Here is a 72,089-nt window from a genome sequence, read left to right as displayed (position 1 = left end):
GCAATTTTCATATGGGATTTTCTAAATTTTACAATCGATTGGAGGGGCACGTGCCACCCCCTCCCCTGTGCCCCTATGACGCTACGCCACTGATATCAACACTTTTTGATTGACACTGTTTTGTTGCATAAACTACTAAATTGGGGCAACCTACTTTTTTCCCCATTGGTAGGCCTATTTCACCATAACTTGATCTATATCAAAATGTGTAATTCTGTAATTCAAACTTTTTAGCTTGACAAATCCATTAAATGAGTACTCATGGATTTGTCAAGCTAAAAAGTTTGAATTATTTATCTACAATCCTACAAATGCATCTATTTAGTGTAATTCTGATCAATGGATGCTATGTAACTCCACGATGCAAAAATTCATGCAGCTGCAGTAGCCTGGCATTCAGTCCAGGAGTAGATCAAATGTCAACATTCATAATGAAACATCAACAGTATAATCAATACAGAAACAAATACTTCAACTGATACACAATTTCCTGTTGTAAAAATCACATAAAAATGTATATTTGTCCGGAACTGTAAGTCTAGTGTGTTTATTTAATTTTTTTTTTCAATTTATTCCCATATTGCATGCTGAAATAACACAATGTAAATTTGCAAAAATGATAGTTACAGGAATATGAACAATGGAGAAAGATCACAGACATAAGAAATGAAGATATGGATTACAATAAATACCAAATGAACATCTGCTTATAATCCTCTGTAAACAAGATTTTCAAGACAAATGCAGGGCCAGAATTATACTAATCTTTGAGTCAAAATTGTGAATATAAGTACAAGACAAATTGACACATCAGGTAAGCCCAAATCAGCCTGTTCAAAAAGTGGCATGTTTTGACATAAATTACAAGGATATTATTATTTGAAACACACCATGAGAAAAGAATTTATTTATCAAACAAATCTGCAAAATCTTGAGTAACAAAAGCCATGAAGTGTATGTACACTGTACAACTAATAAAGCAATGTGCAAAATTGATTTAATTGAAAAGGATATTTTAATGCTATTGATACTTTAATATTATTTTAATAAAACACATCAGAAAAATAACATGCGGTTATATGTCTAATGAAGCAAAAAAAACTGAACGTTCATGGATACTCATGCCAACACACACCGGTAAACACATGTTTGTGTAAGCATGCAGAAATATAGAAGAAAAGCAAACCAAGAATGCTTTTCAATTGAGTATCTCACTTCCCTCAAATAGATATTTTAGTAATCAATCTTTACCTGATATTGCTTTCAACAGAAAGAGGCAATACTTCATTTAGATATAAATATGGAATAGTAACACATTGACACAAGTGTTACCTACCCATGCACATGTAGACAGTGTCCAAAATAAGGAAAATATGGAGGTTGTCCCAAGGATAACTAAAGCATGAATTCTGCTTGTCCTCAAAACATTTTGGTTGTCCCCAAAATATGTCATGTTTTTGAGTGCAAAGAATCCAAATAGTGGTGTCCAGGGGATAAGTACATAGCAGACAACCTGCATGAATTGGGTTATTATACAAAATCAAGATTGATTTAGATTTGGTCCAGGACATGAGAGTCGATGTGAAAGCAGCTACCAACTGCATTTTGATTTGAATGAGAGAATTGGACACATGTTTGTACTTTGTACCAAATTGGTTATTATAGACATATCATCATGGTTTCAGCATGTTCAGTTGGACATTAACATTTCTTTCCTAGCCAAAGGTGAACTTGTATGACATTGTTTTTTTTTTTTTAATTGCAGTTAGTATTTTCCTCTCTTGTAAGCTCCACATTATAATATCAATGGAAATTTGAAATCCCTCGGGGATCATTGATGCGCTGGTCATCATCACTGCGACCCCAAAGCGATGTGTATATATGTATACTGTGTCAATAGAATGTGAGTGCAAATCATGTGCACTTTATATGCAGAAATAACCAGCCAATTAGTGGTAACCATGGTAATGTGAGTTATCCAGTGAAATTAATTAAAATTGTTTTCTGAGAAAAACACAACACTTTTATACCTTGAAGTGTTTTGAAGGACAACTCATTGTTATGAACAGCAATGTGTTATACACCTTGTGTTGTTATCCCATAATGCTGTCCCAATTTCAGCACTTTGGACATTCAATACAGAATTACACATAATCACTTATCCGGATTGTTACACTGATCTAGTCAATGATTGGTCCCATCATCACTGATCATGGTCAGATAAGTTGAGATTGGACTGTATTCGCTACTTGCACGGTTCCGCCATTATGCACTATGTGCGGGGAGAGCCTCGAACTGGCAGCATACATGAATGGGAATTGAACTAGTCATAACGTTCTGTGAAAGGTTACATAATTCTTCCTTTCATGTATGCTGCCAGTTCGAGGCTCTCCCTCATATAGTGCATAATGGCGAACTGCAAGTAGCGAATGTTACGCATAGTATGTGACAAACTCTGGGGTACTCCATACAAAATAAATGACCAAGCCGGTATGTGCCGCAAACATGGGTCACATTTTCAGACATTTGGTATATCAATGACCCCTTTTTCTAGGCAAATTTTGGTATATAAATGTGTAATTTTTTCAAAAATTTATAAAAAATTTCTGGAAAACAGCCCAATTTTGCCTCACTGTAGCCGAAAGTTTTTGAAATTTGCCAAACAGTTGGAGAAAATTTATTCCCGGGAGTAAATTGCTGACTAGAAAAAAAATGATCCTTATTTCCAGTACTGAATCTAAATTGAAATGGATCCAAAGACATTTCCTGGATTTAAAATAAAAATTGTATAAATATTAGACCCCGTTTACACTAGCGAAAAGTCATACTTCAACAACGACTTTTTTGAAGTCGAGTTCAGTCGAATTCAAGTCTAAACAGGTACAGTCGTTGTTCAAGTACGACCGAAGTCGAGTTCAAAAGTCGTTGTTCAACAATGCTCCTGAGGTTCATTAAGTCGAATTCAATTCGACTTTGTCGTGGTTGAAGTACGACTTTTCCTGGTCTAAACAGTCAGTCGAATTGAATTAGACTTTTTCATGCGTGTCGCTGACTGGGCGATGTGAATTTCTAGGGCAATTGAGCATCGGCACTGTGATATAGTTAAACAACAGCTCTTCTTGTGTATTTTCGTACATGCACAGCATACTGCAGTGAGTGTACATCTATGCAATGACGAAGTGTCTGATCGTATCTTTTTCGAATTTTCCAGGAATAGTTTTGGCTAATTTTGCTTTAAATTGATTGACCTGAAATTGAAATGTTTACATAGGTTCCCAACAACTTCAACAAGGTGAAACCACAAAAACTTGGGGTAAAATGTGGACTGAAAACGAGGAACTTGATAAATGCTTTTTTTGATGACCATGCACATACAGAGTCGAATTCGTTCAGGCACATAATATAAACACGCTAATATAAATATGCTAATCCTCTGTCTTAATCGAATTTGATGTCGAGTTTGAATTCAACTTTTCTCTAGTCTAAACGGGGTCTTAGACAGGTGTATAAGTCTTGGGAGACTAGTTGGTAATGCCCACACAAATGATGGGGGTTAGAAAGTCTGGCATAGAAAGGGGGTTGGCCAAATCTAGAGGGACCAACATTCATGCTCTATTTAAATTGTGATTATATAGACCCTGGAGTTTTGGAAAACTTTTTAACTACTCAGACCATATGGCAAACACATTAATTTTTCTGTGATGTTGAATTATCTTTTAAATTGCATCATTTGGGCATTTGGGTGTGCACTAAGGTAAAAATAGAATTATTAGAGAGTATTTTCTAGCTTTCCTCATTTATATACCATAAGTTTATTAGGAATTTTTGTGGTATACAGCATTGATTTATACTCAAATAACATCTTTTCAGTGTTGCTGTCCCATATAAGGCCCCCGGGGGGGGCACTCAACTTAAATTTTGGTAGGGGTGTGCTTGGCGCGGGCTCAACTTTGGGAACTAAGAACTGATTTTCGGGCAAAATAGGGCTTGAAGAACTGAAATTAGGGCCAAATTATAGGCTGTTGAGCTAAAAATTTCTAAATTATTTCCAAATTTGAGCTTAAAGAGCTACAATTGTCAGAGTTTGAGGCTCAAAGAACTGGAGTAGATCCAAATGTGGGGCTTAAGGAACTGCCGGAGAGCCTGAAAAAGGCACATACCCGTACCCCCTTAACATGTGAGTGCCCCCGGGATAAGGCCCAAAAAATTGTTGTGTTGCCCTCCAACGACCCACCCTAAATCCTGAAAAGTCAGCGCATTTATTTTTTTGTATGAGGATTTTTACAGATATGTTCAAAATATCAATGTTTTTCACTTAAAATTAATATTTTACTGAGAGACTAGTCTTAAATTGATTATCATATCTAACAAGCATCCAGTAGTCAAAATTAATTTGTGGGAATTTTCAAAAACTGAAGGTTTTAAAATAAATCAATTAAAATAAATAAATAAAACAATTTGGCCATATCATATGATGTCCCAAACTCAACATTTATTGGTCCCATCATGGCTGGATAGTGAAGTCGGACACTGGACTGTGCTTTGATGCACTAAATGGCCTCAAGATATTTTGCCTTCACCGCTATATTGATTTTCTTAATACTTCAATCCCATTTACATGCTTGAATACATTACTTTTCATGTAGGTTTTCATTCAGACAAAAACACTTGAAAAAACAACAACAAAAAACAACATTTAGGCTGTTTCATTTTACCATTTCCCCAGAATCACTCAATTAAAGAGCCATATATATTTTATTCTTTATATTTAGGGCTATGTAATAGACAAATAGAATTCTTCCAGTATATAATTCTTCCAGTCTTCTATAGGCTACATGTCTACCCCATTACAGTCCATGAAGAGAAGTAGACACAAAATATTTTATATTGCATAAACAATCCTGTGCCAATTGCGCTCATTCAGTTAAGTTAGATTTTCCCCACAGTTGCTACTTTTGCTTCCAGCCAAAAATTGATCATTTTACACATACATCAATTTCAAATTCATAGCCCAAAAATCAGTTTACCTTGTTTCTGTAAACAGAAAATTTTGATCACAAAGCACCCATTGTTAAATCACCAAATCCAAACTGACTATGGCAACTCCTGATTTGCAAGTCACATACATGATATATTTAATGTCCTATGTGGGATATGTGTTATAATCATGATAATCCATCTTAGATTTATAAAAATAGTGCAGATAATAACATTCTTCTTCAAATTTGCATGTAAATTGTAAATAGTCTTGTATCTAATTATTGTTGTTTTCTTTACAATTTCCATAGGCCTTCTTTAGAGATTATTAACATTTCATAGAAGTTGTGAGTGTGTGACCACTTCAATGTAGGAGAGGAACTGAATATGTTGCCTACCTATTTAAAGTTGAATATAATTAGACATATATTCATACATATATGTGTACTTGCTACAGCTTTTTAAAAAAATCTCATTAAAATGTATCCTATGTCTGTGATGCATGTTTGTTCCTTTTCGAAAGTTCAGCACGAACAATACAGCTCAAGATGTTTAAATCTACATTCCATTTTGTAATGCTACTTCCAATCTGATGTACTGGTTATACCTAAAAAATGAGTGAAACACAGGCTTTCTAGCTTTCTAATACGAAGTGAACATGTCACTAAAATTATTCAGCCATTTCTAAATATTGTGCTTCAGACTTGCAGCAAAGGACGAGATGTTAACATATCCCAAACAAATACAGTGTATCAAACTTGGGCAAAAATGGCACATATGACCTTCTTGCAACACATACAAAAATAGAGTACTCCAAAACTGTGTATTTGGAATGGATATCAAACAAAGCTTTATATAGCATAAGTTGTTCTGGGATTGCCTAACAACTTGTTGACAAAGAGACCTGTGTTTAACTTTCAAGGACAACAAGCTCAAGAGGTGACAGAAAGTGACTGATTCAATTTTGCCCTCTTTCAAGGAGTTTTTGTTGCAAAATCCTTGCACATAATACTGTGCTACTTGTAAAAATAATTATGTTGAAATAGAGCGCTTTAGGCATTTCAAGAGCTGCAAGTAGAAGAACATTGTTGTATAATGGTTAGAAATTATACAACTTACAGACCTTTTCTTGCACATTTATAAGATGGAGTTGGTGGAAATACCGGTAGTTGCAATATGGTTGATAGTAGTGTACACAGGGGTTCTGCATCTGCTTTTAGTCTTCTTTTAATGAATACGAATTGAATACTGATGGATTTAAAATCCAGAATGAAGTCACACATACATCATTCTGATATTCTATTCTGACAATCGCTTGTAAACAAATTTTATCTTCGCAAGATGTGGCAAACTATTTAGGAAACAATTGACGAACTAGTCCAAGGACTATAGCCCATGTTGGGTTTCCTGTTTGATACATGTAAACAAGAATTGTGGATCATTATTATAGTGCTTTTTAAAAACAAGATGATATAAACAAAAAGGAACTATATTAAACCATACCCAGACAAAATGGCTTAAACCACATGTTTACAGTTTAACCAGTTGCTAAAACTAGTAAACTGAATAATCAGGTCACAATGCTAAGTTCACCCGTAACTGTTTAAACAGCATTTGCTCTCTGTTACTGAGTCCACTCAAATGATAACTGTACTTGGACCTCAAACCCAAGTGCACTAGAATGAGCTAGATTATGTTGAGCAAAATGTACACTTGTGTTCTATGTATAGATCACAATATCTTTTTTAAAGAAATTTCTTGTTTACTTACAACATAAACAAAAACACCAATGTTTTACATGCATAAAACTGGATAGTCATGATTTGACTGGTAAACAGATAAATGGCATGATTAGCCAAGGTAAACCTGGTTAGACCAGCTTTACAGTATAAAACAGATAATCATGCTTCAACAATAGGATGAACCATTAGGCCACAGCCAACCATGACAAATCACAGCCATTGTTTGAACCATCATCAATGGAAGTCTGGTAGAATCATGTTTTACTACGGCAGGTTCGTTTTGCATACCTGCATACTGCATATTTCTAGAGTTTCTTAGTGGCGAGTTGTATAGCTTTGTATAAAGCATATTGTTGCAAGATTGGGCATATATCGTAAACAAAATATAAACACATATGATATAAACACTTTTGTTTGACCGCAGACATCTTAGAATTTGCAAGAGATGCTATAGATTAGATTGGATGACTGTGCAATGCTTGAGCTCTGTGTTATGAGTATGAATTAATTTTCTAGGTGTCTGCATCTCAATTTGGAAAAACATTCAGTCTTAAATGATTCAGTCAGCATCACCTTAACATAAACTATTTCATTTAGCACATGGCTGTTCTGTTCTTGCCTTCTTGACAAATATTCTCCAAAACAAAATACACATTGTTTATGTCAATTATGAGTGTAGATTTGTGACATCATATCCCATAATGCCTATCTTTGGATGGTCTATGCTTATACCCCGGTACTACAGTAAGGTGGAATGTCCCACTGAATGATGGGACATAATATGAAATCCAGATTTTTGAGCTATGACCTGAAGACATCTAAAAAAACATGCCAATATTGGAAATAGTTTGAGTTCAAAATATATAACCTGAACCCTAACATTTGGTGAAGCGGCATTGGGGGGAGGGGTATAATTTAAACTTAGTATCATAGGCCTAGGGGGACACGGGGACGAGGTATGGTAATTTTATACATGGATGAGTGTTAAACCCCTTAGAAAAGACTTGGAAGTGATTCTTGTTACTTTAATATTAATAAACTTATTTAGGTCTATGTATGAAGTTTTCCTATAAAAGCATTCCAAAATATTTGAAAAATCTAATCTGACAAATCTCAGAAATTGAGGAGGGAGGGTACGAGAACCAAAACATTGATTTTTTTGGCCCAAAATGGTGCCATGCAATTCATAAAAGTAAACATTTGATAAAGGTGAGGCTGCCTCGTTTTGTTATTCAATTCTAATGGGGCTCATCAGTAAAGTTACTTCCTGTTTTATAAATGATACAATACATTGCTTGTTTGCAATGATACAATTTAATACAAAAACAAAATGGTAGATAAACCATACACATGTGGTTAGAGGAAAGTTTGGATAAAGATTAATGATCATCCCTTGGGGAAGTCCAGTGAAACTGTTAAGGTGACAGTGCATCTACTACATATCTTGGGTTCTTTTTTCCCCAATTTATATTATTGAAATTAAAACATAACACTCATTAACCTATCAAAATGAAAAATATCATGAAATTAAACTGAAGTGCATACACACCCACCCCCCTCTCTCCATACACGCCACCACCTCAAAGTTCGCACCAACATCACCAAAACATGCTCTCCAAATAATGTAGCTTTAATATACTCGCCACTAAGAAACTCTAAAAATATGCAGTATGCAGGTATGCAAAACGAACCTGCCGTGTTTTACTATGGTATCTCCAAAGTATTCTGGTATCTCTTTCCATTATGAAAATGATTTCGTTCCACAAGTTCAAACATGGCATCATTTTAACGTTTTGATTTTTTTTCATCATAATATCAATTTCCTTTTATAAACCCAAAACTAGACAAAACCGCATTGATTGACCTTCAAATCCAAGCATTCAACACAAAACATAGATACCGAAAGTAGCCATATCACTTATGTCTATGGTGAATACAAAACCTATAAAATCCTCAATTTACTATAAATAGTCTATTAAACTTGATACAACGCCAAGAGATGATACACTATAGCGGGGCACGTGCAACCAGTTATCCACTTGGTTTCAAAATCTGGTAAGCCCATATGGTATTATGTACATGTTCATTATATATGGCTGGGTGCATTTTCATTATTTTTGGTTAAAGCAGCACATTACTTTTCATTTTTGAAAATTTGATTGGGCTAACTGAAATAAGATGTCTAAAGTAGACTTCCAGGATCAATAAATCGATCCCACAGTCTGTCCACATAGAAGTACAAAGTAAATAGACCTCGGAATATGGAGGTATGAGAATAATTATTTCAGTGCAATGCATGTGTAAATGCTTCTTTGGCGCCAACTGCTGCGCGATTTGTACTTGCAGAGCGTGCCACACTCTTTACGCGCCACATTTTTAACACACAGTGCGTGTGACGCAGAGCATCAACCCCCGATGCCACAGATTTGGTTTGTACTTCTATGTGGACAGACTGTAGGACCGCCAACAAAGCGAATGCTGTACCCACTAGACCAGTAAGGGATGCAGTGATTTTAAAGTATCATTATATCATTTATGAGTATTAGAGGATTATACATGTATAGCTGATGACTGTGAGCTACTATGTCTCAGAATTTGAATACTACAAAATAATGACTAGGAATGATTTTTTATTCATTGTGTTTTTCTTTAAATGTTTTACGTTGCTCCATAGTCTAAATGAAATGGCACATTATTATAAATGCCAGAATGTATATATATATTTGAAGAATGAAGGTCTTACAAAAAGTGGTATTTTTAAAGAAGTGATCTTTTTATACTTATAATAGGACAATTGTGTCATTGTAGGGCAGGAGGTCATGGAACAGGCAAGAATAAGTCCCTTTAAATGGACAGATTACAAGGTAATTTCCGAGTAAAGGCTATTAGGCCAAATAAAAAAATAAACATGTTTCACGTCCCCTCCCGCTTCCTTTTTTGAGGTTTCTTCAATTATTTTTTTATTTTTTGAAATTCAGTTATAACTTTTCAAAAAATATGTCTAGGAAGTAGAGATGCTTTCTATAGCCTTGTTAATATACAAGAAACATTTTTGGAAGGTTTTGTGATAATTAGAGGGGGCCTACCTCTCAGAACAACAAATAAAAAGAGGCCTCCTACTTTTTCCAGGCATTATTGTATACGCTAAAACAGTGCTAATTATGGGTATTTACACTGATTTTGCAATAAAAAATAGAAAATAAAAAATCCCCTCTTCCTCCTTTTTTTCAAAAACCGGACGTGAAACATGTTTTTTATTTTACTTGGCCTTACAAAGATAGGGGTCATAACAGGAGGTCTTTGAAATATATGTAAAATTGAAAATGTACAAGAATTGTCCCTAAAGTGGGTCAAATTTATGAAATTGGTAATAGGCCTGTGTGCAGACACAGCAGTTGCTTGCAAAGGTTACAATGGCACCTGCCTTGCATAGTATGAGCCCAAATATGATGATAATTTGATAAAATATCACTTTGTTTCAGTTTCATACCTGTTTCAATATAAATATGGTTTGCACTCATATTTTCTTTTCCTTGTTTTGTATGAAGCACATCTTCGAGTATAAAACTGTCTCAGATCACTGTATTAAGTCATTTTCTGCTAAGAAATAATGAAATGTCATACTTTAGCTCACAAACTTCTTACACTTGAAAAACAAACAAATAAGCAACAACATAACCTCAGTACCAATTTTTTTCTAATCTTTCAAGGCAGCCACATTGCCCATATTCAGATATGAACTTCTTTGACAGATTAACCTATGGGTCAAGAAACTTTTCTATAACAATGTGCAGTTTAAAGTGGAAACTCAAACCAGGATTTGTAGGCTGAAGACTTGTAGGCCAAATGCTAAATACTAAGAGAGAGATGGTTTGTAATATTCACATGTTTTGTGACTTTTGTTTGTATCTTGCATATTAGACTCATATTGAACTTATTTTGCCAAATATATCCATCACTGACAAATGACATTTGCTCCCAATTCCTCACAGTGGTACATATAATACATGTACATTGACATGATTTATATGCAACATCAAAAGTTCATCTTTTGCCTTATACATTGTTGTTTCATTGAGCATTGTGTCACTTTGAACAACTTCCTCTAATCCCAACACACAACTTACACGGCCTACACGTAGGCCTACAATGCAATGCAATGCAAGCAGTAATCTAATGCTTGTTGCAAGGTTAGCAATGTTCACTTGTAATTGTAAGAAATTATTATCCAACTACAGTAGATGAAATACTTGCTCAAAAGCTCAATTTAAACTCAATGAAGATACTACCAGATCCATTGTCTTAATGTTGTCAGTCCATTTAATGCACATTTTCAAGCAGGTGCTTCTCATAGGACATACCATTTGCCTAAGATCAGACCCATATTTTGGTTTATCCTTAGTGTAAGAGAGCACGAAATATAGGATTAGAGTTAGGGTTAGGAATTAGGGCTAGGGTTAGGGTAAAGGTTAGGGTAGGATTAGGGCTAGGGTTAGGATTAGAATTGAGATTTGTTTGGTATTCTCGTACACGAAAGGATACACCCCACATTTTCAAATAATGTAAGGTGCAAAAACAAAATCATTATTAGCATACTTTGCAACCTCGATACATCTCATTTTCAAATTTGAATTATTTTACACATTGTAGTGAGTGTAATGTAATAATACATTGTCACCAATAATGCATATTTGAATTAAAATATACCATTGTACATGTCCCTGGCCACAATGCTAAGCTCTTTTGTCAACTAGACATAAGTGGAACTGAAATCAAAAGAAAACTGTTACATATTTTGCTTTACAATTTGCTTTGTGTAAATAAACTGAGTCCTCAATAATGAGGTATTTGGTCTCTATCCACCAGAGCTTCATTCATTCCATGTACATTTGGTGCTATTGTTGTGTTACAGTTTTCTTGCATGATATTCTGATGACTAATACATGAACTTGGAAACAAAAGGCACTGCTACCTGACTGCAGAAGTACTTTCTATAGATATGACTTTTGTCTACACTTTTGTATGGAACACATTTGATGGTCCAATACCTCCGCTGAAACACAGTGATTTTGATGACCAGAGTGTTTTTCACACAGTCATGACAGTCAAAGTTTATTCAACTTTATTCAACTTGCAGGTTGTAAACACTAAATTCAGTATGTATAAATTGTATTGTAATAATTATTTCAGGAGAAGTCTATCATATATTCATGTTTGCCAAGATAAAATATCTAAAAAGAAACGTAGTCTCTGTTTGTGCATATATTTTGCCATTGTAAGAAATGTAACAAATACTGCAGGGACAAAGCTTAAACTAGAGATAATTTGCGCTCACAGAGCGCAGACAATCACCAGGCATGTAACCCTTTCATGACCTTTTGATCTGACCTTTGACCTTAATGTTTACCAGGTCAGAGGTTTGTTGTCATCAAAATTGAGCCTCGTACCCATTACAGATGTCCAAAAAGGCATTTCTAAAATTTGACCTCTGCATGACCTTTGACCTGCCCCTGCAAAATGTTCCCCTGGTCATGAGATCTGTTATCACTGTGTTTGAGCCCCATACCCCTTACAGATGTCCAGAAAAAGAAATTATAAGATTTGACCCCAGATAACCTTTAACCTGACCCCTGCAAAGTGTTCCAATATACTCCCCTGGTCATCAAGTTGGTTGTCACAGAGTGTGAGTCCCGTACCCCTTACAGATGTACAGAAAATGCATTTCTAAAATATGACCTCTGCATGACCTTTGACCTGACCCCTGTAAAATGTTCCCCTGGTCATGCGATTTGTTGTTAACGAGTTTGAGCCCCATACCCCTTATGGATGTCGAGATAATGCAATTGTAAGATTTTACCCCCTTAATGACCTTTGACCCCAATTCTTTGTACAACTTTTAGACACTGGCTAAAGGCGATGCAGGTATGCAAGTGACGTCATTGTATTATGTAATTTGTGGAAGAAGAAGCATTTTTAGTGAAAAACACATTTTGGCCATAATGACCTTTGGATGACCTTTGACCTCGAGTTGGTCATGTAACATTTGTGCCCCTACCCAATGGTCCTTGTGACCAAATATGGTTACATTGGCCTAAAGCATATGGCTACAATGGCTCGTTAAAAGTTTGACAGAAGAAAGAAAGAAAGAAAGAAAGAAAGAAAGAAGAACTGACCAAAAACAGAACACTCGCAAATTGGAAATTTGCGATTGTAAGAAGAAGAACTAAGTCCTGCACAAAGCTAATCATTTAAGCTGAAAGATCACAACAAGGAACTAAAATCCCTGCTTATGCATGTGTAAATAGTGGTGGCCATGTAGCGTTTGCAGCGATATTATCGGTACTGATATGGCACATGATCACTACAAAATTGCATTTCTAATCTTGTACATTTTCATAAAAAATAGTTCTTTGACATTGACTTGGCAATGAATTGGGTGGAAGTTGAAGTTTAGGTTTTGACCACGCAATTTGGCAAGTTTGGACATTCAGCAAATTACGGTTTTAAGCTTATACTGACATGATATGGAAGGGAATTTCTACATTTCAATTACTTTTTCATGGAAAAAAATATAGGGGGTGTTTATTACAGGGGGCGACTATTACAGACAATATAGAATATAAAATATTAACTTGCTTTACTTTCTGTCCAACCATTCTTGTGAACAATTTGACTGATATAACAACTACTTGATTTATGGCTTCCACTGGGTCATTTCTCACCAAGTTCAAATACTACCTGCGGAAATGAGCCGCACCTTTAAATGCAGCCTGCAAGCTGAAAAATGCTTTTTAAAACTTTGGTTATTTCACTTTTCATGCCGCCATCAGTGGTGTCAAATGCATTAATCAAAATTGAATGGTAAAGTTTCTGTTGATGTTGTCAGCCATTAATCTATGTACATCATTCATTAACCTTACATGTCCTTAAACTCTACTGATACAATGTAACCCAATCATTCAAATACTGAACACAAGTCAGAAAAAAAGACCCCATTACCTACTATTTGAACACAAGTCGGTAAACCCTGGTGGTAAACATTACTTATTTTATCCCATTGTGTCCAACAAAATAGAATTGTCCAGTTGTCTCAGCTGGTTGTAGTAAAACATGAAATTTTATAAAAGTCTTTAAAGGGGGGTAACCCTATTGGTTTTGGATATGGATTGTCTTTAAAATTACATAATAATATCAAATATCGCCCCCTTTATGCTGCTTTGTGAAAAAACTAGAGCATTTTCAGCGTAAATGTGAATAAATAGCCAAATCTGCAATCCAATACCTTGGTATACGTGAATTGCATTCTGGGCAGGCAAGCAACAACAACAATTCACGTTCAGATGACGTACAATGCCCGGCCCGTATTGAGCGGAAAATATTTGTTTTTTTTTCATGCCGTTTCAGAAAAAAGGAAACAAAATATATTTCCCTTGCAATATGTACATTTCAAATGAATATAAAAAGTTTGGGTTAAAAATGGAGAGAAAAAAAACCTTCCGGTACCGGGTTTTTAACCGGGTACCTCTCGGGTAAGTACAAACGCGCTTATCAATTGAGCTAAACAGCCTACTACGTGAAGCGTGGAAGTTCTATAATTAAATACGGCGCACAGTCTCCTCAGCAGTTAGGGTGGTTCGCTTTTTTCACAGAATGTGTATGACGCGAAACCAAAGTAGCTGTTGAGGAGACTGATGATCGCTCATAATTCCCTGCCCCAGAATTCGGAGTAATTTTTAGTATTTACAAACTGGTAACCTGTAAAACCGCTGTGTTTCATGATTTCTCCGAAATATATCGACTTGGAGCGTCAAATTTCAGGATAGTAATGAGAAAAATAGTATCTATTATGTGATACCAAAACCTCATCAACAATGAAAAAAAAATCGGGGATGATGCTGTCGATCGGGTTACGGACCTTTAAATTAAAAACTTTAATTGTAATAATGGTCTTCCATAACGAGGTGTATAGTTCAAATATGCATGGTACTAAAATGGAATTATTGTTGACTATTCCAAACAGATAATTCCAATTGGTGTGATATTTTCCTGTGCCAACTTAACCATAGAGATAGAACCCCCTGTACAGAAATTGTGAAGGAGTTAGTATATTCCCAGGTAATATTGAATAGCAACATAACAGCAGTACCAAAACTACTTTGATGAATCTACATTAAGAATAAAGTCTGTGAGAGTTTGGTTGGCTTTCCATAATTAATTGACAATCAATTCTCCCCCCCCCCATGATTACAAGACTACCATACATGTATGGCCTATAATAGTACATGTACAGAGAAATGTTCCAACAACAACAATGAATATCAAACAAAACAAAGACTGAGAAGTAAACAAATAAAAAGGCAACTCCCAAAACTGATCAGAGGGTGCATTGTTGTAGCTTTGGTTGTTTGCTGCAATATCAGAGGTTATTTGAACTTGGGAGAAATTTTCCACTAAGTTTCTAAGCCCAATTACTCAACCATTTGACAACTTTTGATCTGTCCGGTTTCTAGTTCACAAGTTTCTATTGTGAAAGAGCCTGTGATGAATCTGTTTATTTGTTGTCATTTGTAATTGTATTTTATAACTTCCTTCTAGCTAGACTGGACTATAATTCTGTTCTATACAACTAGTAAACCACAGTTCGTAGTATCTGATCCAAGAACATGCACTTACTGTGTACGTTTCACTCCTCATCAAGTGTTGACAAAAACAACAGTGGTTGTTGAAACGTACACAGTAAGTGCATTTTCTTGGATCAGATACTACGAACTCTGGTTTACTAGTATACAAATATTGACTGCTATGAGGGGCATGGTTAAAATTATAGGCCCAAGGTGATCACCGTGAGATCACCGCGGGCCTATAATTTTAACCATGCCCCGAATAAAAAGCAGTCAATATTTGTTTTATATACCAAATCGTAAGATTCTTGTCATCTGTTTGGTTAAAAGCATCGATTTTGGGAAGAGAAATTAATAGTTTCAATGCGAACGGCACACAGATTACAATCTGCGATTTCTGCGTATTTATAGCACGTGAAAACATTAACGTCGTAATATCATTTTACGCTGGGAAACGCGCAGTTTGATCGTGGCGCACATGACCGGTCCATAGTTCATTTCCATGGACCGGTCCATAGTTCATTTTGCGGGCATAGTTAATTCAATGACTGCACTTTCAACCAATCAGATGACAGGAATCTATATATGAGTTATATAATTTACTCTACCGATCCTGATGAATTTGTTCAATCTGTTCTATACACTTTCTAAAGGATTGTTTTCCACAACAAATATGTAATTCATGCAAAATAAAATAAAAGCAATATACCAACTTCATGTTCAGTTCACTAATAATGTTGTGCATTCTTTCTTTTTTAGGCAAATTTAATTCATATGAATTCAACCAACTTACACACATACATAAGAGAGCATCTTCACTTTATATTAAAGAGGAAAAGAAACTGCAAATGCGTGAACAAAAATGCTAGCTTTTATTTCCCTATCACTTAATTATGGCAGTGTCAAGTCACATGAATTGAGTACCAGTAGAGGGTCTATGTTCAGTACTAGTAAGTCTTGATGTAGAGAGAGCTCTAAATTTTTCATTCAAATGCCATGATGGACCACAAGAACCACTAAACAAATACTAGGTACTTACACATACTTGTCTGAAACAATATTATTACTATTTAAGATTTTTTCCATCATGAAAGAAAAAGAACTAGCTGCCTCAAACCTGTTATTTTTAGAAAATAAAATAAAGATCAATACACTAATAATAAAACACTAAAAACTAAAAAACATGATACCAATGATACATGTAAATGTAAACTGCAGCTGCACCTAAAATGACTATGACCCCGTTTACACAGAGAGAAGTCGACTTCAATTGCGACATCGAATTCAGATTGCGACTAAGGATTAGCATAAATTATTTCTTGATGGGGTGTTTACACGGTAGTTGACTTCAAAACAAATTATGAATTCAAATCTTATGCCATCACTTGCTCATGTTTCAAATTACCATTATGAAGTCGACTTCTAATTACGTGTTCGTTTACACTGCAAAAGTCGACTTTGAAGTCGACTTTGAATTCGACAAATGTTGCTCCGGTCATCATTCAAGTCGACTTCTGAAATCGAGTTCAAAATGCGACGACCCTGTTTACACACAAATGAAGTCGAGTTCAAAGTCGGCTAAAGTCGACTTCAGGCTCTGTGTAAACGGGGTCTATGTCATCTCATTGCAATGACTAATGTGCTTAAATCTTGGCTGGTGAACTTACAAATTCCGCAATGATCTACAAGCAACCAAACACAAAGCTGAAAAGCATTCTAAAGGCAGATTATATCTATTTTCAGACTTGGGGAAAAAAAAAAAGATTCTCCCAACATAATTGACAACATCTTTAAAATCTATAACCTAGAACTTGATTATTTAGTATTAATACAAAATTGACAAGGCAAAAGGCAGCTTTTTGTAATTGTATATGTTGACATTCTCAGTTGGTAGACATAAGAGTAAACATAGAATAAGTAAACAGGTACTTGAAACTAGTAGCTGGATGTCTGTTGTTTCTCCTCATCATTAGCCATGGATGTCTTTGGGCTGTGCAACACACTTCCTTAGATGTAATGCTGTGGTAGTGGATAGATTGTTGACAGGACAACTGCCTTAAGAGCTGCCAATGATGTTCAAGTTTGAAAGACATTAACACAGAAGATGCTCTATCTGACTGAAAATTTATATTGGGTGCAAATACTTGATCACTCTTCATGCTTCAGCATTTTCACTCTAAACTCTAGAATGCTATAGTCAAAGGAATTTGTTACATGTGTTGAATGTTAAGAGCAGTTCAATTTACATTTAATGTTATCTACTGAAGATAGCATTTATTGTGAATATTACTTATTACCATTCACAACCACATCAATTTCAGTGCCATCTTCAGTGGACATCTTATCCACAAAATTTTATGATAAGAAAACAGATCCTGAAATCATGTCATTTTCTGAGTGAAAAGGGTCAAGTATTGAACTTGCATATCGTTAGACACATCTTTGGGATTTATGACAAAATATTATATAATTTGGAAAGAGAAAGCATTTTCCCTTTTTGATAAAAATGCTAATTGTTTAAAATTGGTTTTCTGCCATCCTTCATTACCAGTCTCAGCAATACTCAGAGAGCAATTGGACAGACCATAGATTCAATATGAGATGCCATAGATGTCCTTGTTTCACTAAGTTGTGGAATTTGTTGAATATGATTATCTTCTAAAGATGGCATTGAGACATACATATAACGTAGGCCTATATCAAATACATGGATATCTGTTTGATAGCATATCAGTCAAGCCAAGGATCTGTGGGAATATGCACTGAAAATGTGTTGTTGATGAAAAAGGAGGTAGAAAACACAATTTATACCTTTAAGTAAGACTTTTTTTTTCGACATAAAAGACTCAAAATTACAGGAAGGATTCTGTAATAATTAAAATTCAAGTCAGAAATCAGTGTAAATTGTAATTACAAAAACCTTCATATTTTAGGGTATTTTTCTTTTGTCCATGTGATACATATTTAAGTAAGATAGAAAACTCTCTAGTCTTTGTTTATACCTGGAACGAACTTCACTACACAAGGATTTTAATGTGGAGAAGCAACTCTTCACAATATAATATTGATGTGAAATTAAAACGACACCCAAATTAAATTTAAGACAGTATTATGTTTGCATACACACAGATAACCATGCAAGTGCATGTGAATCTGTGGAATGCCATCACGGCTCCCGTTAGCTACCTCTGAGCTAATTATAGCTAACGATGGCATGTTATCCCAAGCGACAGTACAGGAATTTCCCCAACGGATGTGGGAGGGATAAATAATACTATAATTTTTGTGCAAAATTATGTTCACAGTTTATGCAGGAAGAGAGGTTTCAATTTGTTTCTGTGACCAGCATGAAAATATTGCACTCAAAATTATCAAATCTAACCAACTTTAACAGAACTCCATTTTGTGTAAGTTATATCTTCTTGTATAAATTTGCAACCATGTCAATTGGTATTTTGGCACCGAACATAAATTTTGCAAAAGATCATATTTTGTCATGAACAGAAATATGGAACTTCGTTTCATTTCTCTTAGATTGAATTGAAAAAAATATTAATAAAAGCTCTAGATGAAACAAAATGCTATAAAATAATCTGACTTGTGAAATTTTAACTCTGTCCAAATAATTCATTATCTTGCCTCCAAACTAATGGAAGACATTATTCTGACAGCGTCGTTTTTCTATCGGATGTGGGAGTATCAAGGATGAATGTTGTCAATGTGTGGTGTTTGTGAAGAGCATTTTAATCTCTTTATTTCATTGAAGGTTTGTTTTCTACTGTTAGGCATCGTCAGGGTGAGCTAAATTGATTTTGCAGGCTGGAGGATGTTTTGGCTTCATTCAGTTGTTTGGTTCATACAGATTGATATTCACAGAAAATACAAATGGCGACTATTAAGTGACAAGACTTTTGGCAAATTGAAGCTAAATTCCACTGTGGGGCTACTTCTTTCTGAGTCTCTGTAATACTCATAAGTGCGGGTTTCCAGTATAATATTACATACCCAGCATCTTTAAACTTAAAAGGTAAATTTATACCTGGAGAGATGAGAAAATATTGGGGTTTGGTTTACACCTGTCCTCATAATATGAATTTGTGGTTTCAAGTGCAAAGGGGAAACCCCCATGCAGTATTAAAGATGATGCTCTAGTATGTGCTGTGTGTTTTATGACAGCAGATGTTTGCCTGCATAGTTGTAAAATGCATGTTTATTAAACTTTTGTTGTCAGGTAATGTAGATGGTTAGGGCAGGATGCGGAGGAGGAGCTGGTAGTGATGATCATGATGGTAGTGGAAGGATAAATGCCTCAGTAGTATGCAGATATTTTGTATGTGCTGGTATGTGTGTTTTAGTACACCAGATGTTTGCTCCTGTCACATGTATTGTGCATGTTATGTTACGTTACAATTTCACAATAGCCTGGGTATTGTTGTTAAAACGAACAATACATGGTGCTGGTTGTGAACAATGGAAGGAAGAGAAAGGGGAGGAGAGGAAGAAAACTAGAGTCAGAAGACGGAATAGTTTTTAAGTACTCAAAGTGAAAACACATTGCACTGCCACACAATTTTAACCATCTTATTCCTTACATTCCATCTTCAAAATACCCACCCTCCAGCACAACTGTGTTGAAAAGGGAAAAAAACTGAAACTGGTTCATCCAATCAGTCTTGTATCATTCTCTGAACATTGCCGATTTCCGTTTGACCCATTTTTGTTAACACTACGCTTCTACACTTCCCATCTTAAATTATTTACCCGAATCAATAATAACTTTATACAACATTATACAACAGTCATAGTGTCTGTATTCACGCTTAATGAAATACATGTATGAGAAGGAAGATGAAATGTGAGAAGTAAAGAAATTGAGTTGGAGTTGAAATTAGTATCACTGTTACTGACAATAAACTTGACAGCCTGAAGGATAAGAACCATAACACTGCCTCTAGAATCAATGGGTTTTGATATTCAATATGGTTTCTGCAGAAATGTTTGATGGAGGTTTATTTTTAAAGTATTTGGATGAGTAGGAAGCTGAAGAAAATGTGTTGGAGGATCAACATTGGGACAAGGAAAATGTGGAGGAGAAAGATGAAGGTGAGGTTGGTGGCAGAGGAGATGCAAGGGAAGTGATGATGACAATGCGGGAGGATACAAGGAATGTGTGCTTTAGACTCCAAAATTTTGATATTAGAATATGAATAATCAATATGACACAATCTAATTTATTTTGAATACTGTGTCTATTATCATCATCAACTTTTAAGGCAAAATCACAAATTGTGTCTTTCTGAAATACTTACATCCCTAGCATACTTTGTTGCAAAGTTGCAAGCTTTTATAATGCCACCTTTCTTATGTATTTTTGTTTCCTTGCTTGTATCTCAATTTCATGAATGTTGTTTTTGGCCTATTGAATATATATAACTTTGCAGACTTTCTTTCACTGAAGATGTGGTATCACAAATACACACACATTTACTTATTTCATATCAGAATGTGGATTTTATACCAAACACATGAAAATTCAAATGTAAAAAAAAAAAAAACCAAGACAATACATTTCCCAATTTTTGGGTTGTAAAAGGGTATTCAAACCACAGCATGCTGCACATGTATATGTTTAATACCCATGTAACCTTTGCAAAATAAGTTTGCAAAGGTCATTTTAAAATAGGTTATGTGAAAAAGGTACACTTCCAGGGGAGAATATATGATATCATTTTTAGCCTATTTATGCTGAACTCAACTTCCTAGCCATGACTTTGTCTTAAAGAGATACTATCAGGTAAAGAGATCTACATTACTTTATCAAAAAAAGTATAAAGGCCTTTGTGGAAACTAAACAATGGCTATTATAAATGTTACAGAAACTGCACTACCCCGCGATAATCAACTTTTGAAAAGCACCCTAAACAAGGATTTAACCCTTGGCTAAAACAATACCCTAAACAGGTGTTTTCACACCCTAAACAGGGATTTTATTCCTTGCATCAAATTTCATACCCTAAATTTCATTTCCGCGTATTAGCAATTGCAATTTTGCTACCCTTTTTCCAATATTTCATGTTTTTGACACCCTAAACGAGCTACGCTGCGTGCCGTGCTTACCCACGAAAAACTACCCTTTTACGCGTTTTCATTATCGCGGATGGTGTACAGGCCACAATGGGAGTGACCACCCCGGTGCACTACACCATAAAATGGTGTCATTTTTGCTTATGCTCATCACTGGCAGAGTGTACTCCTTGTCAGATTGTCGGCAATGGTAAATTAGCATTGTGTAACAGGAACTCTCTGACAATGCATCTTCCATGTCTCGTACTTCTGGTAGCACCGACTCAGTGCTCTCAGATACTATGCTATTTGAGATAGGCCAATAAAGCAGCTGAAAGGTTTGGCTTAGCATGGAATGGCTTGCTTTACTCCAACCAGGGATATGAGACAACCCTGCTCCAACAATTCAATCAAGGGGTGTTGCGATCTGTGATCTGAAAACTGAGCTACTTCTTGGCTGCAATATGTTCCTACTATAAATATCATGCTGAACTTGCCAATACCTGGAATTTTAGTAACCAATTTCTTGTTTCATCAGCAAATGTACCATGTGACTCATGACTAGAAGAAGACTGCAAATACACTTCTCTAATCTTGTGACAGGTGCATCTGGAATTATCTACCTGCTTCTGGAGTTGCAGGAATAAGAGCAACAAGTGTTGCACAATTTATTACAATACATATTTATTTAGTGATGATATACCTACATTTGAAAAGATAATATTTTGATCAAACAAACAAACAAATATGAACAAAATAACACCAACAACCAACAATATACAACATAATACAGATTTCTTCTGCATACAATGGAGATGTACCCTCAAATCTCTTGGTAGCGTGATCAGCATTTTATCACGATTAATGATTTGTCAAACAAACAAACTGTGTGAAATGTAATGACAATGACATCATCATCACGATAGACTATAATTGTGTAGTCGGTATTTTATAGTTCATAAGCAGTAGAGAAATAGTTCAGTGAGTGACCGACAATACTCTCGGACAGTACTATTTGCTTAGGGTGTAAACAGTTAACTGATAACGCACCTTGTTGTGGGAGAGTAATATGCATGGATCTATGTGAGAATGTAAGAGCTGCCATATCCCATATGTTATGTCCAGCAAGGTCCACACATGCGGTCAAGAGCTACGTTTGGGGGAGGGGGGCTATTTTTGTACATTGTGGGTGTATGTAAAAATGTGTGCAAAGTGACATTGTGGGTGTAAATACTGGTATGAAATGACATTGTGGGGTAATTGAATGAAAACTATATGGGCATCTTTTTTAAGACTATGCCTATTGCCTACCTCCTCTAGATGTTAAAGAGCCATTGGCAGGAGGTTTCACTGTGGGTGTACACCAACAAAGTCAAATTACACCCACAATGTGGCTTTATAGTATCTTTACTCCCACATGATGTAGGTCCTGCCTTGATTCTCTAAAACCACTGCGCACATACGCTTATTCTCAGGATTTATCCAAAACAACATAATAATGGTAGGTACCAGTCCTATAATTCAATGTTTCAATTGGCAGCTTTTAACTTCTTTTGGAGATAAGCTTTTCCTGCATTGATGTCACCAGTTGACCTTAAAACTGATCTGTATTATTGCCCCGAATACTTGAATTTAGCCACTTGAAATCTTCTTGTCTGTCCAATGATAGCTAAGTAAATACAGAATTCTAAAAATAAATCCTCTTTTGTAGATAGCACTTGTTCCACATTTTGTATTGGTTTGTAAATATTTCTGTTCACTTCTGTGCCATCTAGCACCGGCAGGAATTTAATGTTGTCTGCCTGAGTTCCAGGATCTGTGATCAGACCTGGCACTACTTTTGAGTTTTGCTATAGTATATATTAATTATTATCCAGAGAGGTTGCGGCATGGCCTCACGCATGGTCTGTGCTTGCTAAGTCTGTGAGGCCCAGCCCACAGACTGCAGCTACATCAGACCTGAAGACATTTAAAAGCCTTATTGCATCCCAATTTGCACCAGTTGAATAGGCAATGTTTCTATTCAAATTTCTCTCATTTCTCATACTTGACATTTGTACAGAATGATATGAAATAAATATATTGTTTTTGTTCATTTCTCTAGTTCACAAAAAACCACAAAAAAGCACCTGGTAATATTTCCAGGGTAAAGACTGATAAAGTTTGGCTATTACAGGATAGGGAGTATCTTCCTCAATTAGGTTTCGATTTCTGTTCTGTTTCCTTTGAAAAACAACTAACTAACAAACCAAGCAGGATGACGCAACTTGTAACTAGTTAGGACTGGACAAAGTCCGGTTTAATCTATGATATTACTCCATAATTGTATTGAAAACGGTGTGGCCAAAAATATAATGGAAATAAATATTCAACAGTGATTTGATATAATGGTACAGAACATAGAGTATTCATTTATGCATTACGTTGCACTATTAAGGGAGGGATAGGGAGCTCAATTATGACCCCTACCCTCCGATATGTGAGGAGGGGCCGGGAGATCATCTTTTGTGCGGTTACATTAATGATTTCCCCTACCACGGTGATACATTGAGGGCATCTTATACCCACTAATGTGACGTAAAGACCCAAACACACATCACATACACAAACACCTTTCAATGTATATGTGACTTGACCTCGACCATGGTGACGTTTGAAAAATGGCTTCATTTAGTCAAATTAGTAAAAATTACACCATCAACATACTGCCCAATATACATGTATACACACAAATAATAGTGGTATATTCTATTCCCCAAGCATTCCACCGCAAGATGAGCATTGCACCAAAGCAACATCTACACTCTTAAGTCATCTTAAATGATTTGGCCATATTCTCAGAATGCCCATATTCTCAGAATGCCCAATAGCAGACTACTTCACTGAGTATACCTATTACCTTTTGGGAAGTAATTTCGGTACAAAGCAACTTCTGGGAGAGAAACCCAGGACCCATGTATAACCCCAGAGGAAGGGGCCATCCGCCACTGCGTTGGAGTGAACAAGTCCAGCAGGATGACCAGCTCCCACTCTCTGAATGATCAAATAGGGCCTACATGTAGGATAGTGACTGGACTTCATACTCTACCCACTAAACAAGTCTGTCAAGTAATAGAGAGCAAAGGATCAATTCCTGGTACGATATTAATAACTAAATTTATCACTGTTTATATGATCTATAATAAATTACTGAGTTTGGCGACTTGGTAAGGCTAAAAACTTCTACGTTTTACATTATTTCGAAAACGGATTTTTGCGTTATGTGAGAGTAAAGTTGTCCGCACCCCAATAAAACGTCCAATTTTGTTTTTGTTTACGTTAAGGGTGTCAAATTATGTTAATTAGTTTCAAAGCCACTAGCAGAGCACCTGCATACTAAAAAATGTTGACATAGCCTGAATTAGGCCTTCTATCCTGTCATCGGTGTGAGGATATTATGCCTGTAGTCTCAACTATTACATGACACAGTAGAAGTATGCCTGTAGTCTCAACTATTACATGACACAGTAGAAACTCAATTAACATCTATTGTTTATTCAACTAATTTATCAACATTAGCATGTATTCTGTGTTTTTATGGAGAACCTATAGTCAACAGTAGAGTGTTTGTTTATTGAATTAGTTTGTAAGTGAAACTTTTGAAGGACAAATTAATCAGGGTTGTAACTTTATAGGAAATAGAGTGTAAAGGAAATGTGAATAAAATTGTTTCAGCTGCACAGTGGTGTAGCCAGGACTTTTTCAGAGAGAGAGAGAGAGGGGCAAATTTCATGAGGGGGATTGTCACAAATGGGCTAAAGGGTACGACAAATTTATCCAAAATGGGCTAACAAATAAAAAGTACAACAAATGCATAGAAATCTAAAATATCAGATCAGCCAGCAGGCCACAGGGGGCCAAGAGGGATGTGAATAAAATTGTGTTCATCTGCTCAGTGATGTAGCCAGGACTTTTGCAGGAGGCGGGGCAGCAAGGTACATTTCAAGGTGGGGACAAACTTGGATGAAAATGATAAAAATTAGCTAAAAGGTACAACAAATTTGTCCAAAATGGGCTAAAAAGTACTGTCGAAACAAATGCATAAAAATCTTAAATATCAGAGTGGCCAGCATCCCACAGGGGCAAGACTTCTCACGGTGGATATGATATGGTGTCAAGAAGACTTGCTTCGATCAATGATCTAATTTCAAGCCATTGATTTATATGGAAAAGATACTAAATATTATACTTCTAAGTTCTAAATGATAATCTCCTCTCATACCATTAATCACATTAAATAAAACATTTACATGTACACAAAATATACAAAATTTACCAACCGCGAAAGACCCTGACCGCGAAAGACGGGTGACCGCTAGTAACATAAACTTTGCACCATCATTCAATGAAACCAGAAACCAAAACTGACATATTTTGATAAGATAAATCTAATCATGTATGTAATCATGGTAATTGAATTCTGATTTTGTTACATGCCGGTATATGTCATTTTAATATCAAAACACATTGCACTAATGGTGTCTGACATTTCTTTACATGAAGGTTCTCACAAAATAATGTCCAAGCCATAAACATCGGCCACATAAGGAGGAGGAGGAACCAAGACTGGGTTAACAGCCATTTTTGATGGCATTTTTCAAATTCTCACTTTGATCGGAAGGAGGGGGCGGGCATGTGCCCTGAAGTCATGTCATAGGTCAATGATATTTGTCATGTCTGCATTCACCCTTTTTTCTTGATTGATACTCTCTTTTTAATGTAAAAAAAGTGAAAAACTCACTCTCCAAAATAGTGAGAAGAGTGAAAATCACTCCCAAAGACTGAAAATCCCTCCTCTGAGTGTGCAAGCCACTCCAAAAAAGAGTAGAAACCACTCTTTCATGGGATGATATAAAACTTAAAACGGGAAATTAACTTCTCTTAATTAAGGATCACTGGGAGCTACTAGGCTCATCAAGTTAAGCTATGTGTAACTCAACCCTGGTCTTCATCTCATTTATCTCATTGGGTTTTTGTAGGACTGGTTATGTATTTTTTGAACCAAAATTGGCCATCCATAAATTCACAAGTTCAGGATTTTTCCACCCATCTACTGGTTATTGTCTTGTTTCTTACCCTAGCCAATGCTGTATCTACACATACACCAGTACACCCCATATCTACACATACACCAGTACAATCAACTGGCGGCATAGACACTAACACTGACATAATCCCAATTTCTCAATTATCTGATCATGTACTTACCTCTGTCAAAGCATGAAGTTGGCCATCTGTTATGCACACCCCTAAAAATCTGAAGAAAAAAACCAGACAAAATTCAAATTAATACTGAATTTGTATTATGAACTGAAATTAATTCAGCCTTGTTTAAGACTTTCAATAATAACATTTTATCAAATCTATATTGAACATTATTCTTTGTTCTCTAAACGGTAAATGATCTCACCTAAGGTATTAAATCTATGTTCGCATTGTAAGTAAGACTTTTGAAAAAATTCCAATGGGACCTTAGGAAATTGAAATAAAGGCTGTAACATCAAAGCTCATTTATTTATCATAAAATACAGTGAGACACTCAACAGAGAGAGATGTTATACATGCATAGGAATAAATATAGGTGGAGGGCAGATCAGAGCAATGTGGAAACTGATTGGCAAATGGAATATTATAGAGAAATTTATATCACTGGACATATTTTATAGCATATCTTCTGTAGCAGGATCCATGCCATTAGGCATTACATCACATGTAAACAATTTCATATCATTTTGATTATAACCAAATGCTATCATTGATGCTGTAAGAGGCAAATGGGTCATGACTTGGCCATTTCTTCTAGACATGATGAGTGTCTCCACATGTTGCAACATTTCTAACAATAACATCTGATAAATCCTTGGTAATTTCTACTAATTGCGTATACATACTAAATATTTCCTATTCATGAATTGCCTGAATCTAAACTTTAAAAATGACAAAACAAAATTATCATAAGAGAAAACCAAATAATCATAAGAGAAAACAAAATTATCATGAGAAGCAGTTATAGCAAGATACCAGCAAAACAACAAAACAGCAGCAACAAATGTTAAGGTCAAATTGATGGGTTACCATGGAAATTCCATCATGAAAATAACTATTTTGATGATGGTAGAAATAGCAACTGAGAGTGTTGACCTCTCCATTAAATCTTGCAAATTATTTATTTGTACCTTCAGAGATATAATGGTGAATGGAATTGCACTGCTAATTCTAAGGCTTTACATCTTATGACAGATACAATGTAGTTTATTATTTACTGCACTGCATAAACTAATATAGGGAAGCTTTTCCACGTCATTTCATAAGAATATTATTGCTGTGAATGTATTTTAATTTATAGAACCTAGAGGACGAAATATACACCACAATTATTTTTGGAGATCTGCATCAAATGAAATCAAACGAAAATTACACCAAGACAAAAACTCTCATCTTTCACAATAAACATACAATACTATATTGAAATCAATACTCTTGTTAATAATCATTCTTTACAATATTAAATTACCGGATGCAATGATACTGTTGCTCCCAGTCATAGTGAGTGCAATATCATGATTATATATTAAAGATGGTATCCTGTGGACCAGTTTCTGGGACAAGATTCCGGTGAATCCAACATCAAAATGGTAGTGTAGGATAGGTAAGGCTGTTACTCATTCACAGATTTGTAGTGTGTGTTTGTGTTGTCAATCAGATATGTGTGTGTGAATATTACTAGTCCTAACCATGCTAAACATGTGTGCAATAGGAGGCTTACAAATTACCTTATAATTCTCCACATAATATTTTCCTTCAAAAAAACGTAATTGATTCCACGAAACTATTTACATGCACTTAATTCTAAAAATAACCAGAAAGTACTTAAAAAACATGTTTCAAGTCCAGTTTTTTAAAAAAAAAAAGGAGGACGATGGGGCTTTTTATTTTTTATCGCAAAATCAGTATTAATACCCACTAATTAGAGCTGTTTTAATAATAATGCCTGGAAAAAGGAGGAGACCTCTTTTTATTTGTTGTTCTGAGAGATAGCCCCCCTCTAACTATCACAAAACCTTATAAAAGTGTTTCTTGTATATTAGCAAGGCTATAGAAAGCATCTCTACTTCCTAGACAAATTTTTTGAAAAGTTATACCTGAATTTTCAAAATTCAAAAATGGAAGCGGGAAGGGACGTGAAACATGTTTATTTTATTATTTGGCCTTAGTCAAGTACTTAGAACAAAATAATGTACAAAGACAGCATATTGTCTTTTACTCTTTGACAGGATCTATGGTCTATCTGACATCAATTGTTCCAGGTTAATGGACCATTAAGTAATTATCATCTTAATTGGCACTAGACATCACATCAGGATGATTACTACTAATTAGCTATGTATATATTCTCATATGCTCAGCCATATAATACTTATCTGTTTGCTACAACATGACCAGCTCTAAACATACTGAAGCCAATTCATAGCTGCTACCACATACATACATGGAAAAGGGGGCAAGCTCAACTATGCTTAAATTGTTTTTTAAACATTACTATTACTTCAAATGAAAATTTTGATCTGATCAATGTAATGACATTCACAAAGTAATGACATTTTTGTTCTTTTTCGCCTTTTTAATGTCACCCTCTATTATCATGATTATTTCTGAAGGAATGATCATAGTTGGCAGTGGTGATACAAACCCACCCTTTTTATTTCAAACCCACCCTTTTTATTTTATACCCTTTATACCAAAACTCCGAAACCCACCCTTTCTAAGCGTGGTTACTAATCATAGATAAGTGATTATGGTGGTCCAGGAGGTGCAGATTTGCATCCAAAGAGAATAACATATTGAAGTTTTAAATGACCAAACACTACAGAATGGGATTTCAATGTTTTTATGTGTTTCATTTATAGTAAGAATTCCAATTGAATGAACGCAGCTTTTAACAGCTGCACTCGATCCAACCCAGCGATCGTATATTGCGTATTCAAACTACAAACGCGAACGCATACGACCTTGGATACAATGCTATCCAATCACGAAAAGTGCGTTGGCATGGTTGAATTCACTTCAGCGTTACTCACGCACAGTCGCTGCACGCTGGCGTACATCAGCGCAGTGTGCGCAAAAATTCGTCATGCTATTGAAAGCTGCGTTCATTCAATTGGAATTCCCACTATAGTGTCATTCAATCGGAAATTAAAGTAAACTTTGAAATTGCAATTGTTGACTTCTAAACCCACCCTTTTTTATCAGTGACCACCCTTTATATTTAGACACACATTTTAACAAGAAATTTTTCAAACCCATCCTTTTAAGCATTTTGTGGACCTCTCAAACCCACCCTTTCTAAAGCGTGGGTTACCAACAGTGGAATGACTATAATACCTGTTATAGACATAGTATGGGCCTACATTTGTAGTTGAAAGATACTTCCTCTGTAATCAAAAGTAAAACTTGTTTAGTGTCTTTTCTCCAAGATATGATGTAGCATATCAAGAAAAAACACCACGTATTAGTTTTACATAATGCATTAAATCCCCTTTTTAAGACATTGAACCCACTGAATTGACTCTCCACTAAGCAAATGTATATTGATTAATAAAACTGTTTGTGACAGCTGAAAGCTAAGTGTCCAATTATGCAAACTGTTCTTTCCTACAAGATTAAGATTTCCACGCTTATTTTCTTAGCAATTCAAGTTGTCATTATGTTGGGGAGTAACAACTGCTTGGGTAGGCCTACTTATGTTGTAAAGGCTAGGCTACACTTAATGCATATAAAAGGGGAAATAGAGACATTTTTTAATTATTTAATCCTTTTTGCTTCAGACAAGAAAGTATGGATTGTAAAAATTCTAGATGTATTATGCATACATAGAAAACAATGTTAAGAATTAAATGACATTTTGCTATCTTCTGAAGATAGGTCTATAATGTTATTTTGGCAAGTTAACCATTTCATATTCTTTTAAATAACTTGGTACACCTTCAGAGTTCACAGTTTGTTGCATTTTCGCATACAGGGCACATTTTTGTACTCACTGGACCCAGAAAAAGTAAGATTATGTTTACCTGGATGGGTCCAATAGGCTGTGCTTGGACCTGGAAGTACATGTATCCCAATGAAGAAATTGTAAATATCATTGTGTATTAATCATGTTAACTTAACCATGTTTTGCATGCTTTGTTGACATTATTGTAATGTAATATTTGCACGATCTGAACTACAAATCTGAAATGAATCAAGTTATCACGCATGACATCCTTATGTTTGTACGGTATGCAAGTTTCTTCTTCAAATGACGTTTGGTACTCAGCAAAAGTACATTTCAGTATTGATTTAAAGTCCCCAAATTTGCCTGAGCTACTGCATGTCACAACCCTTCTATATCGGTGCACAAATCTGACCTGTGTGGGAGGGTGGTAATCGTGTTAGGGTCCATCTTGATGTGAAGTGGTCTTCATACAATTCCAATATATGGTCAATTCTGAAATTCAGTTACAAAATGACATGGGTGTTCTGACATAGAGATTGTCTGATAAGTCACTGAACCTATGTTGTGCATAGTGCATCCTAAATTAGCCACATAATATATTTTGAAGAGAAACTTTTATGAATAATTATGTTTCTCAAAAGAATCAGAATGAATTAGGATACCAATTTGCAAAATTTTGAGACCCATTATCTACTCTTTCAAAACATAACATTTGATTTGAAGGTGATATACAACAATAATGACCGAAGTGGTCACATCACAAAAATCACACAGTAGTCCACAATGAGACTAAAATTCCTACAAGATTTTGACAAAAAATAATACTTATTTTAGTATATACTTTGCATGACGATATCACCAGGCACAGGTGGACGTCATATTAATATCCCTGCTACATATCAATGGGAAATCAATTGTGAATGATAGTTGTATTAGGATGATGAAAAAGTCATTTCCACCGGATAATTTTCACATTTTGCATCCTAAGCCTGGCAGTCAATAATGTTATATCGTAGCTTTACGTGTGATGAATTGTGATTACTGCCTTGTCGGTTTGAGTTTCAACTAAGTCAGTATAACCACAGACCATCTAATTTGTCCAATATTTATGTACGTATCGGTGACATACGATCACTTGGTTGTCATTTCCATGGAGATCAGTTTGCTGTAAATTACCGCAAGTGTCATGTTACAAATGTGTTGTCTTTCTTCTCATCTGCTCATCTGTGATCATGCCATGAAGCATAAGGGACCATACACAAACACTTGTTAGGGGGGCTGATGCAAAAGGGGACCCTTAAAAGTTTTGACCCTCCTAAGGGGGGGGGGGGGGGATGAAATATATGACCACATGATTATATGCTTTTCTATGGGGTTGATCCATAATTTTCATGTCAAAGAGGAGGCATGAAATTTTGAAATCTGAAAGGGGGGGGCCAAAAAATTTGCAATGATATTTTTTTTGCATTTTGTGAATGGTCCCTAAATATGAGTCAGATGTCAACTATGTTTAATTTGACTTTTCTTAAATCTAAAAAATTAATTCAGACATTGTTTAAGTGAACACCAACCACCTTGTGCTGAAAATCTCTGTGATGAAATTGTTATTTCTAAATTCCAAGGTATCATCAGCAGTCATTGTCCCTTACATGACTGGAAACTGCATTGTTTTGGCCATTTTTCCACACATATGACTCATCCTGCTTAAATATCATGCCACACTTGTGATGATTTCCCCAGGATCTTAATTCAAACAAATCATCTTTATTATTAGAGCATCTGTTAATCATTGCAAAGCCATTCTACATAGAATTTCACCTTGTCTTGTACATGTAGGAGTCTGTTTAACTCTCAATTTTATCTTCCCCAATCTTGCTATAAACCTGCTCGGATGCATAGTAATGATACAATCATAGCATGTATAGATCTCTACATTCATATTGTTATGTCTTTGCTATCACTCAAGAACCACTAGGGATACATACTGTATCAAAATGTTCGAATCTTTTAGTTACCTCATCCGTGAAGCATTTTTGTTATCAGATAAATGTCTATTTTTCTCCATCATTTTTGTCCTTTTTTGCATCCAGGAAAATAGTAATCTGGTCACCATGAATGTAACTTGAATGATTTGCTTTCCAAATAAACAAACAAACAAACAAACAAACAAACAAACAAACAAGCAAACAAGCAAACAAACAAACAAACAAACAAACAAACAAACAAACAAACAAATAAATAAATAAATAAATAAATAAATAAATAAACAAACAAACAAACAAACAAACAAACAAAACAATGAAGCATGATTGCATATATATTTTCCTTGTCCTAACTTTTAATCCCTGCAACATACACAGATCAATAATTATGATCACTAAATATGTTTTTCTAATAGCATCACGATGACATGTAACCAATAACACACTTCAAATCATAACATGTGCATTCACTCAAGCTATAATATTTATAACAGTAATTATAGTCCATCATTTGGAAGATCAAAGTCGACACACCGTGGTCTAGAAAATAGAAATAGCATGCTACACTGGGTTGTGGACTGGTAGTATCAAAGTTTTGTCACATTAATTGTCGTGGATGAATAGGAATCAAATTATGCAGCATAATTACAGAAATGAGCTATTTTTTAAGGAGGACAATTTCCTGCTACCATCGGGATGTAAATAACTTAGCTGATTTTTGGCACAGTTTTACAAATCAAGCAATTGATTAATTTATAAAGAGCTCATTGTGCACACAATGTGTACTTTCTTACCTTTTTTCCTTGAAAGTTAATATGTTTGTTTGTTTTGTTGTTGAAATAGCATACACATCATACAAAATTATGTGTCTCTCAAAATTTAAAATTTAATAATATTTTTGTTTGTTTTAACATTTCAGTTATATCATTTCTGGTTTAATTTCATAGAGTACTTGAAACATGTCAACACCAAGCTTTTAGGGCAGCCTTCGGTTTATATGGTTTATTATATCTAAAAAGCTCTCACATTTCATATAAGTGATACAGAGCCAAATAGTCGGATTTTAAAGTAATTGTAATATCATGTGAATTGCAGGTTGTAAAATTATATTTTTCTTATGTGTTGCAAAAGAAATATTTTCATATGACAGCAAGTGACATGAGATAGGCCAGAGAAAGAGAAAAGGTGAGAGAGATGACTAGAAAGAGAAACAAGATGGAGAAAGAATTTTAAGAAATACAAAAGACAAAAAGATGAAGGGAGTAAAAGAGAACCTCTTATTTTTCCAATTCAAACACTAGTACGGTAGTGTGTGTAACTTCAATACTTGTAAGATGAATTTGTGTCTGTGTGGGGGTAGGTGAGTGAGTGGGATGTATGAGTGCCCCACATTCTAGCAAATACTTACTTGATAATGTTTGGGTGATGCACCTGATTTAGAAGTTGTATTTCAAGTAATACATTGGGACGATTGAACTGCTGTACGTTTTTCTTCAGCACCAACACTTTGCCTGTCTTAATATGTGTCACCTGTTTTAAAAGAGAAGAAACGAACAAGAAAACAAGTTAATTGAGATGGAAAAAGGTAAAATAACAATCTGAATCAATTTCAAAGTTTGAACTAGTACATCAATGAACATAACAAAGCCATGATACATGCAGTGTTTCCTGCAACTTGGGATATTTTTAACACTCATTTTATAATCTGATTTTGATCTTTCTTTCTATGCATTACGCTGCATCCTGTATGATAAAACATAAAAGCAAAATAACACAAGCCTGTGAAACTTGCTAACAATAACTGATGTAGGTCTAGGTCATTGGAGTTTGAAAGGAAACAATTTAAAGAGCATGTCTCCCCTGCACTCTGCAGAATATGTATACACTACAGAAACATGTCATTTGCTATCTTCAGTAGACAGCAGCACATATTGATCTTAATTAGATGCAATCCTGTGTATCCAATAAGAATTTGCTCTGCTCATTATATCAGAGGCACTGGACCTACAGTTCTCCTTCCTAGCAATGTAACAAGATATTGTCATTAAGGTTCTGTTGGTTTCCTGGGAATATTGATTACTAGCTGGACACGGTAAAAATATATGCTTCCTGTGCTTTTCAGGAAGGAAGGAGGGACTAAGGGCTTTACAGTTTACTGTTTTCCAAAATGTTACATTGTGAAATTTCCATTGTAAAAACATTCCCACAATCTTGTAAAAAGGACAAGATACTTATTTCTCAAAGGCATTTCAGAGATGAATGGTATGAAACGTGTTTCTAAAGTGACAACTACATGTATGCAATTTTGAATATTCCTAACCAAACCATTAAAATGTTTTTAAAAATATTCATAAATACTGGCCTCCAAGAAATGTTATGGTTACGTCCCAACAAATTTATACTCTGACCAAGTTATCTAAACACTAATACTAGACATAAATGTCTGCCTTATCAATAGATATATCTGCAAACCAATATTAGCCCCCGAAAGTTTATTGTGAGTTTCCTGTCGCTCTCACACTACCTCTTTTAATTTTAAGCCGCATCAGAAAGTCATTATTTTGCCATTTTATTGAAAACTTACCAAGATTTCAGGGTTTTCTTTCTACTTTTGATAGCCTCTTGTGCAAGAAATACCTTTTGCAACAGTGCGTAGAAGTTGAAATGCTACATGTAAATAAGCTGGGGTATATAATAATTGTAAAGTCATTTTCTTGAGTTCAATGTTTCGTTGGTTAAAAAGTTTGATATATGATATATAACGAGGGTTCGGAACCAGAAAGCCGTAACTCACTATGACCAGCTCTCATAAAATGAGCATAACATTGGCGACTTTATTCTCATTTTGTGGGTAGCAGGTGATTGTGAGTTGAAACTTGCTGGCTCTCAACAACTAAAAATGTTCAAAAAATAATGAGAAAGTCACCTTATCACTCGCCAAAAATATGCGACTGGAAACTCGCAATCCTCACGATCAACTATTATGAGGCATAGTACCGTATTCGTCCGAGTATAGTCCCACGCTCGAGTATAATCCCACCCCCCATTTTTCAAAAAATTTCAGAAATTGTAAAATTTTTTTTTTTTTAAATGGTTTTTTTGGGTTTTTTTGGGTTTTTTTTTAAGTTTTTTTTTTTCGGTTTTGGCTGGACCTAGACCTAGATGCTAGGATCATTCATGGTTGACCTAAAAAAAATTAAAAAATGAAATCATTAATAGAGTATGACATGAAAACAAACAATATTTTTTTTTTTTTGAAATTGAGTATAATCCCACCCCCAATTGTGAAAAATGTTCACATAAAAAACGGGTGGGACTATACTCGGACCAATACGGTAATTTGGTACTGAGGCTGTATAGCTGGAGTCAGTCGGACATTTCATGTTTATTAGCAGTAATTATTAACATGGTGACCTTTTAAGACTTGTTTGTATTTACAAGATAGGGAAATTAAGCTGCTCAATTTCTGTCCGACTTGGATCATTGCACTTTGTTAACAAGCTTTATCAGAGCAATTAAGAGCAATACAAAATTATCCATCTGGGAGAATCTGTGAGAAATAATTCAGCAGCAAATGTTAATCCAAATGGTAATTATTAATAGTCCAGTTTTAATAAACATCTCCAAAATAAAGTATTATAATTATGAAAGGTATTTAAAGAGCTGCAATATTGCCCCACCACAAAATTTCAGTCTTTATTCCATTTGACACCTTTTTTTGCAAAAAGTCCCTTTTTAACAAAAAAGTTTTTTACATAAATAAAAAAATATATCCACTGATGACAAAATTAAGAGAACAAACAATCATAGAAATGAGAGAACTATGCCAGATTTGTAATTCCTTTGCTCTTTAGCATGTTTAGATTCAAATTTTCACTTTTTACTAAATTAGATTTCAGAATTTAATTTATAAATTGCATATATTTCAACTGCAATTCTATTTATTTCATTGTTAGTAGGTCATGACCTTTGTACAATGACCTTTATGATTCATTCTTCTAACTCTAATAATCTGCTTAATGGTCTACTTTATAAATAATGGATTGTTTATTGTCAAATACTTTAATAAGAGATTTAAATATGAACCTTGATCAGAGATGAATTTATCATATTATTTATATATACCGATATGATTACCGTACTTGAGTAGTGTATCGATAGATCAGACCATTGCAAATCAAGTGAAATAATTTTGTGTATTCCCAATAACATTGGGGTGTACTGAAGGGTAAAAATAAACAGGACTTTTATCAGGCCTGTTACTTGCTTTTGCTTTCCTGAATAAAGAAATACCGATATTGTGGGAAATGTGCTATCTTTAAGATCTGTCTCATCTCTCTGGGAAGTGAATTTTGTTTCAGGCCTGGTCAAAAATTAACTCACTACCGAATATGAGCACAAAGGCTTCACAGACCTAGGGCGATTTTGTTCAAATTGGTATATCAATTATTGTGCTAATTAAAGTACTATGGATCCAGTTCAATTGTTGAAGATTAAATTTAAATTGCTAACAAAAAATTGTGGAAAAACAATAAATTAACGAAACCTGAACTTTCATTAATCCCCATATCTTCTTTCCAGGAAATGTGTAATGAATAGTACAATACATCAAACTGACTCAAGATCCTGGAACTATTTCCCCCTTTATCAATACAATACTTAAACTTTGCAATATCCAACTAGAATTTCTGTGAGAAACTGTCAATTGATTCTCCCAAATTCTCATTTGGAACGGGACTGTGCACTCTCACAAATTATGCATTAGTTACAAACGTGCTGTAACTTCTTCATTTTTCATGCAAGATAATAATACATTTTTCGAGTGGAAATTTGTCAAGGAATACAAAGATTTTGGTGTAGGCCCTACATTGTATGAACACAAATGTTAGACAAAATCAACACTATTTTTGCCTCAAAATTACAAACACAATATATAGAAAAAGAAAAATATCTGAAACCGTTTTTTCCTTCTTCATTTTTTTGGATATTTGCTTTATTTTTTGAGTTTTTACCATTTTTGGCTAAAAATGCAATTTTTGGTACTTGTTTTTTTTATACACGTAAGTTATTTTCAACAATTCTCTGTTTAATACTGAATGTCCACTTTCCTTGTCCAGTGTACGGTACTGCAAAATATTTTTCACTTACTCTTAACTGTGTGACTCAATGGTGACTTTGCAAGCAACAACAACTTTCAATGCATTTAATCAAATTGACATTCAATTGGAAAATGTGTATCATTATACACAGAAAGGGCATGGGAATGGGCATGGCTGAGCTGGTCTTTTGTAACTACCATACACTGACTTTGCCCTATAACTGTAACAAGTTTACTTTGTTCATTGGTTTTCAGTCAAATTTGAAGAAGGAAAATTGTCAAAAGTTGTGAATTTGTATATCCCATCATGGCTGGGTTTTCTTGCTCTGTTAGTTTTTAAAACTTCCTGGTTCCACAGGGTACCAGGTTCAAATCGTCACACCTTGTGCATTTATCATTAGTCTTAATGGTCAATATCTATGCCAGAATTGACAATTCTGATCTTGTGTGAAGGAATGCTGCTAGGCCATTGATATCGAATAATCAGCCAGACTCGTTAGCAACTTGATGGCTTGATCTAATTTGGTTTTAATTTGGTAGTCATACATGGTTGAACAACGATACAAAATCATTGGCAAATATAGATCTTTTGATAACAAGGCGGTTCTCGAACCACGAGTCTCGCCTGCTTTCGCAAACCGCCTGCTTTTGTGATTACTTTTGGTAGAGGTAAATGAATTTGGCCGTTATCGGCTAGGCACGATTATCTGGCTGATGGTGACTGTGCCCACCAAGTTTCATGCCCATGCAACAGTTTTTACTAATTTGACCCCTGGTGACCCTCAAATGACCTTCCAAAACTTTGGCTCTAAATGTTGACTGTATCCACTAAGTTTCATACCCATACAACAGTTTTCACTAATTTGACCTCAGATGACCCCTGGTGGCCTCGAAATGATCTTCCAAAATTTGGCTTTAAATGTTGACTGTACCCACCAAGTTTCATGTCCATCAACAGTTTTTACTAATTTGACCTCAGATGACCCCTGGTGACCTCGAAATGACCTTCCAAAAATTTGGCTATAAATCTTGACTGTCCCCACCAAGTTTCATGCACATCCGATAGTTTTTACTAATTTGACCTCAGATGACCCCTGGTGACCCCGAAATGACCTTCCAAAATTTGGCTTTAAATGTTGACTGTACCCACCAAGTTTCATGCCCATCCGACAGTTTTACTAATTTGACCTCAGATGACCCCTGGTGACCTTGAAATGACCTTCAAAAAATTTGGCTTGAAATGTTGACTGTACCTACCAAGTTTCATGCCCATACGACAGTTTTTACTAATTTGACCTCAGATGACCTCTAGAGGTCCTCAGTGACCTTGACCCACTAACCAATACAAACCGGTTTTGTCTCGGGTCAAGATGCACCCACCCACCAAGTTTGAGAAGCGTCGACTCTAGTCTCCGAGAAAATAGGCGAAAACCAAAACTTTAATCAAATTTGTCACACACGCACACACCCCCACACACCCCTACATACGGAAAAGTGATTATATAGTCTCCTGCCTTATCAGACGAGACAACGAGACAAAAAGTACACTTTTTCAAGTATTTTCTTCAAGTAATAAGGTATGATTTGTGCTCAAGTGGAGGCCCTCACCTATTCTGTAAAGTGATCCCAAGATTAATTTTAGATTTATGTATTCATGTACATGCAAGCATTCATGATCTAGGTGATAGAATGAAATAGTACCGTACAGTATTTTCTTTCATTTTACCATATTTGTTCAGCTCAAAATGCAAGGGGAACTGCCTGAACACATAATAGTGAAAACTAACATTTTGTGAAAAATTTTCTCAGAAATCTTACAATATTGCAAACCCAGGGCACAAAAACATCTAGAAGCTTTAACTCTCCACATATAATGTACATTTAAATGACAGGGAGTAAAAAATTCACTGACCATCCAGGATTTGTACCTGAGACCTTCGAATCAATGTACCGATGCTCTACCAACTTAGCTAATGACTAAAATGAGGAAGTGCCAAAGTACATTGATGTTATGGGTCTTCAGTTCAACACCTGCCCTCTGTCATCTTTAGAAGCTTACAAAATTCTCTGAGAATAATGTGATGAAAAAAAACCTGTCCTTATTACACACTGTTTGAAACATTTGCATAGCAATATTTAGCAAAAACATTTTCAAAATTCAAGTGATATATTCTTAGCATACATGTATGTTTACATTGTAAAAATTGCTATACAAGCTGAAATTTGTGCAGCAGGTTGTCCAAAATGGAGAGCATTATGCTTTGTTTCCAATTAAGTTTGTTTATTTTTTTAAGTTGTACAATGTACATTTTATTGTAACCTAAGATGAAGTTGAACTTGTATTTTTAAGATCATTGTAAAGCACTTTGTTCATACTTATGCTAAGGCGCTATATAAATTTGCCACACCAGGTAAATATACCAGACTTTATAAAGAGTCTATGATCGAACGCTGAAACAACTATTTGTATTTTCCTGTATACAACAAAACAACATAAAATCCCAAAAATTCAAAATCTGGGTTATAGAACAATTTTGGGTTTTTTTGCATTGACCTAAAAGGAAATTGTTACACTCCTACTTCTGCCCACATTCTTCCTCTCTTACACAAAATAAATTTGTTGACCAAATAATCATACACAAATTAATAACCAGATTATTGTATTTCCTTTTAAATAGCAGACATTTTGTGACACTCTCCAGGGGCAAGAGTTTCTTCAATAAAACCATTTGATTTTGATAGTAATGTTTTATGCGGGTGAAATCAGCTAGAACAAGTATCATGATTTTCCCATGATAAATTCAACTATTTTTTTCTATTTGTTCATGTATGGAATTTATGTGCTTTCACTGCTTGTGTGTGGTCATTTTCACGGTAAAGGGTGTAACTTTGGATTTTTAACATTTTAATCCGTAGTGTTCTAATAAAGCCACAGAATTCCATAATTTTTGGCCACATAAGTCATCTAGTTAGCAGCTACCTTGGGTAGCATAATCAGCTTTGGGAGTTACTGCGTTCAGTTTTAGCAGGCTTAAATGTACTTAATATTGCCATTTGGAAAAACTATAAAAAACAGTAACATTTTTGTAAAACCCTGTGTTTTCTTCAGTTAGTTCATGGATAATTTTTCTTATCCTGAAAGTACAGTCATATGTTCAGTAAACACTGCCACATTAGATTTAATTGTGAACGGCCCTGTATTTTTGAGAACCGGACTTGATATTTGTCGTTTCGAGGCTTCATTTTCCGTTAACAATTGTTAACAAACTTTGTGGGTGTAGCTTTGGTTCATAATTCTTGGTTATTTCTTCACTTCTTCTTGATTTATAACAGTTGTTATCTTAACTTGAAATGGGTAACAAAAATTAGCCGATTTGCAAGCTTTTAAAATTTTTATAAAATCTTGACTTCAAATAGCCGTTTTTCCGTTAACTTTTTGAAGCCTCCGAAACAAACTGTTCAGCAAGCTTGTGCAAATATAAATAAAAGAGCTCATCCAATCTATTTATCAAAATGTAGCAAAGTAGATCCTCAAGTCACATGTTTTTAAATCGTGGAGATATATATCACCGTTTGAAAATGGGACCCAATACAAACTTTCCGTTAACTATTGAAGCCTCCGAAACAAATGAAGCCTCCGAAACAACAGTAAACTTAATTATCATCAATGCATATCTAAATTGGTGTGTTTCATACTGATATCTGCATTGTAATTATTACTTGATATGTGCAGAATGTCATAAATTTAAAAAAAAATTGACATTATGGTTAATGTTTGAAAAATATACTGATACCTTAAAAAGCCTGTTTCGGAGGCTTCACATGCACAAAACACCATACTTAACAAATGGGTGAAAAAATTAATGTGTGATAAATCTACAATATCTGCCGCATAGAATCATTGATTCAATACACACAAGAAAATAACAGCTTAGATGATCCCAACACTGTTGTTTTCAAAAAACTACTTCTGCAATGTTTAACAATTGTTAACATGAAGCCTCGAAACAAAAAAAAATGACTTGCTGTGATAATTTAATTTTTGTCACAACTGAAATTCAATACTTAGAAGCAAAGCATGAAAATTGGTAATTGTGATATTTTTTACCTATTTTTTTGTCAACTTGTAGTAGTTAGCTAAATATTTTACTTTTATGATCACCTGTGTTGTTAACTGAAGCCTCCGAAACACAAATCGCTTGAATTGCCAATTCTAAAAATAACTCCAATTTCTGTGAAACTTGGCTGGGAGGTTCCTTTCATCAAGTAGTATTTGTACATGAAGTTAGACATTCAAATTATTTTAGGAACCCAATTAAAACTTAAAAAATATGTTTAAGGTTTGGAAATTTCCATTGTAAATGACACTTGATGTTAAAAATTGTCAAAACTGCAATTACAAACATAGCAAAACATGGTATAAAATTTAACTTATATCTGTTGACTTACTTTGGAATGGAATTTCACATGTATTCCAGCTTTCATGTCAAAATTTTCTGAGGTTATGTAAAATACATTTTTTCTTAGATTTTAACCAAAATGTTATGCATATGTCAAATTTTTTATTAGAAATCAAAAGGTTTAAGCCTTGAAACATTATTTTACTTGAATTTAAGTTGCTTCTATGCATGATTTCAGTAAACAGAAACATATTTAAGTGGTTTGAAATTTTGACCCTAAAAATCAAAAGTTACACCCTTTACCGTGAAAATGACCGTGTATGAATTTGTGTATTTCCGAGTACAAACTGTGGTTTTCATAAAAGTGAAGAAATATTGTACTGGTAGAACTAGTAATAGTATCATGCCTAATTAATAGATCTGTCTGTACAGTTGCAGGTTTTCCATTTTCTGTGTGTTTGGAGAATTGTGTGTATACCCCAGGGTGGTTGGGTGGGGGTGGGGGTAATGGTAGAATTTGAAAATGTTCAAATCAATTTAAAAGGTTCTAAAAAAGGTTTCTCCTGATATCATCAATAATAATAAAAAACAAAAATGTCAATCATTTCATTTCCCAAGATGTTTAGTTTTGGAGGTCAATGACCTCATAGGGTCAAATTTTTCAACATCCACCAATCGGCTCAAAATATGTGTCAATTTTTTTCTCTTGATGAAAGGATTCCAAATAGCCTTTTCATTCTTGTGAATCTTGCAAATTTGTTCAATAATTGCATTTAATAGACTAGTCACTCTTAAAAACATTGTAATCTTGAAATTGAATGGAAAGATATCTCTACAAATATAGACTACAATCAGCTGGTCATGGTCATATCATTTTGTAACCCATTGGGCAAATCACAAAATATTGAAAATATTGAAAATATTGATGTGTTTTTGTAGCAACCTGTTCAGTTACAGATTTGATGGTTCATGGACAGATCAATACCAAATTTACAACAATTGATTGCATATATTGTAGGCCTATCCTTTTTTCTATTGCAGTTTATTGATTCTGCTGGAGTGATGGAAATTATGAAAATGAAATCTGAATAGATTTGGGGCTTATTATTAGTATTAAGGCCAAAGTTTCCTACAAATTTTGCAGTCACAAAGTTTGAATACATGACCAAAACTTATCATAAAACTAAAAGGGACTTTCAAAGCTTTTTTCAGTCTTGCCTTGGCATAATAAAAATATTTGTTTGTATTGGAGATACCCATAGCTTTGTTTGCCAGTGTGTGTTGTTGGGGTTTTTTTTGGGGGGGGGGTTATGTTGTTTTTGGAGGAGTGGGGTCAAGTACAAGTGATATTGCACTATTAGCATGAAATTATTGTTTTGTTTTGTTACGGTACTTGGTTTATATCAGCAATTCTTGAAACATTAGGTATCCAGATAGAGATTGCCATGGTGTCGATCAGATAAAGCATCCATGCTTCTTTAATGTTTATTCAATTTCAAACAAATTGAAGAAATTCCAATAATTCTCAAGTGTGGCTAACAATACACATTGATCTGAACATTAATTGATAAAATTAGTTCAAAAGAGATCAAGTATGAACACATACTTGGCAAATTTGTTGCAAAATGGGTTTTGAGCTTCTAAGGTAAATTAATCTGTTATTTTTCAGCTAATTTATTTTGCTCAAACTCAACGTGTGATGGTCAAGACATGGCTGAAGCATACAGAAGGATATTGGTTGACAGGAGATTTCTTTTTGGGGTTCTTGGTCTTCAACGCAAAGTGGTGACATAGGTTTTTTGGGGACATGCTGCATGTACACTATCATTGTACATGTTCAATTGTGACTGTGTCAGTCAATGAATTTTGAAAAAAGCAGGTGTGCTACATTGTACAAATCGCACTCCTGGAAATAGTCAGGCGAGCTACATGTGTGCTGTTAATTGCACTCGGTAAGGATTTTAGGTGTGCTATCATTTGCACTCGGTAAGAAGTTTAGGTGGGCTATTTGAATTATTGCACTTGATATTCAGATAAGAAGCATTTTATGCAAATTTCCCAGCACTGCCCCACGCACCCACTGCATGACATCACGTGCACAGAACTGACGAATCGTGTGCGTAGGATCGGTGAAATTTTTGTAAATTTTGGTAAGAAACACCTCGTGCATATTGTCTGTCTCCGTTGAAAAACTGGATCCTCCGCAGTAAAATCCACCATGACCACTTAAAATAAGCTTCCAGCAAAGTCAGAAAAAATATACCATGTCCAACAAAAAATTATAACTAGGCCGGCAAAAACGCAATTTTTGAAGTAAAAAAGAGATCCTAAATTTTGAAAAGCGAGATTTCCCCGAAAAATGGCACAAGAAGCTTTAAAAATGCCCGGAAATACGAAAATGCAAAAAAATTCCAAAATGTTGCCTGCCCTCTGTTGTTCAGATTAGGTCAGTTCAAATATAAACAAGACTCACTGAACTGCCGGCGTGAGTCGAAGAAATAGTGACCAAAATTTGACCTTGAATTAAGTTTTATAGCCAAAATATTACAGTAATTCGATAAATATAATGATATTTGGCCTAAACTTGAACTCATTTGAAATGAAATGTCAGTTTATATTGAGTAAAGTATGACTTTTCCACTCGTCCATTAATGGTTGCAATGCTGCCGAATTCTGCACTTTGGCGAAAATGGATGAACTTTTATGGCATAAAGCAACATTTTTACAGTAAGTGCACTGCTTGGAAACAAGGTGCGCTTATAAATCGCACTTTTCGGTAAAGTGATTTAAGGTGAGCTCTATGCGCGCGATCGCACTCGCGCGCCTTAAAATGCATTGACTGCTGTGTACATAGTTAAACATGTACACATTATAGTTCAATGTAGTAAAGTTACTAGAATAATAAGTAGATCTACATTTATTTTCTTTCTTATCTTCTCATTCAATTTGGATAGGATTAACTTAACTCTAGATGTCTACAGTCTTAAAATTGATTGAAGAAGTCCCATGGCCTGAGGCACAAGTCTCTAGAAATATAGTGAACTATAAACATTTCACTTTATTGTCTTCAGTAGATAGCAGAGTTGCCGATTACCAATAACGGTCCATTAGGACATCAATAATCAGTTATGCACAAGCATGATCTGGCTTATTGATGCACTTAAATGATGCACTACAACTACAAATGTTGCACAAATGGATTATAGGCAATTGATGAAATCTCTTGGCATTTTGGCAAATACAATATAGTTTTTAAGAATTTTCTTATTTGTTTCTCAATTTAAAAAAACATTTATTTGAAAGTTTACTAAAATGAAAGCCTGAAAAACTAAATTTAATTTGCAATTCTTCAGAGCCAGGAAAAATTGTAAATGTTACAATTTTCAGGATGAAATGTTCAGTGATTTGTGGCAGGCCCTTTTTGACCTTAAACATACATGATATCAGTATACGTACATAGTGATTTTTATTCTTTGATGCCAATTCAAGACACAATCAATGTTATACTCCATCCTACAAGGCATTTAAAATTAGCTTCAAAGTGCAAACTTTCATCAATTATTAAGGATCATATATATTTTAACAAGCCAAGATAGATAAAAAAAATAGACAATACTGACTTGAAAACAAAGTAATAATTAATTCACAAGCCCATTAGCAAGGAATCAATTAGAGCTATTAGGTAGGGAAATCGCTTCCTGCTGAAGCCCTAAGTACTATCATAGATTGTCTTTTTTTGATGATCTATGGTACTACTACATGTAACCATGTATAACAATTGAGTCACTCTAAATCAACCAGTGTGGTCTGTACATGTTACCTGGGTGTCCTGGGGTCATTTAAAATTGCAAATTAGGATGGTCAAATGTGAAATGACATAGAAACATGCATGTATACACAATACACAGATCCTGGAACTTTCCAGGATCTGTGATGCATGGCTCGAAAAAGTGGGAAATTTGGGAAGCTCATTCCCAGGAAATGTTGGTGTTTGGAGGGAAATTCTGGTATTTGGAGGGAAATTGTGTCTTTTTTGTATACAAAAACATGCTATAAATTGTGGGAAATTTAGCTTGCTCCCCGGGAAATTAACATTTCATTCAAGCCCTGCTGTGATGTATAACTATGGATCGGGGTTGTAGCTAGGCCAATTTCTATGCCAGGTGGCAAATTATTGCGAAGCGGAGCACGTGGACTACACAAGTTATCGGAAATAAGCTCTAGGGGTATCACCCCCCTAAAAAATATTTCTTAATTTCTTATGATGAATTTCTTATTTATTTATTTTTTGTGCCAGGTGGCCAGCGCCAGTCCCGGGCGGGGCCGCCCGGCGTAGCTACAACCCTGCTATGGGTCTACGATCATCAAATTAGTAATTTTGCTTGTCAAAACCAGTAAGTTTTACTTACTAATATTTAGTCCATCTCGTGGAGGACTTCATCAGATGTGAGCATCTGATCCACTTTCCCATCTGATCCAAAGACCATGAACAGAGAGGAGGGCACTTATTTCCTAAGTCACGTATTTGACCCACTTTTGAAGACTGGAAGTAAGACTACTCAAAACCGGAAGCCAGTTTCCGGGAAAGTGGATCAGATGCTCACATCTGATGAAGTCCTCCGACGAGATGGACGAAATATTAGTAAGTAAAAACTTACTGGTTTTGACAAGCAAAATTACTAATTTGATTTGATGTACAAACCTGATGAATCTATTCACTGAAGTCTACGATCATGTTTATTTGTCAGGTGACGAAAGGTAAAATGGTGCTCTCCTAATATGTTTGCATGGATTCAAAAAAGTCACAACCTCCAACATGACATGTAGTCACCATGGTTCAAAATACAAGGAGACTATTGACCAATTAGTCCCTAAATTTTATAAAATAGTCTGTGAAAAATATATAATGTATGGCAGAAAGTACACACAAGAGCTACTTTTGAAGAATATGATCAAAATAATCCCCACTATCAAAATGATTTATATTCTATTTCTTTTTTAAATCCATCCGCATGTTTATAGATCCCTATAGGTTTGGGGCAAATTACATGTAGAAGGAGCATTCATCAATTGTTTCACTTACTTTGTACACCTCCGAGAAGAATCCATTTGCAATCTTTTCTTGATCAAAGTCTTCAAGTCTCGCTATATTGGAAAGGTCATTCTTCATAAAGATATACGAGGCTCCTGGACTAAGTGGCCTTCCTCCACTAGTCATCAACTGCCCTTCATCCTCCATTGCCCCATTACTCTGCCCATTACAGGTCTTCCAAGTGCGTGCTGGTATTGTTATCGTTGTCAGGTGGGTCTTCTTCTTGTGTCGCCATGGGTGCTCGCCTATTCCTGTGGTTGACAAGACTCATGGCTGCCGCTTTGGTTTGGATATAAATACACCAAGTGCTATGATCTGGTAGATGTTGGTGGTGGATGCATTGTTACTTGGCTGAACCTATGGTAAAAAATGCATCAAATTAAACAAGTGAGCAGTTGATATAAAACTGTATACTATTACTATCATCCAATTGTACCACAATACCCAATTGTAGACCATCTTTGTCAGATATTACATCCGACATCATTGGCTACCTCAGCATTTTACGGTGACTAAGTGATGTAACTTTTACCATAGATATTTTTAGTATCTATGCTTTTACAATGCCCATGCCACTTTACTTGAGCACTGACCTACATACCAGTTTACTTTTAAGTATTGGAACAATGTTCAACCTACAAAGGTTACAAAATTTTTTACAAAATCCCACGGATACCAAATGTTTTACATGTATTTATTTTTTTTAATTGTGACTTGTCATTAAAAACAAAAGTCAGCCAATCAGGCTGGGAAAATTGCTCTCAATTTAAGTACGGTACTCTTAGTCTTATTATTACAGGGGTGTCTATTCTTCCATTAATATTCGCCCCAGGGCTCGAATAAGGAATTTTGAAGGGCACCCATTTTAAGGCCATCAACAAATCCTTTGCAAAGGCACCAATGCCATAATAGTGCTGAGGCATCAATGCCAAGTCTAAGGGCACCAGAGGCCATGGTAGGCCTGCTAAGAATACGCGATTTTGGAGGCCAAAAAACGCACCCCGATTTTCCAAAAAACGCAAAAATCCGCAATTTTCCGCAAATTGCGGCGCAAATAACGCAATTGCGTATTCTTAGCAGCCCTAGGCCATGGCCTCGATGGCCTTCGGATAATTCGAGCCCTGTTCGCCCCCAAAGGGGAGGGAATAATTTTAGCCCTTTGGGGAAGAATTTTGTGTTTTGAAAAGAAGGAAAAAACAGACACACAAAAAAAGTTCCAAAAGAAGAATTTTTTAATTTAAATTTTTCTAAGGCTGTCTTGTAGTGCTTTACAGTCCCAAATCTGTCTTCCTTTGAACTATCATATTAGTCTTTCCATTGAAGCCGAAACTGAAAACCATTTTGTCATAGCAATTTCAAACATTCAGACAACATTTGATGCATCATTTTATTAATAAGCCTTTTCGCCATTCCATTAACTTTAACAAGAGTGCATTGTGGGTAATATCTCTATAAGAGATAAAGACAGCGAATCCTGCAGTATATTTCAATGGGAGTGAACTTGCTACCTACTGTACATGTACTTGTATTTTTTACATTCTTTGGTCAGATATTTTCTCAATTGAATATACTTAGCAAAGTATTGATTGTGATTGTTTCAAATGGCTAAAAGTTGTAACAGACACAAAAAATAGGGATCGTCACAGTTCATTCACACTGCTGTCAATGGAGAAGATTGGTTCTGTTTATCTCTCCCAATTGCAGTTGCAATCAGTGTTCGAAATAAGCACTTATCCTCTTGTCCTCTTGTCCAAAAATCACGGGGGACAGTTGCTGAACAGGCTTTTGATCCAGTTGCTGAACAGGCTTTTGATGAGAATATGCATAGAAGGGACAACCATATTGAGATATGTACTTATCCTCTGGACAACCACTATATATTACCTCTTAAATATGGCACATTTTGGGGACAACCAAAATGTTTTGAGGACAAGCAGAATTTATGCTTTTAAGTTGTCCTCGGGACAACCTCCATATTTTCCTTATTTCGGACACTGGTTGCAATTGTTTTGAAATGATGAAAAGGCATATTGCAAAACAAAACAGCTTAGTCTCATGAAAGTGCAGCTTTTTAGTTTTAAATACGGAACTGCTAATGTGCATGTTCTCACATCTCAAAAATAAATTATTAAAATATATTTGGGTCCAGTGAAGGGAAACAAGACGGTTCGCACCCTTTCAATTTCGGACCCGTGCACTTTCGCCCCCTTTCAATTTCGCACCCGTGCACTTTCGCCCCCTTATTAAACCGCGGGTAATGTGCTGCTGTTGATTGATGATGCACGATCGATCGCTTCAACTCCCGGCGGTACAGTGGGGTGTTGTATGTGTATAGTATTGGTTGACTTTTGAGTGTTGATTGTCTGTGTTTGCAGTACCGGTACTGGGTCCAGCGTGTACAAAAGCAACTGGACTCTCCGGTTCGATTGAATTTAATAGGCCTATATTATTACGATATATTAAATGTGCTTCACTAAAGATTGGTATTCATTATGTTTTTGATTTGTTATTTTGTTTTACTTAGGCCTATTTTATTTTATTTCATTTCTATTTTATTTTATTTTAAGCCTATTAATTATTTTTATTATATTATTATTATTATTATTATTATTATTATTATTATTATTATTATTATTATTATTATTATTATTATTATTATTAATTATTATTATATTATTGTTATTAGAATTATGTTACCTTATTAGTACTTTATAATAGGCTATATAATTTAGTATTCAATTATTTATGGCCTATAAAGTATAAAATTTATATAGGGCCTAATATTGATATGGCCAAAAATATGATGGCTTATAATTTATAATTTTATCCCATCTTTATGTTGCCGAATCGATCTTCTTTGACATGACACTAATGGAAAAAAAAAATTAGCAAATTTCTCAAAGACAAATGCGCACAAGCAAAACAAATGCCTGCAGCAGCTTTGCGATAATGCTGTGCCGACTTTCACCACCTTTCTTCACCGCGAGTATTAGCTGCCACTAGTACGCGAAAGCGCCGGGCGTGACATGGGTTCAATCAATGCTGCAATGGTAGCCTACGGTGACTAGGCAGTAGCACGCATATATTCGTCCCAGACCACACCAGTCCCGGATCGCTTACTTGACAAGTCTCCGGGCCCCGCGGCCGCGTGATTATATCAAGTGTGCCTCCTTCAACCCATTATGTAATGAATGACTTACGCGAAAGCGCCGGGTATGGTTGTGGGTCCAATCAATGGTAGGGTACCGTAAACAGACACGCAAAAGTGCCATATGCCTCTTGACGTACGATCGTAAAATATTATTAATCAGGAAAGTTTTCTGTTCATAGTAATGAGAAATGTAAATAATGAACCAAATGTTTTAACTTTTATGTCTTTTAATGAATCATGTATTTTGTCTGTGTTCTTAAAGGTCCGTAACCCGATCGACAGCATCATCCCCGATTTTTTTCATTGTTGATGAGGTTTTGGTATCACATAATAGATACTATTTTTCTCATTACTATCCTGAAATTTGACGCTCCAAGTCGATGTATTTCGAGAAATCATGAATCACAGCGGTTTTTACAGGTATACCAGTTTGTAAACAATAAAAATTACTTCTGATCATGGGAAGAGAAAAAAGCGAACTACGCTAAGTGCTGAGGAGACGGTATGCCGTATATAATTAAAACAATTCCTTGATTATTTCAGTTGGTGAAATAGCTCAATTGGCTAGCGCGCAGTTCTTTTACCCGCGAGGTATCCGGTTCAAAACCCGGTATCGGAAGTTTTTTTCATCTCCATTTTTAACCCAAACTTTTTATATTCATTTGAAATGTACATATACGCAAGGGGAAATATATTTTGTTTCCTTTTTTTTTTTTTTTGTACGACAAAACAAACAACAAACAAATATTTTCCGTTCAATACGGGCCGGGCATTGCAGCATGTCAGCATTCGCCATACTGAACGGGAATTGTTGTTGTTGCATGCCTACCCAGAATGCAATTCACGTATACAAGGTATTGGATTGCAAATTTGGCTATTTATTCACATTTACGCTGAAAATGCTCTCGTTTTTCACAAAGCAGCATAAAGGGGAGATATTTGATATTATTATGTAATTTTAAAGACAATCCATATTCAAAACCAATAGGGTTACCCCCTTTAATTAATTTAATATATATTTCTACAAGTGTTACGTAAATTGTATAAAACAAAGAAATGTAAATACTTTTAATGAATTTTTATATATTTGATGTATGATTTTTTGATGTTTATGCATTTTTATGTTTAAAAAAAATTCTTACATAATTATATAGGGCTTATGTATAATTCTACAAATTGTTATGTATATTGTTTTAATGACACAGAGCCCCTGTAATAGCAGATTTATCTGAAAGGTAGCCCTGTATAAATATGGTTTTAGTAAATAACATAAAGTAAATAAACAAATTTGTGGAAAAAATGCTATGCAATTCTGCATTGTAAATGATTGACATTTATGTGTTCATGATTCATTTTGTTTACTGGCCTGTCAATCACGGACTCATTATGACGATGCTTTATTAACACCACGGCACATCTTATATCTTAATCTGCTAAATATGCCGACAATTTTAAGGCGGGATGTTTGAACTCGAAGATGTCAATAATGTAATATAGCATCTATTTCTTAGATAATAAAGATCGTGTAAAGGAGATGAATTTCTTTCTTTTTTTTTTTCTTTTCTTTTTCCTTTTTTTTTCGTTTTTATAGTGCCTTTTTTCTTCTTTTTTATAATCAAGAAAGCTGCTTTGTCTTTTGAACCCTGTTTTGTTTTTAGATGTTGCTGCACATAATAAACAGTTTTAAACAATCAATTTATTTCTATCAATTAGATTTGTTCAGTTCATCTTAATTTCTTTGGATTTCGTTTATTCTATCCCTTTCTTTCTTTCTTTCCTTTCTTTCTTTTTTCGTTTGCATGATCAGGCTATAGGGGTCCGACGCATAAATGACATCTATCTAAGGAGTATTTCGTGATCCTAGTATCATCTTTTTATGACATTTTTTAGTAGACATGGTAGATATGCTTGAAAAAATCTTATTCCCAAAATTTCAGTTGATTCCGATTTTGCATTATGCGAGTTATGCATGACTATGTGTATTACACTGCTCCATAGGCCACTGTTGTAATTTCGTTCTGGTACACCAGAACGTAATTCAAAATTGATGATATTGTTGCTAGACTAATTAAATCTGCAAGAATTATTTTTTGGACATAAACATTATGTAGCCAGAGGTTTCCAGTGGTATAAAAATCTCAATTTTTTGAGAAAAGTGAGGGATAATAATAATAATAATAATAATAACTTTATTTATACACGGTAAAACATGTTCAATTATACAATATTGATCTTCCACATGTCCGTGTGGATATTAAAACATTACTAAAATATAAAATATAAAAGTTTGTTAAAAGATAATTATAATGCAAAAATGTACATAGACTAATACAATATTTCACTAAGAGACAAACATTTTTATAATAAATGAATATGATAAAAATAATCTGCATTCATCCTCATATCATTGTTATTCTTCTTCTTATTATTATTATTATCATATTATTATCATTATATTATATTATTAAATAAACTTTGTTTATATTATTAACATTGTTATTATTATTATTATTATTATTGTCATATTATTATTATCATCATATTATATTATTAAATTAACTTTGTTTAATATGTTTTGTGTTACTCCCCCATTGGATGTTGTGTCATACTTTCATTGTTTTTAATTTTATCCATTGCTTGTTGACACTTGTATCCATTTGGATCCATCCTTTGGTCGTCAGTTGGAACAAATTTTCACTGTTTTTAATATACATATTATAATTAATAATTAAATATAACTTTATTATTATTATTACTATTTATTATTATTAATATTTTTATCATTGAATTCTAATTATTTCATTATTTTGGGTAAGCCTGCTGCTAAAATATCTGGCCTGTAATATATACTGAGAAAAAAAAATCGTTCCTCTATTTTGTTATAAAATATCCTTTCTTTCCTTCCTTCCCGGGTTTATCATGACTTAATAAGTGCATGCCCGACGGCCCCAGCACTATAAACATACTACGCCGCACCGCCGGGAGTTCAAGCAATCGATCGTGCATCAATCAACAGCAGCACAATACCCGCGGAATAAAAAGGGGGCGAAAGTGCACGGGTGCGAAATAGAAAGGGGGCGAAAGTGCACGGTCCGAAATTGAAAGGGTGCGAACCGTCCAGCATTCCAGTGAAGTACCAGTAGGCCTATAGACAACATCTTTATGTCTACAGGTTTTCTTTCACTATCTTTTACTTTTACATGTAATTTCCTATAGATAAAATATGTTGTGTTTGGGCCAATTTGGCTGACTAGCAAATGTGTTTATAAGGTTTGCTAGTTTACTTGCTCGAGATGTCTAGCCACGAATTTGTTCACCGATGAGCTTCACATTCAAGGATAGAGACCGTTGCATTCTAGTTTTGAATTCCATGAAGTATGACAGCAGACACCATACCATGTAAAGCAACATAAGTTCAGAAGTAAAACACAGCTGATCATGACAGGCGATCGCATCAAAAATGTTGCAAAAATTGCACTTCAACAAAATTTTGGACTGTCCAAATTAAATAGGCAGTCTAAAAAAGATACAGTTGACTCATCAAAATAACTTTCATCCATATTTCAACATCAGAATAAATAACATCTGTTGGAAAAAGTATCAATGCTGTCCGACCAAAAACGATAGGTTAGCAACATACTCTAGCATCGAATGCGTATTGTAACCATCATAACTTCATGCGCAAATTCAAAGCTAGAGTTCTCTTAGTACTAGTAGTACAGGGATCTATACGATGATTTTTATTTTTGGGTGGATCATCGTATTGGCAAATGACATAGAAAATGTCACCCAACAATGTCAATGCACATGCACCACGCAATTGAATCATGTGAATAGTAGACCGGTACTTCTTTCATTGATGTCATGTATCTTTCATAATCTGCCATTACAAATCTTGCTGCCCGATTTTGCACCGTTTCGAGCTTCTGTGTGAGTTCCTGTGTATGTAGATCCCACACGGATCCACAAAAACAATACTTCATCACCGGACGGATGAGAGATTTGTAAGCCAGGTTTTTTATTTGTCTAGAACATGAATACAGGTTTCTCTTAATAAATCCCAGAGTTCTGTTTGCCTTTGCTGCTATATTATTAATGTGTGAGTTCCAAGACCAAGTGATAGAGTGTGATAGACATGAGAGTGTGATCAGCCATGTCAGTATGAGCATCGCGAGTGTAAACAAATTTAATGTGAATTTTTGTTAAGTGCAGCAGCTAGCAGCTAGCACTAGCAGCTAGAGCACTGGATGAGAAGCTTCAAAATTTCACAACACATGACTAAATTAAAAATTCGCTACTACTTTCAGTTACTAATACTTACAACGTATTCTCATGCATTAATTCACACATCCAAGATGCTAAAAGGCGTAAGAATTTAGTCTCTTCCAGCTCATACTTTGCTACCGAGCAGTAGTGTTTACTTCTCCGTCCTTCAAGTTTCTTTATTTATTGCTCCAATTAAAATTTCGATACAGAGCAGCTGTTGTAAAGCGATTTAAATGTCAGCAGAAATATTATAGCTGCTTTATGTACAACCATTGACGGATCAGGACTTCGGTGGTTTGCTTTATATTTTATTGGCTTATGGTGAACAACAGGAACAACGGAGCCTAAAGAACTGTGGGATTAAAGTGAGGGGGCTCGACCACTGTGCAATATTTCTGATATTTCTCAGCTCAGACCTGAGGCTGCAGTGTGATTATTCCTTAGGCACAGCGATCTTTCAATTAGGCCCTTTATTTATTTTCCTGATATTTTCCAGGTCCCCGGAATCCAGGCCCGGGGCACCCAGCTTTAAGGGCGATGTCATTTTCTTCGGAAGGGGGGGTCATGAATAATTATGTCAATTTTTTATGACCCCCAATTGTGGCTTAAATTTTTTAATAGGGGCGTAACTCCTACCGGGTCGAAAAATTTTATGACCCCTTCCCCCTATTTTTGCACTACAACAATTTTGTGAAAAATGTATCGAGTTCAATCAGGAACTGCACATGGTGTTCATAGACTGGCAAAGAAAAGGCTTTTGACCGTAGGCCGTAAGGCCTCGTAATGGAAGCCTAGAGAGTTTGAACAACTACCGGTACTAGATAATATCAGAGCCATATTTAAAGACTGCAAATGCATGGTGAGAGTCAGAAGTGGTCAATCAAAGTGGTTCCCTGTAACATCAGGGGTACGCCAAAGCCCGGGGGCACTCAACACAAATGACCATACGGGTGTGCGCCCCCGGAAAGACCCCCCTTTTTGGGTTTCGCAGCTCCGAAAGACCCCCTATATTTGACCAAAATAACGCTCCGAAAGACCCTTGATTTTGATAATTTCAGCTATAAAAGACCCCAAAATTGCTCATTCCTCATATTTCTTATTTTTTCAGGCGATTTTCAACCAAAAAGCCAAGAAAGACCTAAGCTTGATTTTGACTTTTCGCAGCTCCAAAAGACCCCATTTTACTTGTTCACAGCCCGGTTCGCAGCTCCGAAAGACCCCCTTTACCGGTACGCCGTCAGCTCCCAAAGACCCACCACCTCAAAATTCCGGGGAGCATACCCACCAAATATTTTTGATGTGCCCCCCCCCTGGGCGCCAAAGCTGTCACTATTGCTCTACTTGATTTATATTCAGTAGATGTGAAGGACAAGTTTTCGGCGAGTTAGCCTACTGAAAGTTAATGAAGAGGAGCAGACCCCAAAGGAATTGTGGGAAGACATGAAAGAAGCAGTCCAGAGCACAGCAAAGAAGTATACATCCCCAGAAAGTAGAAACGGAAACAGCCGTGGATCTCTCAGCAGACCTTAAACCTAGCTGATGATAGGAAGAGAGCAAAGGCAGATGGAGGAAAGGAAGAATGGGCACGCTTAAACAAAGAGGTCTCCAAAGTGTTAAGGAGGACAAAAGAAACAACATCGAAAGGAAGTGTGTGGAAATGGAAAGATGTAAGGGTGACTCAAAAATAGCTTTTGGTTTTGCCAAAGAACTTACTAAGAAATGGACCCCCAGGGTGGATGTTATAAATGATGAGAAAGGTAACACTCTTACCGAAAGTGAAGGCATCAAAAGGCGATGGGTTCAGTATAATAGTTCCCAGCTGTTTGAGGCACAAGATGACAAGGTATATGTACAGTGTGAAACGAGAGAGAAAGAACCTCCACCATTGAGATTTGAAGTTGAGCTTGCCATGGAACAAAATTAATGAAAAATGCTAAGTCACCTGGCATTGATAATGTAGCTTCTGAGTTGTGGAAGGCAACTGGGAAAGAAGGGATAGACCTAATGTGGTGTCTATGTAGTATCATCTGGAAAAAAAAGAAATGGCCGAGAGACTGGTGCAGGGCAGTATTTATTCCACTGCCAAAGAAGGGAAATTTGAATGAGTGTGCCAATCACCGGACCATCAGCATGATTTGTCATGCAAGTAAAGTGCTTCTGAAGATCATCATCAAGAGAATGAAGAACAAAATGGAGCAAGAAATATCTGATGAGCAGGCAGGATATCGTGAAGGAAGGGGGACTAGGGACCAAATTGTCAATATCAGGAATGTGATTGAGAAATACAGGGAGCAAAGACTTCCTCTTTACATGTGCTTCATAGATTACAGTAAAGCTTTTGACTGTGTTAGCCATCCTCAGATGTGGGAAACTATATATGAAAAAGATGGGTTTCCCAAGTCATCTTGTGGATCTGATCAGCTGTTAAATATGAATACCAAGAATCGGCAGTCAGAACAAATAGTGGGGACACAGATTGGTTCAAGATTGGAAGAGGCTATACGACAGGGCTGTGTGCTATCACCAAACCTATTTAACATCTACTCTGAAGACATAATGAGAACAGCTTTGGAGGGGTTTTAGGTGGAGTGAAGTTTGGCGGTACAAGAATTACTAACCTGGGGTACGCCGATGATACCACTCTTATTTGTAGCAGCAGAGTAGACATGGTAGAGCTGATTGATCTTTTGAAGCGCATCAAAGAGGCAGCGAAGAAAAACACCTTCTCCTGAACACAAAGAAGAAAAAGGCAATGGACAGAGAGCGGAAAAGTGATGAGTTTGTGATAGATGGACAGCAGATTGAGGAGGTGAAGCAATTTGAATATCTGGGTTCAATGATTAATAACAGTGGTGACAGCACAACTGAAATTAAGAGAAGACTGGCTATTTTGATTAAATATAGGGGGTCTTTCGGAGCTGCGAAATCCAAAAAGGGGGGTCTTTCCGGCATGTCCGGGGGAGCATTTGTGTTAAGTGCCCCCGGGTGAGAAATATGGCATGAAAGTCTGTATAGCCATAAATGAGATATGGTGGTTAGCCGATTACCCAAGGATATTGGCATCACCATAAACATCAGCAAGCTTATACAGACAAACATGACAAAGGAGTTTAAGTATCAATAGAGAAATAGAGACACGATGTCAAAAGGCCAATATTATATCGTTTACCAACTAGGCCTATAGGCCCACTTCTTACACATCCTGCGATATCGATGGATACCAAAGCAAAGCTCATCAATGCCATTATATTTTCCAACTCTCTGCTACCAGTGCCAAACATGGACCCTCAACAAAAGAACATCCCAAAAGCTCATTATCTGTAAATGAGATGCCTAAGAAGAGCGGCTAAAGGAGGGATGAGGATATCAGAAAGATGGGCACCATACCAATCACAGAATAAGTTGCAAAACAACAAGTTAGATGGTTCGGTCTAACTAAGTCCAAGACTGAATTTCACAGCAATGAGGTCGCAGATGCCAACCAGCGTGACCTTTTTCGCGTGATTGATAAACTTACTTCTCCAAAAGCTTCACGCACTCTTCCGGAACACGAGAGCCCAGAAGACTTAGCTAACTTGTTTGCCACGTTCTTCAGCGACAAAATAAAGAACCTGCAGAACCGACTAAACACCACCACTCTGCCATCAATACCTGTGCAAGCTAACAGGACGTGTATTGCATCTTTTGGTGAATTCGCTCAGGTCTCAGAAGATGAAGTTCTGAAAGCAATAAGATCTGCTTCAATTACATCTTGCCCTTTAGATCCACTACCAGTTAGCACTTTCAAATCGTGCCTTGGTGAGCTACTTCCTCTCATAACTAAGACAGTCAATAAGTCGTTGACATCTGGAAAGTTTCCTACGTCACTGAAACACGCACGTATCATTCCGCTGTTGAAGAAACCAAATCTGGACATCAATAATTTCTCCAACTATCGTCCGATATCAAACCTTGCTTTCCTGGGAAAGGTCATTGAGAGGTTTGCTGTGCAACAACTGCAATCGTATCTTAGTGAAAACAAACTCTATGCGTCAACACAGTCTGCATATAGGCCGTTTCATAGTGTGGAGACAGCCATTGTCAAAGTACAAAATGACATCTTGGCTGCCCTAGACAAACGAAAGGAAGCTCTCTTGGTGCTGCTTGACTTCAGCGCAGCTTTTGATCTTATAGACCACAAGCATCTGCTTGATCGGCTTGCTACACGTTACGGCGTAAAAGGTAGAGCACTGCAATGGTTTGCTTCATACCTCACCGGAAGAACGCAATCTGTTGTCGTACAGGAAGTATCGTCTGACCCTGTTGCCTTAGAATGTGGTGTTCCGCAGGGATCAGTTGCGGGACCATTGGCTTTCACCCTTTTTAGTGCTCCGCTACAGGATATCATTGAATCTCATGGCATCGGCTCTGTTATCTACGCCGATGATACGCAATTATTCCTGACGTTTAAGCCTGAAGATCGCATGCAAGCCATCACGAGAATCGAGGCTTGTATCTCTGATATACGATCGTGGTGCCAATTGAATAGGTTAGTCTTGAATGATAGTAAGACTGAGCTAATTTACTGCTCTTCTAAGTTCAGCAAATCATCTTGGGAGCCGTCAATCAAGATCGGGGATGCTACGATTCTCCCTTCGCCTTGTGCCAGGAATCTCGGCGTCATCATGGATTCAACTCTTTGTATGAGAGATCATGTAACCAATGTGTGCAAAGGAGCTCTTATTGGTATAAGAAAGATTGGGCAAATACGTAGCTATCTTACAGAGGATGCCACCGTGAAGTTAGTCCACGCTTTTGTGACATCAAGGCTGGATTCATGCAATTCGCTTTTGTTTGGATTACCGGATCGCAACATACACAAAGTACAGATGGTACAGAATACAGCGGCTCGCCTAGTTCTTCGCGTTTCGCGACGTGAGCATATTACACCTTCGCTCAAAAAGCTCCATTGGCTGCCAATTCAACAAAGAGCTACTTATAAGATCTTACTTCTCGCATACAAAGCCCTGAATGGTATGGCACCTGAATTTATTTCAAATCTTGTTCAGTTGTATACACCTACCAGAGTTCTGAGATCTTCATCGGAGTATCGCTTGATTCTACCATCTTCAGCAACTAAATTCTACGGTGACAGATCATTTGCCTATGCAGCGGCTAGTTTGTGGAACAATCTTCCAATCCATGTTCGACGAGCATCCTCTCTCAGCATCTTTAAATCATATCTGAAAACGCACCTCTTCATTCAGCACTTCGGCCAAGATGTGTAAATGTGTTCATATTTACCTGCCATGCCAGATTGTTGTTGTATATTTTATGCTAGAATTATATAGGGTGATGTTCTGGAACCTCTCCCCTCAGTCTTTTCATGGCTGTTTTTTATACATGTTTCATCGAGATGAAAATTATTTTCGCAGTGCAATATATTATTTTAATGTGTGAGTGTTATGCTTTGATGCTATAAATATTTGACTGCAGGGTGATGTTCTGGAACCTCTCCCCTCAGTTCTGAGCTCATTTATCATGTTATACATCTTACATCGCGTATTCGCTGTGCCGGTCACTCTAGTTTTGTATGTTATTTCGCAATATTGTTTTTGGCTGTAGGGTGATGTTCTGGAACCTCTCCCCTCAGCCCTGTGTAGTGTGCACATATGTTTTCGTCAGAATGCTGCAATACGATCAGGTTGCCATACCATCTCCGCGGTGCAAATTTTTGCTCATATATTTTGTTGTACGAAATATATTGACTGCAGGGTGAAGTTCTGGAACCTCTCCCCTCAGTCCAGGGCTCTCATTATTTGTTGTTGTATCTGATCTTCTATCATTTGAAATTGTCACAACAATACCATTGACTTTGTATATGAACAGTATTTTTCGTGTATTAATGTTGTCAATTATTTTTTGCTGTGTGGAACCTTTCAGATTTATTTTGTAATTTTATGATCATGAACACCGTAACAGGGAATTTGCTGTTCTTTGAAAATTTCGTTGTTCTTGCTCACAAATGGTTCCTGTGTCTTTAAATTTCTTGATGTTATTTATTGATGCCATTTGTTGTATTTAATTCAAAAGAGAAAAAATTAGTAGGTAATATCCGCTTAGAATAATTTTGTGCAATCCCGTGCTGTGTGTCGTTTATGTTTTTTGCTCACTTTTGTGATCCATTAAAGATCACACGCGACACACTGTGCGGCATGGACCTATATAATTGTTTTGTATTTTCATTGCTGTATATTTCACATGTTAATCTGTCCTTATTTTGCTCGCCACTGATGTGGACTTTCACACATCTTTATAATATAACTGTGCAATATACATCAACTTTTTACCTCAGTCATTTTTATAAAGCTGGTTTGTATTTTAATTATGTATATTAGATATTGCTGCCATGTGTGTATGCTCTTATGTTGTTTTGTAAAGCGCTATGAAAACCAGTTTTTTTACTATGTACGTTTTTGCATGCAAGTAATTAATTTTAATGATTCAGTTGATTTTGTTGTTTTTTGTATAGGTTAAATTTGTGAATTTCCTCTGTCAAAGCCTACGATGCGTATTCCACGTTTGTTGTTTTGTTCTTTTGTGCTTTAAAGCACTCCATTTCTGTGCAATATGCATTGTATGCTTTTCCAATTTCTTGCCTCTTGCACTGGTGCCTATTTCACATTTCCATTTTTTTGCTGATTCTGCGTGTGCCTTCTTTTGATTTGCTCCTTGTGTGAAATATGCATCTTGTGTTCTTTTGGCTTTGAATTTTGCATGTTTATTGTTGTATATTTCACATGCTACTGTCCCCCCTTTGCTCGCCTCTGACGTAACTGTGCAATATACATCAACTTATTTTCTTTGTTATTTTTAAAATGTTAGTTCGTATCTTAATGCTGTATATTTAAATATTGTTGCCATGTGTTTATGCTTTTATGTATGCTTTGTAAAGCGCATTGAGATTTGTTTGTAATGCGCTATATAAGAATAAATTATTATTATTATTATTATTATACGAATGGCTCCTACCCAACCAGCAGCAAGAACTTATAACACTAACAGCAAAACAACAGGAACTATGGCAAGAGGAAGACCAATTGGAAGAGGTGGGCAGATGTAAAGAAAGTGCTCGCAAGATATGGGATCACCATGAGCGAAGCTATACCCGACTCGCCCAGACAAGAAGGTTACATTTCCCACGCTATGCCAGTGGTATAATTATAAAAGTATGTATCATCAGCATAGCGTACATTTGTGAGACTGATGATATCTATGATCAGGCTGAGCCAGGTGCATCTGTGTAGGTGGCAGGTGCATATACTTGCATCACAGAAATTTTGAAAATAATATCCTTGCAGTCTTTATCCTAATCATAACCCGTTCATTGACTGGGTTATAATATCCTATCACAGACTTGGTAATTGTCTTCTCGACAATGAAACCAACTCGATTTTGTTTCTTTCCACTTTTCATTCCCGAGTATAGATGATCATATTGCAACCATCAGTTAGTTCTAAATCTTCCTTCCTTGCCCGAGCCCCCGCCCAAGCCACCACATGCAGTTCCGATACTCTCAATATCTGGATATCTTTGGCAATCATTTCCTTCCTTCTCTACTATTTCCACTGACCTTCCTTCTGACTCGCCACACACATTCCACATAGCAAGATTGATTTGTTTCCTCAAAGAGGTGCTCTTCCTTTCCTTCCCAGATGCTCCAGTTTCCAAAATGCATACCATGCAAGCGCCTTCCATCGGGAGAGGTCACTGGTGCTAGAGCCCATCATGGAACCAAGATATTTAAAACCGGTGACATACTTGATGGGTTCTCCGTATACTTAGAGTGGTGGCCGTGGTTTGCAGTTGATGGTCATGTACGTACTTGATGATGACACCCAGGCTTTCTGCTGCAGCCGCTATTTTAGTAAGGCAATATCGTCAGCGAAATCCAAGTCGTTCAAAATCTTGGCAGGATATCTCAACGATGTTGATGTCTCAACGCCACTGCCAGTTCCGTCGGTAGCCATCATCATCAAATAGTCGATGAGAACAATGAATAGGAATGGAGCTCGAACCCCGGGGGGCACTTCAATATGAAATGGATATAGGTGTAGGGCTGGCACTTTCGCACTAAGGGGCATTCGGTGAGAGCAAAATGTAAAAAATATGGGGTCATTGGGTGAGAGCATGATTTTGGCATTCGGTGAGAGCAAAATGTAAAAAATATGGGGTCATTGGGTGAGAACATGACCTTTTTTAAATGGAATCTTTGGGTGAGAGCCGAAAAAAGCGCCACAAAAACCTCGAAAATCAAATTTCTAGTTCTAAATGGCTTCAAATTTCATTGTTTTTTCAAAATAAGTAACAAAATCAGTGATAAATGAAAGTTGCTGTTCAAATTGAACTTGTAAGGGTCTTTGGGTGACAGATCAAATGGAAAAATAGGGGGTCTTCGGGTGACAGAGCATGTGTTCGTAAAAAATATGGGGTCTTTGGGTGACAGCGAGTCTGAAAAGGGGGTCTTAACAGCCCTACATACGCGTCGCCTTCAAAGTTGGAGTGCCCCCCCCCCCGGGGCTCGAACATCCCTGCAAGTTGAGCTGCATGGTGTTAAGCCTTCTCCACACTTCTTTAGCGTGACAAGTAGGTATGTCTTCTTGGCTGCATCTCTTTCTGATCACAACTTGAGGGTCTTGTCTGGCTGGGCATTCCACAAGGGCTAAATTTTCCAACGACCTTTTCTGCGACTTCTACTGCTTTCTCGAACATTTCGTACCACTCAGAACTTGGTTTCTGGTTGTTGCCACACTGAGGACCTGGAATCTGTTTGAAGGTTTAATCTGGAAATGGTTCTTAGTAAGAACATGTTGCAGCTTCTTTCTGTTGTACTTAGACTTCTTACAAGGTTTATCTTTGGGGTTCGGAGACTGGTGTGCAGTCGTATGCGGAGTATTCGGTGGTCTGAATCCAGCTCTACAGAGTATAAGCTGTGCAATTGCGCAGGGAATTTACCCACTTACCCTTAACAAGGATGTGGTCCAGGTGGTGTTTAGAGCCCTTTGGGTGCATCCATGTCAAGAGACGACTTTTGGGTTGGGGAATTCTTGATTGTGAAGGCCGGAGCTTGATTTCCTGTCATAAATTCACTAGTCTCTCTCTCCACTGTCATTTGTTGTCTCATTAAAACAATGAGGACCAACCACAGCTGGATGAGATACATGGCTATCTTGGCCATTTCTGGCATTGAAATCACCACTGGGAATCACCGGGTTGCTGATTCAGTTGGGGCATAAGCAATTGTAACCGTAAGCTAAGGGTTCTGTTTAATTGAAGCTGATTCTTTGATTGATGGAATGCACACTTTGAAGGAACCTATTTTGTTTTTATATTTCCACCGCGCCCGATTTTACCATTCTCCAAAATTTCTAGACCGTTGCCAACTGCAGCCTTTTGCACCCATGCATAAACTACTATAACAATTGTTGCCAACGTCCTTGAACCGTAAGCCAAGGCAACTGAAGTGCAATTTAAAAGGCATTTGTACGGAAGTAACTAAGGGCCATGCGGAACTCTTTGTAATTCAAGACTTAAAGTTAGGATCTCGTGATCACGAGATCCTGTCTTTCAAGTCAGGAACTTGTGATCACGAGATTCCGAGTTCGTGAGTTCCTAACTTGAAGTCGGGAAGTCAAGAACTAGTAATAAAAAAGCGATTAGGTTTGCATTTAAAATAAATTAAAAAATACCGATGCCGTGAAAATTGAACAGACAAATAGGCTTAAGGGGGTACTACACCCCTGCCCAATTTTATGCCTATTTTTGCATTTTCTGAAAAATTATAGCGCATTGGTGACAAGTAAGATATGTTTATTATAGGGGCAAGGACTACAACTACTTCACTGGAAATTTTGTTTCAACACAGACAACAGTTGTGGAGTTACAGTCAAAAATGAGGAAAACCAATATTTGATCAATAAATCAATAACTACTTGCTTTGAGTTGCTGAATTTTCAGTACAGTAGTTGTATAGTCCTTGCCCCTATAATATACATATCTTACTTGTCACCAATGCGCTATAATTTTTGAGAAAATGCAAAATATGCACAAATTGGTCAGAAATGTAGTACTTTAAACAGTGCACACACTAAAAAATCTAAATCACTATTTTGAAATCTTAAAATCATTTTTACAATCTTTATAGAGCTAATTATCGCCCTGTTGCTTGACCAAATATGCATGCAATTCCTGTAGACATTAGCTTGTCAAAAGGATTTTTCAGGTGAAACAATTCCTTTCACAAGATTGTAAAATCATTGTGTAATGTGTTAACAAAAAGCACGTATCAGCGAACACATGGATCGGAATTTACTATGTATACACGAAATCATAGAATTAACGCAAAAGCAATTGACAAATCATGACAGTAATAACCAACTCTGTGTTGTTGTTTTTTGTTTTTTGTTTTTTTTTGTTTTGTTTTTTTTACAGTGGTGACGGAGGCATTAAAATGGGGGGAGGGGGCACTCAAGTTTTGCTGCTTTTACCTGAACATTTGTTTGCAGGCAAAATTGTCAATTTCAGACTATTTGAGCGTTAAATGAAGGTGAAATTCGGTATTTGCAATGGGGCAGTGCGTTTTTAGGTTTGGTAAGATTTTTAAAAGGCTGCTCTATCGGGTCAATTGTGACCGTCCACGGCGAATGAGCCGTAAATTCCTCCCCGGTCAATTTTGTTTTATTTCGTGTTTAAAAATAAACATCATAAACTTAAAAATGGTATATCATTTGACTTCAAACGATATCCAGAAGCGGGGTTATGGTTTGTTAAACTTTGCTCCTTCAACAAAATTATAGCTTTTTACGTTTTTACATGTGTCTCTTTTTCCACATTGTTGGCAATAAATATCAAACAGTCATAATTGGCGGTCATTTCAAATCATCCCCAAGTCAACGAGGTTTAAGAAAGTTCTCTCATATTGTTGGTTATGCATACCTGTACAAAATACAATGCCTGGTAACCCACCACTTGAACAGGATTTAGCAATATAAGCAAACAAAGACCAGAGCTATTAAAAGTTCTATAGCCATCTAAGGTAGAAGCTTATTATCCACTTCAACAATAGGATTATTGATTAGTTTTTGACTATCGAAATGAGACGGATGTCGGGCCAGCTTAAGTTACCGATGAATATGACCTTCGTACACATTTTACACCGTAACTCAGAATACAGGGAATTTACGGCTCATTTGTGCTGCCGGGTCACAATTTTCATTCGAGAGCTAATCAGGGAAAAGCCCTTTGACAGACAAGTCTTTTGAATTCTTTTTAATAAGGCATTGAGTATCCATTATGAAATGTAAGTGACCTGCAACCAAAGTAGAATTCATGCATTCAACTCTGAAGGTTTATTTTGCTTAGCGGTTGTGTCTTGTCAAATCGTATACGTCGATTATAATAATTAGTAATTACGACCTTGGATTTTGTGTTGGTAGAGCGGTTTGACATTTGCTGTATAATATTTGCTTCGTTTCACACAATGAAGCGAACAGAACACGTCTTCGGTTAATGTCATATAGACCCAAGTCAAAGACCGAAGTCAAGACATACCGGGTACACATAGTCAATGGTCAAGGTGCGTGAAGAGGTTTCTTCAGCATAAAGCTATCGCAGTGTCACCGCGCAAGTTGACACAGCAATTGTTATTAGCATGCATGGTTAGAGTATTATGAAACTATCATCAATATCATCGACAATGGACAAGAACAAGGCTAAATTTTGTGTCCATTTCACGTGCATATATTTTATAATGTTGTTGACTGACTCGGGTATAAAAGGTAAGCAAAGAATTTTGTTTTCTTGTCTTTTATGCTTTGTCGATACGAATCGGGCTAGATAGCATTTTAAACTTTTGTTATTTGGAGTTCATCATTGACCAACATGTTGTGATTGACCGTCAAAATGCCACCATGGAAAGAAAGTTGAAAGTTGCCGTTATACAGCATAATGCACTTCAGACCATGTTGACATTCTTCGTATCGTCATGAGCGGTATGATATAAAAATATTTTGACACAACTTTGAAAGAGACCAGTACAGTATCAAAGCAAAGCATTGTACAGGTCTTCATTACAGCAGTTGTAGCATACATGGTATACTATCAGGGCAAAGAGGTTGATATAGCAGAGAGCAAATAATTTTAAAGTTCTTAATTCAATAGGTATCCCATGCAGTGTTAGGGTAAAACATTTTACAATTATTCTTAATTTGACTCAAGTTACAGTATCATTTGGTTCATTACAGAAGATGCAGCATCGAGGCAAAGCATTTTGAAACTTCTTCATTCGAGAGGTTGCTTGCAATGTTAGGGCAAAATATTTTACAGTTCTTCATTTGGTTCATTACAGAAGTTGCGGTATCAGGGCAAAGCATTTTGAAACTTCTTCATTCGAGAGGTTGCTTGCAATGTTAGGGCAAAATATTTTACAGTTCTTTATTTGGTTCATTACAGAAGTTGCGGTATCAAGGCAAAGCATTTTGAAACTTCTTCATTCGAGAGGTTGCTTGCAATGTTAGGGCAAAATATTTTACAGTTCTTTATTTGGTTCATTACAGAAGTTGCGGTATCAGGGCAAAGCATTTTGAAACTTCTTCATTCGAGAGGTTGCTTGCAATGTTAGGGCAAAATATTTTACAGTTCTTTATTTGGTTCATTACAGAAGTTGCGGTATCAGGGCAAAGCATTTTGAAACTTCTTCATTCGAGAGGTTGCTTGCAATGTTAGGGCAAAATATTTTACAGTTCTTTATTTGGTTCATTACAGAAGTTGCGGTATCAGGGCAAAGCATTTTGAAACTTCTTCATTCGAGAGGTTGCTTGCAATGTTAGGGCAAAATATTTTACAGTTCTTTATTTGGTTCATTACAGAAGTTGCGGTATCAAGGCAAAGCATTTTGAAACTTCTTCATTCGAGAGGTTGCTTGCAATGTTAGGGCAAAATATTTTACAGTTCTTTATTTGGTTCATTACAGAAGTTGCGGTATCAGGGCAAAGCATTTTGAAACTTCTTCATTCGAGAGGTTGCTTGCAATGTTAGGGCAAAATATTTTACAGTTCTTTATTTGGTTCATTACAGAAGTTGCGGTATCAGGGCAAAGCATTTTGAAACTTCTTCATTCGAGAGGTTGCTTGCAATGTTAGGGCAAAATATTTTACAGTTCTTTATTTGGTTCATTACAGAAGTTGCGGTATCAGGGCAAAGCATTTTGAAACTTCTTCATTCGAGAGGTTGCTTGCAATGTTAGGGCAAAATATTTTACAGTTCTTTATTTGGTTCATTACAGAAGTTGCGGTATCAAGGCAAAGCATTTTGAAACTTCTTCATTCGAGAGGTTGCTTGCAATGTTAGGGCAAAATATTTTACAGTTCTTTATTTGGTTCATTACAGAAGTTGCGGTATCAGGGCAAAGCATTTTGAAACTTCTTCATTCGAGAGGTTGCTTGCAATGTTAGGGCAAAATATTTTACAGTTCTTTATTTGGTTCATTACAGAAGTTGCGGTATCAAGGCAAAGCATTTTAAAACTTCTTCATTCGAGAGGTTGCTTGCAATGTTAGGGCAAAATATTTTACAGTTCTTTATTTGGTTCATTACAGAAGTTGCGGTATCAAGGCAAAGTATTTTAAAACTTCTTCATATGAGAGGTTGCTTGCAATGTTAGGGCAAAATATTTTACAGTTCTTTATTTGGTTCATTACAGAAGTTGCGGTATCAAGGCAAAGCATTTTAAAACTTCTTCATTCGACATTTTACAGTTCTTTATTTGGTTCATTACAGAAGTTGCGGTATCAAGGCAAAGTATTTTAAAACTTCTTCATATGAGAGGTTGCTTGCAATGTTAGGGCAAAATATTTTACAGTTCTTTATTTGGTTCATTACAGAAGTTGCGGTATCAAGGCAAAGCATTCTAAAACTTCTTCATATGAGAGGTTGCTTGCAATGTTAGGGCAAAATATTTTATAGTTCTTCATTTGGTTCATTACAGAAGTTGCGGTATCAGGGCAAAGCATTCTAAAACTTCTTCATTCGAGAGGTTACTTGCAATGTTAGGGCAAAACATTTTACAGTTCTTCATTTGGTTTGGTTCATTACAGAAGTTGCCGTATACGGGCAAAGTATTTTTAAACTTCTTCATTCGAAAGGTTGCATGCAATGTTAGGGCAAAACATTTTACAGTTCTTTATTTGGTTCATTACAGAAGTTGCGGTGTCAAGGCAAAGCATTTTCAAACTTCTTCATTCGAGAGGTTGCTTGCAATGTTAGGGCAAAATATTTTACAGTTCTTTATTTGGTTCATTACAGAAGTTGCGGTATCAAGGCAAAGCATTTTAAAACTTCTTCATTCGAGAGGTTGCTTGCAATGTTAGGGCAAAATATTTTACAGTTCTTTATTTGGTTCATTACAGAAGTTGCGGTATCAAGGCAAAGCATTTTAAAACTTCTTCATTCGAGAGGTTGCTTGCAATGTTAGGGCAAAATATTTTACAGTTCTTTATTTGGTTCATTACAGAAGTTGTGGTATCAAGGCAAAGCATTTTAAAACTTCTTTGTGTAAGAGGTTGCATGCAATGTTAGGGCAAAACATTTTACAGTTCATCATTTGGTTCATTACAGAAGTTGCGGTATCAGGGCAAAGCATTCTAAAACTTCTTCATTCGAGAGGTTACTTGCAATGTTAGGGCAAAACATTTTACAGTTCTTCATTTGGTTTGGTTCATTGCAGAAGTTGCCGTATACGGGCAAAGTATTTTTAAACTTCTTCATTCGAAAGGTTGCATGCAATGTTAGGGCAAAACATTTTGCAGTTCTTCATTTGGTTCATGACAGAAGTTGCAGTATCAGGGCAAAGCATTTTAAAACTTCTTCATTCGAGAGGTTGCTTGCAATGTTAGGGCAAAATATTTTACAGTTCTTTATTTGGTTCATTACAGAAGTTGCGGTATCAGGGCAAAGCATTTTGAAACTTCTTCATTCGAGAGGTTGCTTGCAATGTTAGGGCAAAATATTTTACAGTTCTTTATTTGGTTCATTACAGAAGTTGCGGTATCAAGGCAATGCATTTTAAAACTTCTTCATTCGAGAGGTTGCTTGCAATGTTAGGGCAAAATATTTTACAGTTCTTTATTTGGTTCATTACAGAAGTTGCGGTATCAAGGCAAAGCATTTTAAAACTTCTTCATTCGAGAGGTTGCTTGCAATGTTAGGGCAAAATATTTTACAGTTCTTTATTTGGTTCATTACAGAAGTTGCGGTATCAGGGCAAAGCATTTTAAAACTTCTTCATTCGAGAGGTTGCTTGCAATGTTAGGGCAAAATATTTTACAGTTCTTCATTTGGTTCATTACAGAAGTTGCGGTATCAAGGCAAAGCATTTTAAAACTTCTTCATTCGAGAGGTTGCTTGCAATGTTAGGGCAAAATATTTTACAGTTCTTTATTTGGTTCATTACAGAAGTTGCAGTATCAGGGCAAAGCATTCTAAAACTTCTTCATTCGAGAGGTTACTTGCAATGTTAGGGCAAAACATTTTACAGTTCTTCATTTGGTTTGGTTCATTGCAGAAGTTGCCGTATACGGGCAAAGTATTTTTAAACTTCTTCATTCGAAAGGTTGCATGCAATGTTAGGGCAAAACATTTTGCAGTTCTTCATTTGGTTCATGACAGAAGTTGCAGTATCAGGGCAAAGCATTTTAAAACTTGTTCATTCGAGAGGTTGCTTGCAATGTTAGGGCAAAATATTTTACAGTTCTTTATTTGGTTCATTACAAAAGTTGCGGTATCAGGGCAAAGCATTTTGAAACTTCTTCATTCGAGAGGTTGCTTGCAATGTTAGGGCAAAATATTTTACAGTTCTTTATTTGGTTCATTACAGAAGTTGCGGTATCAAGGCAAAGCATTTTAAAACTTCTTCATTCGAGAGGTTGCTTGCAATGTTAGGGCAAAATATTTTACAGTTCTTTATTTGGTTCATTACAGAAGTTGCGGTATCAAGGCAAAGCATTTAAAACGTCTTCATATGAGAGGTTGCTTGCAATGTTAGGGCAAAATATTTTACAGTTCTTCATTTGGTTCATTACAGAATTTGCGGTATCAGGGCAAAGCATTTTAAAACTTCTTCATTTAAGAGGTTGCATGCAATGTTAGGGCAAAACATTTTACAGTTCTTTATTTGGTTCATTACAGAAGTTGCGGTATCAGGGCAAAGTATTTTTAAACTTCTTCATTCGAGAAGTTGCGGTATCAGGGCAAAGCATTTTAAAACTTCTTCATTTAAGAGGTTGCATGCAATGTTAGGGCAAAACATTTTACAGTTCTTTATTTGGTTCATTACAGAAGTTGCGGTATCAGGGCAAAGTATTTTTAAACTTCTTCATTCGAGAGGTTGCTTGCAATGTTAGGGCAAAATATTTTACAGTTCTTTATTTGGTTCATTACAGAAGTTGCGGTATCAGGGCAAAGCATTTTAAAACTTCTTCATTCGAGAGGTTACTTGCAATGTTAGGGCAAAACATTTTACAGTTCTTCATTTGGTTTGGTTCATTACAGAAGTTGCCGTATACGGGCAAAGTATTTTTAAACTTCTTCATTCGAAAGGTTGCATGCAATGTTAGGGCAAAACATTTTACAGTTCTTTATTTGGTTCATTACAGAAGTTGCGGTGTCAAGGCAAAGCATTTTCAAACTTCTTCATTCGAGAGGTTGCTTGCAATGTTAGGGCAAAATATTTTACAGTTCTTTATTTGGTTCATTACAGAAGTTGCGGTATCAAGGCAAAGCATTTTAAAACTTCTTCGTGTAAGAGGTTGAAATGCAATGTTAGGGCAAAATATTTTACAGTTCTTTATTTGGTTCATTACAGAAGTTGCGGTATCAAGGCAAAGCATTTTAAAACTTCTTCATTCGAGAGGTTGCTTGCAATGTTAGGGCAAAATATTTTACAGTTCTTTATTTGGTTCATTACAGAAGTTGCAGTATCAGGGCAAAGCATTCTAAAACTTCTTCATTCGAGAGGTTACTTGCAATGTTAGGGCAAAACATTTTACAGTTCTTCATTTGGTTTGGTTCATTGCAGAAGTTGCCGTATACGGGCAAAGTATTTTTAAACTTCTTCATTCGAAAGGTTGCATGCAATGTTAGGGCAAAACATTTTGCAGTTCTTCATTTGGTTCATGACAGAAGTTGCAGTATCAGGGCAAAGCATTTTAAAACTTGTTCATTCGAGAGGTTGCTTGCAATGTTAGGGCAAAATATTTTACAGTTCTTTATTTGGTTCATTACAGAAGTTGCTTGAAACTTCTTCATTCGAGAGGTTGCTTGCAATGTTAGGGCAAAATATTTTACAGTTCTTTATTTGGTTCATTACAGAAGTTGCGGTATCAAGGCAAAGCATTTTAAAACTTCTTCATTCGAGAGGTTGCTTGCAATGTTAGGGCAAAATATTTTACAGTTCTTTATTTGGTTCATTACAGAAGTTGCGGTATCAAGGCAAAGCATTTTAAAACGTCTTCATATGAGAGGTTGCTTGCAATGTTAGGGCAAAATATTTTACAGTTCTTCATTTGGTTCATTACAGAATTTGCGGTATCAGGGCAAAGCATTTTAAAACTTCTTTATTTAAGAGGTTGCATG

General features: G+C 35.9%; 1 protein-coding gene across 1 annotated transcript; it reads right to left on the bottom strand.

The window, feature by feature from the left end:
* Nucleotides 1-26,638: 26,638 nt before the first annotated feature.
* Nucleotides 26,639-54,588, bottom strand: LOC140161749 (dual specificity testis-specific protein kinase 1-like). Its single transcript, XM_072185049.1, has 4 exons — nucleotides 54,479-54,588; nucleotides 46,998-47,363; nucleotides 33,825-33,946; nucleotides 26,639-26,699 (listed from the first exon to the last, which is right to left on the bottom strand). The coding sequence occupies exons 2-4, from the start codon at nucleotides 47,151-47,153 to the stop codon at nucleotides 26,639-26,641; spliced, it is 339 nt and encodes a 112-aa protein (XP_072041150.1). The 5' UTR covers nucleotides 47,154-47,363; nucleotides 54,479-54,588.
* Nucleotides 54,589-72,089: the final 17,501 nt, after the last annotated feature.

Source organism: Amphiura filiformis, chromosome 1, assembly GCF_039555335.1.
Source record: "Amphiura filiformis chromosome 1, Afil_fr2py, whole genome shotgun sequence".
NCBI classification, from domain to species: Eukaryota; Metazoa; Echinodermata; class Ophiuroidea; order Amphilepidida; family Amphiuridae; genus Amphiura; species Amphiura filiformis.
Note: the sequence above shows the minus strand (reverse complement) of the source record. Positions and strands in the feature narration are given on the sequence as shown.

Bases quoted from the DNA above. Each gene is read 5' to 3' on its own strand.
- LOC140161749 (XM_072185049.1), bottom strand. From the start codon at position 47,153: ATGGAGGATGAAGGGCAGTTGATGACTAGTGGAGGAAGGCCACTTAGT. The intron at 33,947-46,997 runs GTAAGTGAAACA...CTTTTAAAACAG, and splicing joins TCTTCTCGGAGGTGTACAAA to GTGACACATATTAAGACAGG. The intron at 26,700-33,824 runs GTAAGTATTTGC...TTTTTTCTTCAG, and splicing joins CATCACCCAAACATTATCAA to ATTTTTAGGGGTGTGCATAA.